This window comes from Chelmon rostratus, chromosome 4, assembly GCF_017976325.1.
Source record: "Chelmon rostratus isolate fCheRos1 chromosome 4, fCheRos1.pri, whole genome shotgun sequence".
In the NCBI taxonomy this organism is placed as follows: Eukaryota; Metazoa; Chordata; class Actinopteri; order Chaetodontiformes; family Chaetodontidae; genus Chelmon; species Chelmon rostratus.
In genome coordinates this window covers 4,161,448-4,233,536 of record NC_055661.1, presented here as the reverse complement: position 1 = coordinate 4,233,536, position 72,089 = coordinate 4,161,448, and the positions used below count along the sequence as shown (strand labels likewise).

General features: G+C 41.8%; 1 protein-coding gene across 1 annotated transcript; it reads left to right on the top strand.

The window, feature by feature from the left end:
- Window positions 1–29,950: 29,950 nt before the first annotated feature.
- Window positions 29,951–68,072, top strand: tbl1xr1a (tbl1x receptor 1a). Its single transcript, XM_041935217.1, has 16 exons — window positions 29,951–30,220; window positions 44,395–44,460; window positions 56,150–56,251; window positions 58,127–58,272; window positions 58,355–58,580; window positions 58,917–59,049; window positions 59,870–60,011; window positions 61,527–61,590; window positions 61,988–62,085; window positions 62,199–62,259; window positions 62,385–62,506; window positions 62,707–62,781; window positions 63,320–63,447; window positions 63,983–64,148; window positions 64,930–65,031; window positions 65,134–68,072. Exons 3-16 carry the CDS (start codon window positions 56,194–56,196, stop codon window positions 65,158–65,160), a joined length of 1,548 nt encoding a protein of 515 aa, XP_041791151.1. The 5' UTR covers window positions 29,951–30,220; window positions 44,395–44,460; window positions 56,150–56,193; the 3' UTR covers window positions 65,161–68,072.
- Window positions 68,073–72,089: the final 4,017 nt, after the last annotated feature.

Below are 72,089 nucleotides of genomic sequence, written 5' to 3'. Positions count from 1 at the left end.
TGAGTTAGCAATGAGAATGGATTTGTTTTTAAAAGGAGCAACAATATCTAGGGTTGAAAAACAGAGGTTATTGAAGAAGCAGACCAAGTCACTGGTCTGGGCAGAAAAGGCCATATTCTTACTAAGGTCTGTAAAGACGGACGTGAAGGTGGCAGCAGAGTCAATAGAAAATAAGACCATGCCCTTGTTGTATGTGTCATCTTGCTACTCAATGTTAATATTTACTGTTCTGAACTTAACAGTAAACTGAACACTGTCTAATTTTTGGAAGATATGAAAGTTTCACTGCGGTGCCTCTTGGTCTCTGTTAATTGGATTCTGTGCAGGTTCTTTGTGCTTTTCTTTCTTTTTTTATGGAATGATGAAAGTCAGAGTGTAATTTCAACCACAGAGAGCCTTGTCTCTGGTGTGCTGTTGTGCAGATCTGAGTCTACACAAGCCTGAGTAGTTTCACAGTCTTTCTCTGAGTATTTGGAGTACATATACCAAAAGAGTCTATAGCCTCTTATGTGTCTATTTGATTCCCACAAAACATTACTTCAGTCAAGATTATTGATTAAAAGAAAAAAAACTGAATAATACAGAAAAACAACTACAACAACTAAACAGCTGAAACTAAACCCTGATAATCATTTAGAAATGTTCACCGCTCCTCCTCCTGTTATATACTCACCTGTCAGAACATCATTCTCTGAGCCTCGTGCATCGCAAAGTCCTCAAAAATGTGCTGTTGGTTGAACTTCTCACTTGATGTTATGACCAGACCTTTTTTTCCTGTCCCAGTTGCTTGATGAACAGTGAAGCTGACTTCCATCCCACAGGAATCCCCCCCAAAAAATGTCAGCTTCTACTTCAAACCCCCTCTCTGACAGAGCCATGGACTGTGGCTATATCTAATAATTTTCGTAACTTCCTGAAAAAGACGATCCAACAATCTAATTGGCCAGGTGGTGGAGGTGCAAAAATAGGAAAATTATACTCTACATTTGTCAAACAAATCATCAATGCATCTGAGGAGGCTGTCCTCACCTCACCTTTGAATGTGGTCTTTCAGAATGGACATAAACTTTCACCTTTGGACGTGATTGGCCAACATGTCGTACAAATTAGTTTTAGTGGTCCAATATTCTGAAATATTGCTCCCACTTCTACTTTTCTAAATCATTAAATGAACTCACCTCCCCTTAATCTTGCATGTTAACCCTGCACCTGCTCTATTCAGTATTTTCATATTAACAGAGACTGACTATGCTTAATGTGAGAGAGGTCCATCATAATGACAAGTGCAGGAAAAGAATCACCTGAAATCTGTTCCAGTTCCACTCAGCTATGCAAAGCTTTTCAATGTCCTTTAGGTTATGTTTTGGTTTTAAGGCCTGCAACTCTTTTTGCTCATCTCACACACATTACACTACTATCCCAACACCAAACAGGAGCCAAACTTAAAAAGAAACAGTTTCTAGATGTAGCGTAGCGGAGCATTTAGTGGCTAAAACAGTGAATATTTCCCTCAGGAGTTGGTGAAGACCAAATTAGAGGTTAAAAAAAAAAAAGACAAATACTGGACTTTTTCATGTCTCCAAATAAATGCTTGTGTTGCTTCATCTCTAATAGACGTGTGAATAAACGTGCTGCCCCCCAAGTGGCCAAAAAGAACCAATGAATGTATGTGTAACCATGCTACTGAAAAAATGTATATTAACAATGCTGGGTAAGTAAAAATCCCTGACCCTCTTTCTATATGTTAAAAACCTCATGCACACAAGACAACAAGGTCAAACGCAGCCTCCAAAAACATTTATTAAGTATTGCCCCTGAATTTACAATAAGCCTGAACACACTGAAAAATGAGTATAAGCAACGATCTAAATTCTGGGAGATGTTACCTGTGGCTGCACATCTTGACAGGTTTCATGTCCTCTACATAATTACCGAGTAGGATGGTGCAATTTAGAATGAATATCATGTTTTCTCAGTCATCTTCCAGCAGGGGAGCTGATTGTTAGCTCTGTCTTCATTAGGGCGCCTCAGGGTTGGCTGGGACTGAAATTAGACCGTGCTGATTTGGTCATCCTTCATCTCTCCCTCTTACTCGCTCCTCTCTCTCACTCTCTCTCTCTCACACACACACACACATGCAAACACACACACACGATTATTTCATCCTGCTAAAGCTTCCTGTCAGCAACTCAGAATATAGTGTCACTGTTTGTAATAGCGTCCAACTCATATCTGTTATCACTCTCGTTCACTCTCAGACTTTCTGCGTTGCAATGCAAAGCGGCATCTTATCAATATACTAATGAGAGCACATTGCACAAGCTGAAGACTGTTAATGGAAAAATCATATTGCCAAGTGAAGCACTCAATTCTTCATGCATGCAAATTATTTGTAGTTGTAAAAGTAGTAGCATTAATAGAAAAATGAGTTGCAATCAAAGCAGAAAAAGTAGAGGTGGTAGATTTAATCAGTACTGTTCATTTATAAATCCCAAAGCATAAATTACACAGTGAGACGCTGAGTGCACTGGTAACAAACTGACTTGCTGTCGTGTGGATTCAGTACAAATCCACCATATTAAGTCCAAAGCCTAATTTCAGCCCCAGTTCCAGGCTCTGTGTGAAAACCTGCTGACACAATGGATCATTATGTTCTGAAATGTGTGTCAGCTACAATATTAGCCCTTAACAGCAATGTTAATGTTGATGTTTTAAAATGGACACCAGCATCTTTTTTTGTTTGGTCGTTGTTGCTGCCCAGACTTATTCACCCTGATTGATTTGTTGAGGAAGCAAATAGAGACAAACGATCTTTATCACTCATCTGAATTTGGTTTCTGGTAAGTCTTGCTGTCTCCCTTACGGCCTTCCGCTTCAGCTTCCTGCATGGTAAAGATGCACCTCCCAGTCCCTGGCTGAGCCTCAGATCAGCTGTCTCCATTCACAGGTCAACAGCTGGCTTTTGGTTATTTGGTCGTTGTTGACAGGTGAATGTGATTCAGGGCTGAGAGGCAGTATCTAACAGACAAGATCTGTACTTGGCTTTTACTATGTTGAGATGTGAGAAATCCCCTTTCTCATGCTGCACCGCTCAAAAACAGCACAAGAGACGATGTAACCACTGTGTTGTTAGACTGAAAGTCTAGATTGCTTGTATTTACCATGTATTTGCTGTGTATGTACCAGGTCATAAGCATAGCTTTTTAGGGCACTTCATAGTACCAAGACAGCACTTGTTAAGGTTGCTGTTGACCTACTGCTAACTGCAACACAGATGGTCACAGTATCCTATAGATTATATCGCTTGAAGATAAATTAAGGCCTGGACTCTTAGCTTATTACACCCAAACCTCTCCAACAGAACTTTTTCTGTCACTCTGGGTAACTCTTCTTCCTCAACAGCTTGGTTGAATTGTGTTTTCTATATACATGCTACTTTTTGGCCAGGTTATTCAAAATCATGATGTGTTTTACCATTTTTATGCAGATGACATTCAGTTATACATTTCATTGAAACGCACAGATCCTGGCAACCTAGCTAATCTCACAACCTGTCTCCGTACTATCAAATCCTGGATGTCACAATGTGCCAGAGTCAGAGATCACCAAAATGATGACAGTTCACCCTGAAGGGAACATGTCTACACCGAATTTAACATCAATCAGTCCAATGGTTGTTGAGGACTTTTGGTCTGGATAAAAGTGGTTACTCGACATGCTATTAGCATTGCTAAAATGCCTGCTGATGTTACCTCTTATCTAAACATTTTTTGTTGATTGCTGAATCTCTGGTGTAATTATGGGTGAACACTTATGTGTGCGTATGCTATTGCAGTTCTCACTACATAGATTACTCAACAGATGTGGAGCACTGTGATAAGCCTCTCATTGGCTGACAGTTGCATCCTGCTTCCTTCCTCTCTCCCTTCCTGTCTGCTAATAAGAAACAACAGCAAAAGTTAACAAGCTTCAAGATCATGATGGAAACATTTGGCAATCAGACCGTAATTATGAAATATTAGATGTTCTGACATCACATATTGAGACTGGTTTTGGAAATAAAAACCATCCGGGAACATCGTAATGTAAACCGACACATAGATCATGGTCCACTTAATGTGCATGTAAGATGAATTTTTAAGTTGGTCAAAGGTAGCAAGCATGTAAACAGCTATGTAAGTACATGTTGCTCTACTTCTGTATTTTCTCTGTCTCTGATGGTTCTCCGTGCACAGCAGCTCTAATGTCCAGCATTTAAGATATATTTTTGTTCATATTTATAGAAGTTTGAAGGCTTTAGTCGTAGCAAAACATGGTCCATGTATCAGTGCTGTTCCTGCACTATTTTTAAAATGACCCAGGAGCAGAGTAACCTGAACTGTACATACTGTATACATGTTGTTCATCCTTTTGATTCTCCTGGAAGTAGCAGCCTCATTCACAGCAAAGGCTGCTATAGTGTTGCCAAGGAAACTCAGGATATGTCTGTTATTGGCTCAGCTGTATCCAGGCAGCCTATATTGCCACACACACACACACACACACACACACACACACACACACACACACACATACAAAAGGAGAGAGAGATAATAATGCTCTTCCCACACAAACACTGTGCATGTGCTCTGGGCATGTAGCAAATTGACAAAATTTACAGGTCAGTTTCCTTTGTTCTGGTAGTTTCACATATTCAACACAATTCTGACACAATAAGAAGTAGCTATGAACACACATGCCTTGGATTTCTGTTTACAGTATATCTTATTGATGTATAATATTTAGGCTTTCAGAATAAAAATATAGTTTTGCCTGTTTCTCAGGAACAAAACAAAAGTAACGATTTACAGCTTAAATAAAATGGGTGAAGGGCCATTCATCTCATCGTGTTTTGACGAAACCACAAGGTGAATGAAGTTGGTGTGTATTGAAGTGAGAACTATATATAATGTAAATTTGTCAATATCTTAACACTGGAGCGCTTTACCTACAGCCTGCTGATCCCGGCTGTCTCCTCAAGAAAATGATTTGATCTGCAGCCACTAGGATGTTAGTTCAATAATGCAGCCTGCATTACTGCATGTGTGTCAGCGTGTGACTCACTTGTATTAATTTCACTATAACTTCTCACTATATTCATATTTATATTTATTGTATTTATGTTTAAAGGCATAAGGTTTATAGTATCTACATATTCATGCAGATAAATCAAGATCATATAAAGGTTAAAATATATCCATAAATCCATATAAATGGGTTTCCAAGACAAAAAAAAACTAAAAAAATTTGAGATTAAAATAATGTAGGCAAATTATTAGAGTCACAGGTGGAGGACAAGGGATGCCAGATAATTGTTTCAGATCAGATGAGTTCATGGTTGCCATCATCTGCGAGGCGTCGCAGGTTATTATTCCAGCAGGAAACAGCTGATAAATTATGATCCCAGGACCTGAAATATCTGACCATCATCAACATAGTGAAAGAGTTAGTAATTAATCTTGTGTACTGTCAATGATAGGGTTGCTAGCCTAGCTAGCTTGCTATGGAGCACAGGAAAGACGGGTGAAGTGAAGATAATGTTACTCAAATTGACAACAACTTGTTAAATTACTGTAAGTGCTTTAAAGGCTACAGTAAATTATTAATGTAATCTATCTAAAACCAAAGATGGACCCAAAAAGTCTGAAATTCAGGCCAAATCATCTGTGTCGTTTTCAGGCAGCCAACCTGAATCTGGCAACAGCAGCAAGGATGCTAGAAGCTGTGCTGCTCCGCTGCTCCTGGCCAATCACAGCTCTCCTGCTCATACAGCTGTTAGTCTGGTCATAGGAAGAGTCATATATTAATCCCTACTGTTTTCACTAGTATTTTGTGTTTTGTACGCTTTCGTGTCTTTTGCACCCTGTGTGCTGCTGTGGATGGCATCATCATGGAGGAAACTGGGATAACTGGAGGGCACTGTTTGAAACCACGAACAGAGAGATTTTATTACCATCAGAGCAAAAGCAGGAGGGGCGTGTTTAAAACTCCACGGGCTGATCCTGAGAGAGATGATGTGACATTTGTCTTTCTGTGCAGAGCAAAGGCCGAAGAAGCTGAGTGCAAACTGAAAAGAGAAAGCAAAGACGTTCGCTGCTGTCAGTGGGCTGTATCTCTATTGTGTATATTTACTACTGAACCATAACTCTTGTAACCTTTCTGCTGAATGTCTCATATCTCTGTTTTTTAAACCTTGGCTGCATCCTTGATTCTTGCTTCCTTTTTCCAGAGTTTATTTAGAGTTCCAAAACTCATATGCTCAAACACTGTAATCAGGGCATCTGGACTTCTCTAATTGTCACAACTTCACTGTCAGTTGTTTGGTCAGTGTTTTTTGTTCAAGGGCACCTCTACCAAGAGACATCCTCCCAATTCCTGCCTGTTTCCTCTCATAGAGTGTGCAGCTTCAGGATTTGACATACAGTGTACCTTGCTCCGTTCAGTCTGGGATTGTTAAACAGCTTTTTTTGTCTATTATGACCAGTAGCTTAGAGTAGCTGATGTCAGATCATCTTTGCAAATTTTGCATCATTTCGTCAAAGAACTAACAATAATAAGACTTGAGAGCAAATTGGCCGTTCCATTGCAACATCAGTGCGCAGCAGCAGAGCTACACCTCCGCCATTTTGGACTGAAGGCGACTCGCCCGTCCACCATCTTGTTGTCAATAACAGCTGCTCTGTTTCAACAATGTTAGGCTGTTACATTACAGTGTTGTGTTTGTTTTTCGTCTTCCATAGCTGTGCACTGAAGAAAGGCACGTTTGTTTTCTACTCCAGCCTGCCCGTTAAGAGCTGCTGCAGTCCTGGATGAATGACGAATAGAGCCATCTCTCAGCTTGTTCTTATTCTAAATCATATAATGAAGTAGAAGACATTCATAATAAATCCCTGGAGTGTGGGTGTAGCTGGCCTGCCAAAGGCGCTGTAAATAAAAGGCTGTCACAAGTGCCATGAGAAAAGGGCAGGAGCATTTTTTCTGCATTCACTTCATCCATTAGTAATATTGCATTTTGGTGGCACATCGCAATTGAGTAAAACACCATCATTGCTTAATCGGTAGGACAGGAATGTAACAGGATATCATCGTTTTACCAGCACAGGTGCCCAGTCTTTTCAGTTTCAAATATGCTAGTCAGTAATCTAGTAATCTTGACTATCGATTTGGCAGTGCGTCTGGTTCTTGCTGCTGTCCTGTTCGCGTTTTTAGTCCACAAATGGCGACAGTGCTACTGCAGGCAATTTTCCAAAAAGCACCAGAGTTTCATGTTTTTTGCTTCTATTGTCTTTAATTTCATTGACTCGTCTATACCCGTGCTTCTGTTACACTTGCATGTCACCCATGAACATTTCAGTGGTTTGTCACAAAAGTACCACAAAAACAAACACTCGCCAGGAGACATTGTTAGTTCCTGCCTGTGGTCCATAATGGTGCTCTGAGACCAAAAACACTTTCTATGCTATATGGTTATATGGTGTAGATTGACTGTATGCCATTGTATGTGTCTGAAAAATGTATCTAATATGTAGTGCTCTCAAAAATTCACGTGACAAAAAGTTGTCAGTGTCAGTTGACAGTTGTCAGTGATGATGCAACATGACATGCATAAGTGTCTGAAAGCTCGTATTACTGGCATGATATACTGTTATTACGACTATATGGACTAATGATTGATGAAGTCATTTTGGACACAGCCCTGCACTCTGGACTCCAGCAGCTATTACTTCCAATGGAAGCAAGGCCGATTGACTGTGATGATCCAGTTTCTGAGCTCTGCTACAGACTGTGTCTGTCAGGTGACGCGATAGAGAGTCCTGCCTTAGGTTCCACACTATTCTACTGGTGCAGAAGAAGAAGAAGGCTGCAAGCCAGTAAACATGGGTGCAAACTACGCATCGCTTTAAAAATCGGCTTTGAAAATGTTTTACATAAAGGGAATGCTATCAGAATTTTTGTGGACCTCAAGGAAACACACAAAGCATTTTGATGAGTTAACACTGAGCTTTTGCTGGTTAACGGCAGCGAACGCCATGGGGCACCTTCAATACGTTCATGTTATGGTCCTGTTCCACTTACTCTCAGTCAGTAATGACGATGTCTTTAAAGTGCCATTATCCTGTAATTGCCACTTGTGGCCACAGTGGCTGAAATTACAGCAATTCATTATGTAATTCAATGTCTGAAATTACATATTCTTGCTTTAGACAAATGAGCTGTTATATGTAATCTTTGCATTCAGTTCAAAAGGTAGTTATGTCATGTTAACATGGTATATATGCAGAACCTGAATACAACAGGAAATGTCACTGACACCAAGTCAGTGCCTCCAGGACTACTCTACAGCCCTGACAGCGGTCTGCCTGTGAACACACAATTTAGTGAAAAGAAGGAACAGATTTGTTTGCATACAGAGGGCTCCTTAACTGGCCATCCTGGGCTTGAAGCATCACACACAATCCCATTCAAGTGCCAAGTGAAAACCCAAGGCTCTCTTTATTATTCGCCTTCAGAGACAGATCTAAAATTGCGTCTTAATCTCCCCAGTGCTTGGTAAATGATGAGTTGTTATGTAAAAGAATATGGAGCTCTCTGGAGATCCCGGGGTTTGTGTTGAAACCACAGTAGCTTTGCCTAGATAATCTCGCCCTCCCCTCTTAATGTCAGGATGCTGCAGAGGGGTGTGGGGGTTACGAGGAAGACAAAGAGAAGGACGAGGGAAAAGAAAACGTGGATGAGGGCAGGGTAGATGGAATGGAGGAAAATTTGCTCAAAGCTAAGATCATGCACACAGGTAATGTGGGCCATCTTTGTCAGTCACACCAATTCAGCTTCCACACACATGCACAGACACACACACACACACACACACACACACACACAGTACTAAAACGCTGTCAGTGCAGTGCATACACAAAGGGATCCTCTTGTCAAAGAGATGGGGGTTGCTGAAACACCCGTAGAGATTTCTCCTAATCTGCCCTTACAGATTTCAAATATTTTACGTGTGTGCGTGTGTGTGTGTGTGTGAGTGTGAGTGTATTCATGAAGAGGCAGCAGAAGGTGCCATGGGAAAGACCTTGTCGCTTGCAGTTTGATGCTGATATTTCACATCCCTCTGCCTGTGTGTATGTGAAGATGTATTTGTGGTTACTGAGAGCAGGAACATTTGTGTGTGTGTGTGTGTGTGTGTGTGTGTGTGTGTGTGTGTGTGTGTGTGCGTGTGTGTGTAAATACTTTGATCTCCAAAGCTCCCGAGAGTTAAGCTCTTCTCTGCCAGACTTCTGAAAATGGCAGCCTCTTTACTTAGAGCTGCGGGAGAGAGAGCGAGGAGCGGGTGGTGCATTACAGATACAGTACAAAGAGAGGGGGGTGGGGAAGAACTGGTGTGTCCTGCCAAAATACATTTTGACATTCATAATGACAGTGCAAGTGATGTTAAAATTGATGAAGGCAAACAAAGCGTGGCAGGTCACTAAAGGCCATTTTTCCCAATTCCATGCCGAGAGGGAGGTCAGCGAGCAGGGTCACCCACAGAACCCCTGGAGCTGGTGAGAAGTCAGCGTCTTCAGACCTCACCTGAGACTCGTAGCACCACCTGCCTCTGGTCTAAGGTCACCAATACGGCTGCTGGTAGCAGGATTTCCCTGATAAAGTCATGCATGATGTTCACATGCTGATGGCTGTGGCTGATTACGGCTACAACATATTCTTAGAAATGTTCTATCTTACATTCAGACCGATGTCGCCTGTTTTCCCTTTTTATAGGTGCCCAGATTAAAATCATGATTGATCTAACAGCCCATATCAGCAATGAGCACACATTAGCTTGTACGGTGTTCCTGAAATCCATATATGAAATGAACTGACTAATGTCAGGTCTGGGTAATAGGCATGAGGTACATGAACGCAGTTTTATTTTCACTGAAAGATTATCCTAGCAGAGGCAGGTAACATTTACTTAAAATGCAACACAATCCTAATCCTTCTGGATATTTATTCATGTAAAATTCAAGTCATTTCAGATTGCTAAAAGCATTGTGAGGACAGTTCAGTAGTCCTGTAGCAGTGACAGTGGGATGAGTAACAAACTGCTTTTGAAATGCATCAGTGTAAACAAAGTGAGAAACTCTAGCAGTTGATTTTATCTGTCTGATATGGGGTCTTGTAGCTTCTAATGAACTGGATTTTGCGTGTTTCAGGGAGGGTGCTGGTGTCCTTCACTCACTTTCACGGCAATAGTCAGTCAGCTAACATGATGAAAACAAAAAAGACCCGACACCCACGCTCTTCTCAAGGCATGCCTTGGCCATCTGAGTCTCACATTCTTCTCCAGCACTGAGGGTGTGTTCACAGCAAGCATGTTGCAGCACATTATATGAACTCTGGTGACTGTGATCCATAAGTATGGTTTGCTTGGCCAAGTGGGAACAATGCCAGCTGAACTTGGGTGGCACCAAGTACAGCAAGGCTGAGAATGATGTCTCTGTTCCCGACAGACAAATGCACTGTGGTTTAATGAAAGTGTCAGAAGGAATTTGGTTGGAATTATACCGACATACAAGGGTTTAGGGGAATAAGGAGACAGATGTTAACATTTGATAGTCAGGGGTTTGTCAAGCTTGGAGAGCCTGGCATAACAAAAGGAACTGAGGGGAGACCACAGTCTGGACTGATGATAATTATCAGCTATTTCTTCATATATTCTTACCTTTAAAGAACACCAGGGAAAGGAAATCACAGCAAGATTGTAGATGACTCTGTCATTCTAAGTTAGCTTGACTGGAGTCAGATTGACTGAAACAACCTGGCAGGACTACAGGATAAAACGCTCTCCAATAAAAACAAAATACTTGTTATTCCCTATAATTTTTGTTTACAAGTGTGTTTGGTTTAAATCTAATTTGAAAGTGTGGCTCTAAATGAATTAAATTCAATTTTCCATCTGATTAAAGAAAACAAACAGTAGGTGTGTCTTGTTGAACCCTCAGATCGTGCCTGTTAGCTACGACTGGGACACGGCCATGTTGAGGTGGACCCAAATAGCTGTTCAACTTCAATGATGGCCTCGGTTTTTAAATAGTTTCAGAGCGCCATGTGTAAATGATCCTCTACCCTCTTCCCAGTTACGGCCAATCAAAAGCAGCGCTCACGTTGTCTGCTGGAAGTAGGCAAGCGAGCTGAAAAGAAATATTTCCATGTGCAGCAGCCCACAAGAACCACAAATCAGTGCCTGAAAAGAAGCAGCTGACGTTTGTTTCCCCCAAATGAGCCACTTCTTTTTAAAGCGTGGGTTCTCTTGAAATTCCACCCAATCCAGATCCAGTACGAGGTGCTCGCTAAGCAGAACCATCTGTGACTGAAGAATGTGAGGCTTGGATAACAGGGCGAGTTTTTTCCTTTTCCTTGAAAGGGTTTTATGGCAGATCGTGTTCTGCCAAACATTCCTGCCTGCATAATTTCCAGCGAAAGCATTTCCCCGGTCTGTAGGCATTTAAAGACACCTCTGTCTGTACATGTTCCCAACTGGTTTAGTTTTTTTCATTAAATATCTTTAAAGATCTTCAGTATCTTTCTGGGACTGCTTGAGGGGCTTGGCAGACAAACCTGTAAATCGACTCATGGGTGAGACATTACCCACCACACCTTCTCCCTGGAACAAATTTCAGTCTCAGGTTTTACTGGAGCGCCATGGATAAACGCACTGTAGCTAATCCGTGTACCAACAAAGAACTCATCGTCACCAGATAATAGATGATCTGTTTACTTAACTTCATGGTGCACAAACACATTTCTGACAGTTTGCCCCGAGACCAAGTACATTTTGTGAAATCAGTTAGCAAATAACAAGCTAATTCAGCAAAGTTACATTAACATGGGAGACTCTCAAAGGATCACGACGACCTGGAAGGTGTGGGTCAGGTCACCAAGTGGGATAGCTTGTAGCACCACCGCTAGAAAGCTAGTGTGATAGCATGTTTACTGCCAGCTAGCAGACCACTTAGCTGTTTGGGCTATTATTAGTGTTATCTTATAGACTACGCTGACATTGGGTTTGAAGATGGTGTTACATATGTTTGTGTTAAAAAAAATGTTACACATTTTAGTAGGAAATGGTTATTTGGCATTGAACTGTCTGTCATGTAGCCCTTGCCTTGCAGGTCCTAGCGGTTGTTATTATTAATTGTGGCTGCATGCACGCTGTCTTTCACCTTTGCATATGAGAGCTGATGTGACTTGAAATGGTGAGCATGTTAGCTAACAGTTGCCTATTTACACATCCAGCAGACACGGAGTGTCGTTTAGAATCATTTGTCTGGTCCAATCTTCACTCGTTAAGCTCTCGTTTGGACTCCAACTATTGAGGGATAACTGGCTCATTAGCTGCTAAATGCTCCACTATGTTCACTAGCTAGTTGCTACTTCATCAACCGAAGCAGCAAATCTGTGATCTGTGAAACCAAAACAGTGACCAGAAAGACGCTTAAATGCTCCATGAAGCTAAGTGAAACTGTCAAATCAGGTGATGATTCTTTGTGTCGAAAGCCATCATCATTAAATGGAATTTTTTTGCAATGTTTTTTCTAAAGGAGGTTGAAATGTGTCATACAGTCGGTTGTTTTTATGCTATGAGGTTTTATCTAGTGAGCCTAGTGCAGCATGATGGCTTTTTCCACAGCTTTGACCGCATCTCACCATCTCAGTCAGCAGATGGAGTTTGTTCGGTTGTCATGGAGATGGCTTATTTGTAATCAGGTGAACGAAGAGGAGTTACAGTCCATACATAGGTCAAGAGACGACAGCTGAGCAAATATTTTGCGCCTTATATTCATTTTCAAACTACGTTTGGTACATACAGTACATAGGCATCAGTCACTTCCAGCACTGCATCTGTGTTTTTCTCAGTTTGAAAATCAGAAACTAAAACCAGTTGCAGCCTGGAGAGTGGTGTGCTCATCCGCTGAGAGACCTGTGAGTCATCTATTGTACAGTTTCCTTGAAATGACATCTGTCTGAGGCAGATTGGGTTTTACCACACAGTGAGAGATGTGAAAATTGGGGGCTGGTGTTGTGAAGCTCACATGAAGCTGCGGTGGAGGGAAAATGAGAAAATACAATAAAATAAAACCAGGACTCTCACCCCATGTTTATGCTGCTGACACAGACCTATTGTGAAGCCTCCTGGCAAACAGCTTTTGTATACTGAAAAGACATGTTTTCATGTTGGTACTGATTACTAAAAGAAGCTGACATCCACTCAGTGTTTGAATTCATAACAGAAGTCAGTGCATGCTTCCTCATATCATGTATGCAAGAAAACTGTTGATAGTATCGGTACTGCTTTCTGCTTCTCATATTATTTGGGCTGAAAATGAAATCTGTAGAAAATCAGCCTTTCCTGGAGGGAGGATCTGAGAGGGGTTTTTTATAGAAAGTGGGGGCTGATCAGGTAAGTGGTGAGAGCTGAGGCAGAGCTTGTCATCAGTCTGGCAAGGAAAGCAAGAGAGCTCAAACCTGGCAATGGCAACAACAAGCTGGCTTCAGGTCTGTGGTGGAAAAGGGACATATTGATGTTTGTCTGTCACATGGCAGACGGCCAGTTTCCTGCTAATGTAAAATATTAATCACAGCAGCTTTTAAAAAATCACATTATCATCGAATGAACAGAGATGAGGAGCATCACCTTTGATTAGAGTGTCACAAAAATACTTTATCCCTTTACTAAGTACTTAGTCGGCTCATGATGTGTTGCAGTGTGCCATTGTAATTCTCACCATTTCAACATTGTTACGAATTCAGGCTAAATCAGCCACTGAAACAAAACTTGACTCTGGGAAATAAATTGCTTTGGAAACAGTTAGTATAGATTCACTCATACATGTTGTGTAATGGCTCCCTTTTTCCTCTGGCCTCCACGAAAAACACACACATGCACATTTGTGGGTTGCTCTGTTCTTCCAGTCAGTCTTTCTGGGTCTATGTAGGTCACTGCTGTAAGCAGGCCATCTGGGCTATCGCTACCCTGGCTGAGGTATCTGTTACTTGGCACTGGATGAGTGTGTGTGTGTGTGTGTGTCTGTAAGATGTGTATAAGCTGTTGTGTCTGGAGGTGTCCTGATTGTTGGCCTCTTGAGGAATACTGTCTTCTAATACTGTCACAGAACTATTTTCTCATTAAGGCCATTTTCAGACATTAGCAGTGTGTGAAAACTGTCTGAGGTGGAGGGCTGTCCCGCCAAGAACTCAAAACTGGATCCAGCAACATGTCGCAGTGGTCACAAATATGTTGGAGCGCACATTCCTGCTAGTTTGCCTTGGTAGTGTGTTTGATTGTCTCACCAGGATCTGAAGGTCCACCAGCGGAGGTCCCTGCAGTGTTTTAGCCCAGCGCTATTAATGCTTTGAAAAACCTACAAGTCTTTGAATTAACGAGTGAGCTCCACCCCTCCTCCTTGTTACGCCCGTCAACTTCTCCATTCTATCACTGCACATCGGCAGTTAGCAACGATTAGAACAGTGACTCCTGCTCAAACAGTGGTATCTAAAATAGAAACAGAAGTAAACAAATGCCTTCTCACTTCTGGCCGACCAACAGTAATTTTGTCAGCTGATACAATGACTGTCGCTGGCAGATTTTATCAGCTCTAGCTAACTAACGCCTCTTGACTTGGCCAAACAGCCCATCTCCAGCTGACTTAAAATGTTTTCGCTGACTTGTTTTAAAGGGGGAACCATGTAAAAGGGTCTTCAGTATGCACAGGGGAAGGAATTAACCGAACCAAATGAACGGGGCCAGAGTCAGAGTGGAGAATGGAGAATGGAGCAGACAAGCAGTTTAACCCAAAAAAGCCCTCCAAAAAGGAAAAACACACCCCAAAACTCTTTGTATACCAATTATTGCTCTAGTGCTCCATGCACACTGCTTTTGCATGTAGAGAAACTTGACAGAGATCCTTTGCATAGTTACAATTACTAATCCATAATTAGGGGAAGGAAGTGGCATATGTTAAGGTTTGATAACTGGCCTAGACGAACAGACATCTTGACCACAAACAAGAAATGAAAACCTGAGAAAGCCTAAAATTTGTTCTATTTATCAGTTCTGACTTCATAAGCACAGTGCGACAAAATGACACAAGTTTCCCAGCAGCAGTAAAGAACAGCAGAATCACTCCTGAGCCACAGCAGATGATGGAAATGACTTTATTTACCACATTATCCACTGCTGGCAGCCTCGATCACCACACACACACACACACACACACACTGTGTACGGAGCCGCTGAAGCCAGAAAGGGTTTCTCTCTTCCTTGATAGTGTGACAGTTTGAGAGATTTTCACTTCACAGCTGTGAGATAACAGCAAAGACTCCAAAACGGAGTCTCATGTGTAAAACATGAGACTTCACAGGTTGCAGAGGTGAATATCACCACAGTCAAAGTGTGCGCTCTCACAAGGTGTTTCTGCTCGGCTTATCCTGATTAAAGGGGCTGATAGTGGCCTCTTTTTTAAAGATTCGATCTCATCTGTCCAGTCAGTGGCATCCCTTTCCGAAGGGATGCTGTGCAACTGGATTGATTACATGGTCTTTGTTGCATAACTGATCAGCGCTACGCGTCCACAATTCCAGTATCATCTGTGAGCAGCTTGAACTCCAAAATATCAATACTGGACATTCATATCTGCCAAGCTGTTAGCTAGTTTTCCTGTTGTGGGCTTTGGAGTGGTTCACAGAAACATTTACACCAACATGTACATTTCACTGGCCGTACAGCAAGGAGAGCAAACAGCTACAAGTCAGCTTCACTAGGCCGTGAAATTACCTTAATTTTGTCCACTGCGCAGCCCTCAGTGCACACAGACACATCATGTTCCCAGCCACGGCTGAACAAACACACGACTATCACTTCTTTCTTTCCTGTACTCTGTGTGTGTGTGTGTGTTGGGGGGGGTAAGGGGATTGTGTTATTATGTTTGCTTTTCATTCTTTTATTATGTACAATACCGCTGTGGGTTTGCAGTCATGTTAAAGATTTCTGGGAACATGCATTTCTCTTTACATTCATCTTTGATGCATGCAGTGTTACACCACTCACTTGGTCAACAAGTGCAGCATTGCCTGTTTCATGTGACCCATGTAGTGTAGCTACAGATGGGGGCCATGCACCTACGATGTCACTATATATTTTAGGAAACATCTCAAATTATAAAAGTAGTCAAACAATTATCAAAAGTCAAACTGCTATTTACTTATGTGGTCAAAATGTATTACCATATTACCACAACAAAGAAATGTACGTTTTATTTATTTTTCAGTGTCAATACCGTCAATACTGTAATTTGATTGGTGGAATGTCTTTTTCGTTGGACACTAAAAATGGTTAAAGATCATATATTATTATATATTATAATACTTATATTCCAATAGCCACACACGCAGTAAACCACAGAGTTTCAGAGCTGTTAGCAGCTCTTTGCTGGATGAACTTGTCTACTATAAACTAATGCAGTTAGTGTCGTATTTTAGCCTATTTAAAGCAAATCATCCAAGCTGGTTGGCAGATATGCCGCTGCCCCCTGCTGGTCAAGCTTTGAGAGCAGTTTGTGGAAGGCCTAGTGTGGCAGCCGCGGATTAGCAGCTAAACTCAGGGCAGCTGATCTGACAGAGAAAGCCTCTCACTGGGGCCTCCTGCTATAGCAATATCTAAAGCTTTTTACACACACACACACACACACACACACACTCACATGCACACACACACACGCACACACCCACAGAGCTTCCTGTGTGTAGTGGGACGAAAGCAACACCAGGCTGGAATGCTGAACCCGAGTGTGGAGAATTGATTGGAATGTTGTGTAAGCTGTGTGTGTGTGTGTGTGTGTGTGTGTGTGTGTGTGTGTGTGTGTGTGTGTGCACTCACATAGGCCAGCATTTCAGCGTGTCTGCGTACGTCTTGTGTAATGGGGGGAGGGAGGCAAGGGAGTTACGGCTGAGGCACTGATAATGTGTGTGTGTCTGTCTATAGTTCAACAAATTGAGAAATAGGTCTATTTGCTTTCTTTACTGGAGTACGATGAGAGGACAGATATTAACCTGATGTCTTCATTCGGCACAGGGATGGAGTAAGCCTGCGGTTAGGCTAGCTTTGCATAAAGACTAGAAGCAGGAGGACGAGCTGTTCAAAGTTCAAAAATACACATACCTACACATCTGAAGCTGCCACATTTGCACAGTGTATCTTGTTTGTTTAACCTTGCTCTTTCCAGTCTTTATGCTGGACTCACCTGCTACCTGTATCTTTTCCAGCTGGCTTATAGAGCTGGTGTTAAGAGGTGGTTCGCCTATAGATGGCTGAGCATGAAGGCCAGAGGTGGAGGGAAACAGCCAGTCTAGGTCTCGCTCTTTCAAACTATGCCTACCAGTTCCTCTGAAGCTGACTAATGCCAACAATGTATCTTGTTAGTTTTACTCATACATGAGGAAAACCAGCGATTTTAGTCAGTTTCTGTCGATGAACAGAGGTTTCAGTACAGGTCTCTGTGCAGGCAGGACATTGGAACACTAGCTTGCAGTGTCCCTCTGCTTCCAGTCTTTGCTGAACTAGTTAACCAAGCCCTGACTCCAGCTCTGTACTTCAAGTGGAAACAGACAACTTTTCATCCCCTCCTAGCGTTTCCAAGTGGCATTATTGTCGGCGCCGCTGTCACAAAGACAACCGCATTGCTTTCAGAGTCAAGCAACTACCAACAACGCGGGACAGAGCCCATTTGCGTCCCAATTTCTGTCAAGAAACAATAACTTAGGAAATAATGGAGGAGAGAGTAGCCCGTAGCTGGAGAGCTATAGTGAAATAGAACATAAGAACATAATTTTCTATGGTGCAATAACATTTTTTTATTGCTTCATGCAAACAAGTGGCTCCAGCAGGGGTTTGTGTCCTGGTGGAGGAGAAGAAAGCATTTGGAGAGAGAGCATGAGTTCATTCATTCATTTAGTTTATAATGGAGACATGAAAGAGAATAGAAATGGTGCCAGTTGGACTGGATCAGCAGCCAGCCTTCACTCTCCCATAGAGACTGTATACTATTATACACATATTATATATATTCACAGTCATATTTCTATTATTACAGTAAATCATACAGTACATACGTACATACTATCATACATACACCATATGCATATACTACCTTAAACCATTTTATTATTAGTCGTATTTCTATGGTGTCATTATTATTATAGTTGTTATTGTTAGTGTCATTGCTGCGCAATATGGCTCATATGGCTGCCTCTCTGTCTCTCTATCCCTCTCTCTCTCTCGACACCCAGCCCGTCGAGGCACAGATGGCCGCCCACCCACAGCCTGGTTCTGTTTGAGGCTTCTGCCTGTTAAAAGGAAGTTTTTCCTCTCCACCGTCACCGAGGCCTTGCTCATGGGGAAATTATTGGGTCTCCTTTGATTCAATAGTATGGTCTAGACCCGCTCTATAAGGAAGGTGTCATCAGATGACTTCTGTTGTGATTTGGCGCTACAGAAATAAAACTGAATCGAATTGAATTGAACTGAAAAAAATACAGATGGCAAGGCTGAAAACCAAACACCAGCGTGTCACTATTCTAAAATACTGAACAATTGTGTGTTTGTCTGCCTGAGGTTTTGTCTCTGTGTTGGACCATACCAGTGTGTATAGATGCCTGTGTGTGCACGTAGGTATGTGTGAGTGTGTGTACATGTGCATACCGGGGTGTCCCTCTGTATGTGTATGTGTGTGATATGCATCTTGGTCAGCGTCACTGATACAGCCAGACTAGAAAGGCCAACAACTCCGCTCTTCCCCTCCCCCATCCCTCCCTCGCCGTGTCTCTCTCTCTCTCTCTCTCTCTCTCTGTGCTTCTGCCCACCTATCTCTACCTCTGCTCTCTGACCTGCATTTGCTCGCTCAGCCCCTCATCAGTGGCACAGAAGATGCTGCTGCTCTCTCTCTCATATGGCTGCTAGAATAAAGGCAGCACTGTATCCTACAAAACCAATGATGATGTCAGCTTGTTATTGACTCTCCCAGGTCTGAATGACTGAGCAGAGGATAGGGGGTGGGGTGGAATCTATCTATTGCAGTGAGGTGACCAGCCAGGCACAAATGAGCTCTAGTGTGTGTGTGTGTGTGTGTGTGTGTGGTTGTGGGGGATGGGTGGGATCCTGCAGTCCTCGTTTCCGCAGACATAATCTGTCCCAGTTGCTGCACACCTCTTACAGTTTACAATAAGCTCTCTCTCTCTCTCTCTCTCTCTCTCTCTCTCTCCCTCCCCCTCCCCCGCCTCTCTCTCTCTCTTGCTCTTGCTCCCTCTCTCCTCTTGTGTAGAGTAGCAGAGAGATGGACATAATGGGCTGTAAGACTAGAGGAGAAAAACAGAGAGGATCCACAATAATAAAGGGATCTTAGATTCTTCTTTTGGTAAAATGACCTTGACCTAAAGAGCACACTGGTTACTATTTCTTTTAGTAAGAAGCACTAAAGGGCACACGCAAACTACTTCTACTCTGTTCCAGGGAGTCATCGGCACCCATTCATTTCTATGAAACTCCTAAATGTATTTTTGCACTGTTCAATCTTCCTTATGTTGTGTAATCTGTAATTATTGTTGCGCAACACTAAACCTCTTCACCTCATAGTGATAATGTAGCACTGACAAAATTGAATGGCAGCTTGGTGTCCGCCGTGGCTGATTGCACAACCCAAGCAAGTTCCCAGAGTCTGCTCATTGATATTCATATTGAAAGAAAAGGAATGAAAGACAGTGGCTGCCTAGAATGGTGGGAGAAATAGATCAAAAATATACAACTGTGAATCATACATTTGAATAAAGTTAAGCAAAGTAAAGTGCATGCTTTATAACTTCCAAATACACTGGTATCATCTCTTAAAGACCAGCTACATTGTCCCTTAGAAATCAGTACGTATGTACTGTATGTCCCTTGGGGTTTGTACTTATTTTGGTCCAAACTGTAATTAATAATAAAAAAAAAAAAGTTCATCTTCTTTATTTCTCTGCAGTGACAGCACCATCTTCACTGTTGTTCTCCAGAAGGCGTAAATGTTTTGGTACCACTACTGATGCCAGTATTATATTCAGTTTGTGACTCAGCCAGTGTTGAAGCTACACAAGCAATAACTGACATCTTGTGGGTGTCAGTGCTAATGTTAGCAAGCTAAGCTAACTGGCTTCCACTGTCCATATGGAATACAAACATAACAGGCTGAAAGGTCCTCCAAATGCAATCATTCTTTGTGTATATTGTTTATTGTTTATTTTAGATATTTTCTGCACTACTTAGCTTATTGTTTAGTCTTTTTTCTTTTGTTTGGCCTTTTTCTTCCTGTGCAAGTACATTGAGTGCAATGTTACACCGGAGTCAAATTCCTTGTATGTGCACACATACTTCTCCACTAAATTCTTACTCTGAAATGTTGAATGTTGTGAATGGCAGATAGCTTGAATCTCACTTTAATAGTAATAGCTAACGCTATGCAGGATGTACAATATTCTCAAGTAGTTAGTAGGACACCACTAAAGCTGAAAGCACATCTTATGAGATCGTTATGAAAACCATAGAGTGAATGCATCCTTTTCACTCAGAAACGGCCTTTTCAAATGAAGGCGGCCTTCAGTAGCCATTGCTCAAGTTCGGGATACCAGATATCATGTTAGCATTGTGGCTTTCTCCATAGCAGTCCTGTTAGTTTTGTACAGATCCATTATGGACTCATGTATTTGAAAGGCCGAAAGTCATTACTTTTACAGACTGATGAAACCAGCAATGTTCCATATTCCACATATAAAAGGGCTTCTATTAGATAGCTTGACATTCACACATTTGAGATGCTCCCACACACTATTTCATATTCACAGTAAGGTTCTCGGTCATGTCTTGCCTGCCTCAAAAAGCTTTCTGTGTGGTTTCCATTCTAAGGGCTTTTCACCTTTTATGTCTTTCAGCTGAGAACGCCTTCATCTCTGTTTTGCTCAGGTCGTCCCGCTGTAAATATTACCCTTGGGATGTGAAAACATTCAAAAAATAAAAAATCTGATATACAGCATGTAGACCATTCTATATGTTGGAAATCAATGAAAGACCTTGTATTAAATAGTTTCTTAATACAAATGTGAGCGATGAGTTTATTGCAGCAGAAATTCACCCGCAGACACTTTAACACAATGAGAGGTCATCAGTCTGTGATGAAGTAGTATGGATGGATATACTGCATATTTTATATGTGACATTACATAGAGCCACTGTGGCTGTGAGAAGAAATAGCAGGATAATACCACACTGAAATTCTAGTTATTTCCCAAATTTCTCCTGAGCCAGTTGCTTTAAAGACAAGAAATCATTGTCAGACGGCCTGCCATTATGATGGCCAGTGCCCATTCACAGCATTGCAAATACAAAATCTCCCGAAGCCCAAAAAGCAGTTTTTCCATTGACCACAATTCAAAAGAGGTGTCTGTAAAATGTGGACAGGTCACCTGAAGCTGCAAACAACGTTAGTTATGACTCTTGTACTGTAAATTTTTAACCCATGTTTCTATTTAAAAACGTCACTTGAGCCCAGAAAGGTGTGTGACGTCATCCCAGTGTGTATGGGCCGTCTGTCAAACTGAATCCATTTAAATCATCTATGGGCAGATCTCGTGTATCTCAGCAGCGGTACATGCTTTGCCTTGGCTCTTGAGTTCCATGAGAAGTTAAAGTCAACTTAACTTTGAGCCCCCATGTCAGCGGACAGTCACCATTTTTATAGACTTTCCAAATAATTTCCAAATAGAGACTACTAAAATTCTAACATCATTCAAGGGACACTGGTGAATAGAACAGGTTCATTCAGAGGACTACATGCAAATGTGTCAGTCATGGTTTTTATTTTACCTTGATCTTAACTTATGTTGATCATCCTACTAAAACTTGTCTAAGCTCTAAGTCTCACCTCTGAGGCAACAAACAAAGGAATACCTGCACACTACTCAGGGCTGAATGAGGCTCACTGCCAACTTTTGGTTAATATGTTTATTTTTAGTCGATAGTTCTAAAAGAGGCGGCAGAATTGAACATCAGTGTGAGACAAGGAAGAAGAGCACAGTGCTCTTTGTTGTAGTTTTTAACATCATGCTCCCCTCCATATCTGAAGCCAAACCTTGCCAGTGGGTAAGTTGTGGGTGAAAACCAGTTTTTCTTTGGTTTTCAAATAGCTGCACCCACCGCATTTTAGAGGCAACAACATTGTTCTTCAACTATGTGAGCAAAACACAAGCTGCTCCTCTGCTTTTTCTTTGATTTTGCAGTCTTAAGCAACAGCTTAATGAAAAGAATAGTTCAACATTTTGGGAATTATGCTTATTTGCTTTCTTTTAGAAAACTTCACACTAAACGCATGTGCTTTTTGATCAGAAACAGACAGTAAATATTACTGTTTGTATACAAGATTCCACAGGGACCCTTTAAATCAGACTAGAAAAGCATTCCAGTACATGAAGGTGTATCTTGACTGACATATAATTATTATCTCAAGGTTACTTCTTGCAGGGGTCAATATTACTGCTGGTCCTGTGTATAAATCCATCTTTTACTCCAGCCTAGAAAGAGCAGAGAGGGCTTAAAGGCAAACCAAAACACCACCAAACACCACTACAGTTCTTCAGTCGGTGCAATATTAATGGTGAATAGTGGAATGAGATTAATACATTTAAAGAGTCTGCTTGCTGTTCCTGCAGACCTGTCAGGATGAGATACAGTATGTGCTTTGAGCCGTCACACACAGCCTCGCACTCCATTTCGTCCACGTGTTCTCCACAGAGCAGCCCTATTTATGGAAGTCAATCATAATCTGTCATATGACATGACCTGGATGTGTTTGATGTCGCCCACAGCTGGTGCTCAAAATTATCACACAATTTCAGAATACAAGAGTCAGCATTTTTTTTGACCAATTTATTGCTTAGTCATGTATCAAATGTCACTAAGTGATTTTTCCCAGTTTCATATCATCATGAATTGAATATCTTTTTGGACTGGTGGTCAAACAAATTAGATGGTCACCATGGGCTCTGGGGAGTGACAGGTGATTAATCAGAAAATAATTGACAGGTTAACCAATAATGAGAGCGCTAGTCACCCTAGTTGCCCTAATTTTAATGGCTACAGCACAGAGTTGTGGGAGGGTCTGTTTTGGTTCCAGTACAAGTCCCATTCAATTCTCCCAGGGACAACGTGAGGCGTCTCACCGTTGGAAGCGCTTCTGTGGCTTGGATCAGCATGAAACGCTCCATGTTGACTCATCAGTACAAAAAGATGAACAATAGTGTTAGAAACTATCTGATAAAAAGAGGAAGGGACACAGCTGTACATACGCACATGTGCTCACAACTTCAACAATGAGGCGTTTAAACAACTCACTGACTGGCTTCATCTCCATTGCAATGGTGGCCAAGGCTGGATATTCTAGAATTTAAAACCATGCACAATTCCAGACTGACGAGACATCCTAAGCCGAAATTATTAAAACTTTTGGCCCTGACATAAATCTATAGGACCATTAAATTCCCATGTTTTTGAAAATATCCATAAAAACTGATATTTGAAATGGGAATTCAGAGAAAAATAATTCCCAAACCCGTGGCTCCTTTGCTACTACATTACGGGTAAACAAGAATAAGAATCGACAGCCATGCTACTCGCTCTGTGGGGCTAAACTTAGATGCAGGACTTTGAGCAAAATGCTAATCAGCATGCTAACATGCTGAGTACAGCTGAGGCTGACGAGAATGTCAGTGGTTTTGCGAGTGTCATGGAGTATTGGACAAACTGAAATTCTAACTGATGACGGAAGAGAGGAAAAGTCACCAAAATACAAAATATTGTAATTCATCTGAGACCATGAATGAATGAATGAACCAAATTTGGTTCCAGTCTGACCCAAATTTGTTGAGCTGTTCCAGACTGGACCAACATTGCCATCACTAGAGTAGTAATAGCCACAGTTCCTTGGTTTATAATACTCAGGCTCCATGCCACACCCTCCCGACAGCATATCACCAAGGTTTTATTTCGCTCTCGTCTCTGTTATTTGGAATTATTGGTGTTTGGAGTTTCAGTGGAAGACAACTTCTCATTTTAAGCGGCTAAAATCACCAGCACTGACACTGGGTGGATTTTATAACTCAGGTTTGTTTGCACACTCTGGGATTTATTATTGGTGTGTTCCCCTCCTCCCTCGCAGAGCACTTCTCTGTCTTTTCATCTCCCTTTCACTCTGGAGAGTCTTTAACTGTCTGAGTTGGGTAGTTGTAAATGTTAATGTGTAACAAGGTGAGCTGGGATCGATGGGGATATTACACCGACCAGCCTCTCTTTGTCTTATCAGCCTGATGAGGTACAGCACACCATGCCGCTCTCTCTCTCTCATCTGTATACACACAAGCACATACATAAAAGATACAAGTCATTTCTTTCTGTTTTTCTTCTCCCCCTCACACACCCACATAAAAGCCTCCACACACTCATGCAATGTCTGTTTTTCTCTGTCTCCAGCTCTGCAGTGCTAAATAATTTAATCACTTAACAGCAACAGCCAACCATGCTATTCCAGTCTCCACTGTGGAGGGTAAATTATAGCTCCGTAGGTAGAGAACAGCCATTACTGTAAGGCCTTATGAAGACATATTATAGAGCCATGCTTTCTTGAGACCTTGTCATTGTCAAAGCACTAAATATGCCAGAGGTGGAGTGAAGTATTACGCGCCCTTTGAAGTGGATATAGTATAAAGCTGGTATGGGTTTTTAAAGGCTGAGATTGTTATTGTTGGATGTGCAATGACTGAAAAAAGTGGCCAAAGGAGGGGTGTGTGTGTTTGTGTGTATATGTATGGGTGCTCCACTTAGAGAGAAGGGAGGACGGAGGTTCAGGGAATTAGAGGTGAGAGCTCAGTTAACTGAGATTTCCCCACTGTAAGGCCAGACATCAGCCTAATATGAAACTGGCATGACAGCAGATGTGCAGGCTGCATGTGTGGGCCACACATGCAGCCTGCATGGTCATAAACTGCGGCCTCCATGCAGACGTTCACACAGACATAGGCAGATGTGCAGCCACATGTGGAAAGTGTAACTGCACATTCTGCAGTTCTTCTTTCAAGGCTTACACAAAAGCAATGACTGATAAGTCCAACATTCCTTCTCTTTTAGCTCTGTTTTTGGTCGCTACCGACTCCTGAGGAAAACATCTGCCTCTTAAATAAATGCTACAGAGCCAGATATTTCACGAGCGAGCGTGTAGTCTATGTTCACCAGCTAGTCACTAAGTCTATCTGGCCCCTGTGTGGTGTTGAGCAGGTAGCGTACAGTGGGTTTTTAACAGCATGTTCTCTGGAACCTACTGCCTGCAATGCTATGAGAGCAACAGCAGTTAGGTTGTGGGCCAGACAGCTGAACAATGACCTGAAACTCACTATAACACTCAATAAAGACGAAGGGAGCTACAGAGCTGGCTGATAATTTTCTGTATGCTTTTCTCATCCAATGAGGGAGGCCTTTCACATCACGCAGTGTCATTTGATACATCGTTATGATAAAAATATGGATTTTAGCTGCTCAACTTTAACTTAAATGATCCACAGACTTATTATTATTGTGGATCAAAAGCTACAAATCTGGCTTCAAGAAGGATCATTATTTCTCTGTTATATGCAAAAATATATTACTTACTCTACCTCATGTTTGTCCCGTACCTCCATTTGTGAGTGTGTCTTTCTAGTATTATGAAGATTATGGCGCTCTAATAACCTTTACAATCTTTGGAAATTAGCTAAGCTGGTTCTGCAACCGTGGTCAAAAATATTGTTTAACTTGTGAGCATTCTGGGTGTGCAGGAGAGCAGATGTGCTTTGAATCCTGCCTGTCCATTCACACACAACTGTGATTCAATTTGACCAATTTTAGTAAGATATTCCTGTTCTCCTGCTCACCTTGTTTTTCATGGCAGGTTTCGCTACTTTCCCCTGCTGTGCAAATAAAACTTCATATGGCAGAGGAGAAATTCATCTGAATCTTTTCCAAAGGAGAATTTTCGTTTGTCCCAGGTTGTAACTCTTTCTGATCCACTCCAGCTAAACGCGTGTGAAACAGGCAGCCTTATTACTGACTTCGCCTGAGCGGTCATCTAAGGGCTCCTGGTTAAATCAGATGACGAGCGTTCCATGTGGTGTGTTGGTTGAGACAGACGACAGAAAGATTCTCTCTGTTGTAACTAGTTTTGCTGCATTCCTTTCATTCACTACTACAAAACCTACTCAAATGAATGTGCAAGCAAACACATAACTTGAATACTCTACAAATCTACATCAATTCATCGATTTCCCTTGTCTTTTCTGTGGACTTCACTCACACCAGTTATATTACATACATCTTCATGACAGAACAAACAGCATACAACATAATGAATATACACATTGGTCACACTGAAGGGATTTCATTCACACCTGGCCGAGGCCTGCTCACAATGTGTTCTGTGTGCATTTACAGCGCCACTAACATTTGATTATTTATTCTTACTTTGACTTGTCTGCTGTGAAGAGGGCTGCTTCACTCAACAACTGTACACAAGCATTAAGAATATCCAGGATATGGCAATTTATACTCTCCCTGTAAAACCACAACTTCATGTTTTTGCATTTTTGTTTGTATGCTGATGAAAAAAAAATCAACCCTTTAATGAGCGAGCTGTAGAAGTGCTTTAGTTAGATTTTTGTTCATCTTGGGACAGAACCAGGCTAGCTGTGTACCAAAAGAAACTAATCACTTGCTGGCCCGAGCTTCACATTTGGCAGACAGATATTAGACAGATATCGGTCCTCTCATCTAACTCTTCACAAGAAAACTGCTGAGCGTATTTGCTGAACCTTTCCTTTACATTCCTTTGAATGCTACAAGCATCATGCCAAACCACTGTAAAGAGTTTACAGATAAGCTCTGCCAGCTCTTATCTGGTCTACCTCTTCTGCACCATGAAAATCAAGCCAAGGACACAGGTGAATAAAGTTCTCACGAAATGAAGCCAGGGTTAACAGGTTATGTCAAGTCAGTTATATAGTTGATGTTAGATCACTTCTTCTCCACTTAAAGGACCAGTGTGTAGGATTTAGTGACATCTAGTGGTGAGGTTGCAGATGGCAACCAACTGAATATCCATTGGCTCACCCTTTTGAATCTGCCCACAGCCTCCTTGATATGGTCCACCATTAGCACGAGTTATGGAGACACTACATTCACTGTTTGTTTGACCTATTCCTCAAGCACCAGAGGGGCAAGCTGTGCTTTTTACATTTCAAGGAAACTGCTACTTTTAATCCATAAAATTTAAAACAGCCTTGATGGTAGGCGTCTCTCCTCCTTGGTTCTGGAGCTCACAGCTTGACAACAGCGTTATAACAGAGTTAGTCCCACACGGCGCTCATTGGATTGATTGCTTTTTCATGTCCTGATGCCAGACGAATCAGGCAACTCGGTGCAGTGGGCAGATTTAAAGGTGTGGACCCAGGAAAAGGATCTAGTATCAAATTCATACAATAACCTCGTCGAAGGAAATACTCATTAGTAGTAAGAGTGGAGGTGGTGTGTTTGATGCAGAGCTGACAGAGAAGAAGAAAACACTGAGGCTGACTGTTGCATACAGATGGTGTACCGTGGTTTCCAAGAAAGTCATTATCCTGACAGTGGTCTGCTTCGCCCTGAGGTGCATCTCTTCACAACTTGCCACACCGGTGCTGCCACTACACCACCGTTGCTCTCGTCATTCATTCAGTGGTGATGGGCCACTGCTGAGATAGCTGCGTTTCCCTCCAAAACAAAACAAGCACAGGCGAAACACGGTTCAAATGAGAGCAATGTAGAGTGATTGCCACTATCAAAATAGTAGGGGCCCTCTTGAACTACAAACCTCCTGAGGCATGTGAAAGTACAGGCAGAGGAAAGAGCCCCCCCACCCCACCCCGCCCCATTAAAGCTTGCACCACACATCACCCCAGGGCTTTGTGTCTGTGTGTGTCTGTTTGTCTCAGCTGGGCCTTATCTGTGGCGTGTGCGTGCATGTTAATGGGCATATGCTTTCTGTTAATGCGAACATGCACCCAAAGTACTTTTTTTCATTGTTTACGTCTGCAGAATATGCATCTGTACATGTCTTGTGCATCTCTCAGCAATGCAACGCCTCCTGCTCCGGTCTCCACATGTGAAATGATGTTGACGCGATGATGTGGTTTACTCAGAAAAGCCACCTCCACCCCTACCTCCAACCTATGGCTACCGCTTTCCTCCCCAGTATCACTTTGTTTGGTTTGTTGCTGTCATGTAAAACATAAAGTTGTCTAATTTTGGATCCAGAATACTATGTTGCATTGAAAATAAATACACTGGAGTAAATTAAAGCGACCAACTGTAAACCTACGGTAAAATGGTTCAAGTACTTAATGACTATTTTGCAGAGGATTTTGTGTTTTTCCACCCAATCTGATAACTTTTTTTTTGACTGGGTGGGTAAAAATGGTTTGGGACAATCTGTGATAATTTGGGCTACTATTTCAGCATCATTCCAATGGTTTGGCCTCCCCTCCCCTCCAATTACAGGTATGATATTTTAACCAGACATTGACTTCAGTAGGCTTGATACATTATGACCAATAAGTAATGAATGACAAAACAATGTTACATTTCAGTTCAGCAAAACTAGGCTGAAATTATTTCCAGGTCAAATGATAGCTCAGTGACAAAAGCCTTAAAAGCTGTTAAGCCTAAAACCTTGCAAATAAAAGGTGGGCAGAATTACATTGAATTTAATGTTATTCACATGAATTGCTCAAGATCATTTTTTGATGTCGGCTGCATTTACGGCAGAAGAGCTCGCAGTGGAAATGGCTTGGCTGGGTGTGTCTTCCTGAATGGAAGATAAGTGAGCCTTTTTTCACAACTCGTTTCGTGCTGTTTTCACAGTCCACAGCCTTTACCAGAGTGCAAGAGAAAAGACAACCAACTCGAGCTGAGCGATTACGGTTCCTACGGTCTCCACGTGGTTTCTCTGTAACTGCCATTGTCCTGACGTCACATTTTTGATACGGCACAAATCAGCTAGCCTAGAGTGTAGCTGCTCAGCCATAACACAGAGGTAGAAATCCAGCTCAAGGATATATATATATATAAATATATATATATATATGTGTGTATGTGTGTGTGTGTGTGTGTGTGTGTGTGTGTATTTATAATAGTCAAATCTGCCAAAATCACTTCAACTAATATTAGATTTTTTTCCTAAAAAGCTGTGTGGTCATTATGGCTGAGCTTTTGATGGGGGTGGGGTGGAGCATGGCAGTTTGGAGCGCAGTCTGAAAAATGTTAAATGTTGCTGGAACATATTTCAAAAGTATTTCCGTTCACGGTTACTACCATTTTGACAAGGAAATAGTTGACACAAAAAACATAAACCGCTGCATAAATAAATCTAAATGTAAATTAATAAAAATGTAGTCTATGCATTCCTGAATCAGTACTTTCACTTACAGCATCAAAGCTAGCATGGCCACAACTGCAATGCAAAAATATCAATGTATTTATAATACTGAGCTTTCAAAAATCACATTGGCCCAAAATTTAGTTTAATTTTACATTTGAAAATTGTTTTGGAAGAATCACCGCCAACCCCAGCCCGACAACACCACCCTTTTCCATACTGCGACACCCATTTTGATGTTTATGTGAGCGGAGTGTGCTTCCTGCAGAGAGGAGCTCAGGCCTACCTCATTTTCGCCTGGCGGGTCAGCTGCTCTGTGTTTCAGTCTGAAGCCGTTGGCTGCTACTGAACCGTTTGGCTCTTTTCTCTACTAGCGAGCAAACCTACAATCTAGACCCAACTGTCCATCCAGCTCATTTTTAAGGGGATTTATCATAATATATGCCCGTGTATCCAAAACACATCGGTCATTGGGGATTCCTAGCACCGGTTGGCCGGGTCTGAAGGCCGTTATAACGGTTTTTCGAGGTTTAATTAGAGCTAGAAAACAACGGTGGTGGAGGAGGAGGAGATTCCATATTAGGAGCACAGAGGAGAAGGCACCCCCCTTGTGTGATTTGGAGCTTTTGGTGAGTGTTTACCGTCGTTTTACGTTATTATTGCCGTTATAAATTATGCCCCCGTGTAGAGCGGTCACATACGACTGTGAATGCAAGGTTTGGGCGGATTATTGCTGTGTTTTGCACGTTTATTTGTATATTTTCTGTCGGGGTGGGGGATGGGCAGCGTCAGCGCGTGAGTAGGCGCGCGCGCACGGTGCATGTGTTCCTCGGGCAGCTCTCGTGGTTGGTTTGTGTTTGTGAGCGCGCCCTTCCTTCCTGCAACTACTGCTAGCTTTGAATTAAAAACACTTAAGTGATTTTTAATCTCAATCACAAACACATCAGGTTGAACAATTCATGTTTTTTTCCGCCTACGCTGAAATATTTTTTTTAACGTTTTAAGCTAGCAATCTAACTTTTTTTACTGAACAATTTCGTTTCGTTTTAGATGAGTATGATATTTCTTACTTTTAATTACTTTGTGTTTGACTACACTTTGTACCTGTTCTGATAAATACTTCAGTTCTGATAAATGCTTCTAACAGTTGTTGCAAATTAAAAACGGAAACTGGCTTTTGAGCAATGTTAGCAATTTGTCCCATAGTTACTTACCACTTTGAGGTGTTCAGCTTTGCAGGCCCATAGTTATTATCACAGTTTGATATAATGCTGCTGTTTAACCAAGGTGGCCTGCAACATACAGTAGATTCATAAATGTGCCAAAGTGCATTGTATGTTATTATGTACTATTTCATTAGTTAGTCAAAGCTTTTCAGAGTGCTTTGCAGCTGGTTGCTCCAAAGCCATGGGTGGTGTGGGGGAGGGGTGAGCACACATCCACACACCCACACACTCACACACACACACACACACCCAAGAGGGCCACTTGCCAACCTTGTGAAGCTCAACTCAATGACACAATGTACCAGTCCCAGATAAGGAAAAGGCTCTGACTCTGCTTAGCCAGAGTCAAGATTTGCAGGCTAATTGGGTTAAAGTATTTTTAGGCATGAATTGAAATTTAACTCAAATAATTTGTTTTTGAACTCACAACTCCTTTTCATGGAATATTTTCTATCATACTTTCCCACAAGAGTTTTTGCCTGTGTTTTGTTCAAATGTTGCAGCTAATATTGAAAGTAGGTTATGTTAATAATAATGTATTCGGAGGTGTCCTGATGAGCCTTGGAGTGCAATATCACACATTAACCATGGCCACTTACTGAAGGAAAAAAAAGAGGCTATGTCTATAATTTTTAATGGATGTTTTTAGCAGAGCCAGAGCAATGCTCATACCGATATTAGCGTTTGGTGTTTATATCAGATAACAATGTCAATATAAAGCACACCATCAGTGGTCAGTGGTTGCCTGTAGTTAATGCGGTTTATCAGGCTTCATTGATTTTTGTTGGCCTCTATTATCTCATGTTTAGATGGTTGAACACATTGAATTTATCTCATATATTTGCATTTCTCTCTGAGTATTTTGAGCATATGCCAAGATTATTTAATCAGGTTTTTTTTTTTGGATTAGGACCGCTGACTACAGTCTAGTTATTTACTCATATACAAGTGCACATATGTGCATGTCAGTAGTCTGCTGGCTGTCACTGTTCGTGTTTTTTTTCAAGTGCAACTTCTAACAGTAAAGGTGAGGCAATGTATCCTTCAGTCTTTGTTTGCTCTTGTGCTTTGAGGTTGGCTCAGTGTGTCAAGCAAGGACACAAGCCAAATGCACAGAAACAAGTATTGAACAGAAACTCCTGTACTGTTTGTCAGCGTTTCAGGCGGATAAAAGAAATGCTATATGCATGATTATAGTGCAGCGGCGTGCTGGTGGAACTGAAGCTAGTACAGAATTCGGGTGTGACTTTGGCTCTGCATGCAGATGTCACTTTGTTAGACACAAAAATTCAATTCATGAAGGCCGGAGGGGATGATTCTCTAAATATTTCTTCTATTATTTTGTTTTTGTGCCTTTCTGGTTATATTACATAATTTGACTGATGTAGTAGTTATTATTTACCAGGATTATTATATTTTAAGCACTAATCTATTACTGGTTACTCCACTAGTATTTCTGATGAACTGTTGGAAACCATTAGAACTAAGCACCTGCTCACTACTGTGTGATTGGAAGCCACTAAGCTCAACTTGCATTTGATGTGGACCGAGTGCTTGTGTAAAAAGGTTGCCCTGTCTCCAACATAGATGACCAACATTAAAATCAGGGTCCACTGCTCCACTGCCAATATTTAATTGCCAAGTAATTTGTGACAAATAAATACCTGATAATAATATATACAACTCCATTGTTTCATTTTGTCCGTGTATACGTGTATATGTATATATATATATATATATATACACACACACACACACACACACACACACACAGTGCTCCATTCTTAACTTTTTGCTTTTGCTTGCTAACTTACCTGAAGAGTTGGGTCTCTGATTTTGACAATGCATCAGTTCTGGACAGATTTGTGCAGAGGTGTTCATGATGCTAACCATTCATTAAGTTCAGACTGATGTTATTCAGGAATTCGGCCGGCCATCTTCTCCACAGGTAAAAGCCAGCAACAATCCTTCCCCCTGCACATGATTATGTTGTGATTCAGGGAGAGCACAGAGATGAGGTGCTAATCACAGAGGGGGTGTGTTGTTGGTGTGTATGTAAGAATCAATACATGGCCATCAGTGTTAATATTGCGGTGGGCTGCCACAAATAGATAAATGTATGGGAACTCTGTGGCTATAGAGATACATACAGCATCAAATAAGTATTGAGTGGTTGGCTTAGACATGCCATCCTCATACACACAGAATATGCGTTTACAGTCAACAGATTTCTGTAAATGTAATGTAATAAGTAGTAGTAAAAATAATGATGTGCTTCATTTTGACCTTATATATGAGTGCATTTGAATGGCTGTAATTTTACATTTTCCTGGGCTGATGTGTGACAGAAAAGTGGGGAAGCAGAGAAGCATGCAGATCTGATTGGTTTTTGATAGCTATTGGACGTGGCCACCTTTTCTTAACCAACATGCACGGCCATCCTCACATTGGCCCAGTTTCCCTGACTGTGCTGCAAGCAAGGTTTATATTAATGACCATGCCGTACCTGACACTAGAATTTGAAATGAGGCACTGAGAGAAACCTGAGGTGTCTCTGTATAGTCACTTGCTTCTTTTGTAGCGTCACTTGATAATTCAGACTGAGAATAAAACAAAATGTGTACATTTAACTACTCTATCATGCTCCTAAGCTGTGACCAGAAGGCTGTTTGAACTATCATGCAAACACTCTAAGTATGTACTGGATTTGCTTTTGTGTCCTTGATATTGCATTTCTAGTGCAAACATTGAGCACAGGACAAAGGAATATGGTTATTTACAGCACAGGCAGCTGAGTCATGTTATCTACACAGGACACATTGATTAGTTGGCCTTATTAAATCAGAGAGAGAGTGGTGGAGTAGTACAGTTATGTAACCACTGCTCATCAGTGTTGTGAATTGAAAAGGGAAAGACAAAATGGACAAAGAAGTGCAGTGAGTGAAAATGTCTTCCTTAGCCTATCATGAGATGGAAAGACACACAAATATGAACATCCCTGGATCCTGTACGTCTGCAGAGGTGTTGGGTTGAGGTTGTTGAGGTCTATAATATTAATGATCCGAACCTCCACAATCAGTATGTAGTTGTGTGCGTAATTTCGGTGATGTGGGTAATTTGAATGATGGACTAAATGAAATGGCCTAATTGTAGAAATACAGTACTGTGTAAGATAATGGTAGTGTTGGAGGGGGAGGTGCGGCAGAATACTATGAAGGCATCAATCCCATGCAGTATAATAACATCACAAAGTACAGTATGGTCACAGAGTCTCAACCTGCTGTGCGTTCTGTGGACGTCTTAACATAAATCACAATCAGTTTTACATAAAACCTAATTTTTAACAAGACTTCAATGAGTTGAGACGTGTGTCTTATGTGAGGTAGAGCGGTGTGGTAGTGTAATGGTTAGCACTGTCACCTTAATGTCCGCACATAGTGCAAAATGGACACATGTGGTTTTGTTTGTATATACAGTGACAGTAATATTTTGGGCTGTGCCTTGTGGACACAGTGCAAGTGACAATTTTTACACCACGCAGACCACTGTGGCTGGAGATGCTGAAAGTATAAATTAGACTTTAGAGCAAGTTGGGTTTGTCGGTTTGAACCCAATGTCCAGCTGGGGCCCTTTTCTCTGTGGGGTCTTCATGTTCTCTCCGTGTCTGTTTAGGTTTCCTCGGGACTCCCCTCTTTCCTCCTGCAGTCCAGAGAAGAGCAGTTTAGGTGAATTAGTGACACTGAATGTCCTTTTAAGTGTGAATAGCTTGGAGTTTCATTATTGTAATATATTACTGGTGAGAAAAATGGCAATTAGCTGCTTTCTCCAAATCATTCAGCCCTTTATGTTTGTGTTTTAAGGTTTCTGGTATAGAAATCAGATGTGCTGTTGGCTTCACGTTGCCTATTTACAAGTGATACAGCTCTTAATTTTTGTCTGTTCTGGTCAGTTGAGTGGAGAAGAAATGTTATTTGACAGCTCACTCAGTCATGATAGTGTGGGGAAGGTAGACAGGTTATAAAAATGCACAGCTTGTTTGCTGTGTGTTATAAGTCATCTTGTGCAAAAAAAGTCATGGAGGATTGCCTTATATTTTGATCCTTTCCAATGTACTTCGAAATGCAGATTTTAAGTGCTCAAACAGGTTGAAATGAGTAGATAATATTAATCTCAGACACAAACACACACACTCACACCCTTACTGCATACACTCTCAGGCCAGCTCACATGCACACACAAATGTAGTTGACAGCAGTCACATGGTGTGTGTGGCAACCCCAGGGGTCAAGTTCAACATTGTGAAGAATGTGTCTGTGCTCGGTGGCCCTCCCCCTCTTTACCCTTTGAAGTTTACAGGCCTGCAGCTCCTCTTCCTCTCTGCTGCAGAGAGACTGAGGGGGATTATTTGTACCCTGCAGCTTCCGTTTCAACCTTTGGGAAAGTCCCATATCATAGTTTAGTTGACCATACATTAATATATTCAATTTGAATATATCAAAACCAACTCAGGTATTGATGATAGCCCAGTATGAAAACTGAATTAGTACTCAGGTCATAGTAGATCCAATTCTTAAAAATACTATTTGGGGAGCACATATTTTTTTTATGATCTTTATTAACACTTTTGATCAAATAATAAATGGTCCACTGTTTAACTGCTGCAGAAAGTCTACTGCAGTATTGAGACTGGGGCAGTGTGGACCAGCGTCTACAAACAGGGAGCCCATTATTAACTTACTGGTGACAACCAAGGTCACACTAGTCAATTCTCACAGTTAGGCTGCATTTATTCAGTGCTGGTTGAAAATAACACAGCCTCCTCATTAGTTTCAGTGAGACCAATGAGCAGGGATACTGCTGCAGATGCCTCTTCCAAAAAAAGATTCAGTCCAGCCTGACCTGACGACAAACTGTTTTGGGCAGTCAGATACGTGCAACTACACAACCCAGGTACAAACCCTGCTAAAACGAGGCTGTGTTGTGCTAATTCAACTGTCTATGGCCCAATCACGTGGATGCGATTTATGAAAATCAGGGGTTTTCCTACCAGTATAAGCATTTTTTTCACATCGCCTAAGCCGAATGGACAGAAAAAGAAACTAAGCAGCTATGTTTTGGTGTCTCAGACACACCGTCATGTCGAAGAGGCCCTCTGAGAGCGAGAGAGAGGCAGCTCACTAACAAGAGCTCATCACTTCAACATACTCCAAGAAGTGCAACCACATTGACAAATGCAAGACTCAAGTTCATTGAAGACTTCATGGCTGTGCGCGTGGAGTCAGATATTCTGTAGGAGAAAATGAAAAAATGAAAAAGCTAAGCATTGTATCCAAGGAGGAGTGAAGGAACAGGAGAGCAGCCTCTGTCAAACCCAGTGTGTTGACAGCTGCGTATGGAGATGAAGAAGATCTCTTTGATTAAAGAATAGTGCAGTGTTTTGTTACATTAAATTAAATTCACTGATATTCATTACATTTAGAATTATTACAAACATGATCATTTCATTAATTAATGATTTTACAGGATTAGGCACTCTCTCTGATGATGAAATTTGGGTAAATATTAGCATGCAAAAATATATTCTTTTATACTCTCTGACATTTTTTTCTTTTTTAATATTTTTGTAAGCAATGGTATTTCAAAATGTTTGTGTTGTTTCAGGTAGAGTACTGATGTTGCACTTGTATCAGCTGTTTTATCCATGCTCCACAATCACAGCTGTGTGACTATCAGCTGACTAATCATGTCCAATCATATTGGTGCAGGTATGCTGCGGGTGGCCATTCTAGCCTGACACCGCTCACTTTTACTCTACTGACACGCAGGAAATTCTAAATGTATTATCATTTGCTATAAATGGTTCACTCTTTGTGTTTCCGATTGAGCCACAAGCATTACATTTGATAGTAGACTTTGACAGGACCGCTCACTGCTTATAGGCTGCTGGGAACGCCCAATACAGCTGGTGTCCCTGTGCTGCCAGAGAGAAGGGCAGTGGGCATTCTGCGGCTTCCAGGACAGGGCTGACGTGCCAACACAGGAACGCTGCGCTGCAGCTGCACTGTGGGTGCGGATTTAATCCCGTAGTGTGAACTGCTGAACTGTCTGTGGACTGCTGACTCTGACCGTGTGGCCCATTGCAATGCTGCTTTGGCAAATATGCTTGATTTTGTCAGTAGTGTCATTGAGGATGTGTAGTGTGGCTGAAATGAATGAACCATTTACATCAGGCATTAGCATGCGTCTTGGGTGATCCAATCACAAGTGGACAGCTCACACCTAGCCAGGACTGTACAGTGTTGCACGTGGTGAATAAAATGGTGTGTGCTAGGGTTGGGCGGTATGACGGTATATACCCTGCAACAGTAGGTGTGTGTTCACTGGTAGGGATTTGGCAATGCTGCTTCCATCGTGGGAGCTATCCCTGAAGCCGTATTCACACAGTCATTCACAGCTGATGCACTGCTACACAGCGAGCAGTGGGCGTGTTGATGACATTCCACGTAAGTGCACACCTACCTCTGAGTGGAACTGATTCGTACTCCTTTCTGCTTATCTGTATATTGCTTTTCACTCGTGCTTACCACGTAGTCACGACCTGAGAGCGACAGTTGGTGGCAATAATGCACCTCTATAGTATCTCTGTTCTCATTTGGAACCTTGAAGTTTCCGTTTTAAGAGAAGGCTAGTTTTTCTGTTTTTTGAATCTTTTGTTTTTTAACTTTTTGACTTGTTTTTGTTTGTAAGGCAAGAAAACAGGCAAGTGTGATGAAGTACGGTACGGTAGAGTTATTTTAAACCATTTCTTAATTGAATTTACACAACAGTTACTTTACCGTGAAATTCACTGTTACTGTGATGCAATTACAAATACCTACTGTGAGATAGGGCCGCTTGTTTGTGTGCAAGTTGAATCGACGGCGCGTCTCAATTCTGCTTGGTAGCTGTAGTCCGTTGTGCACTTAAAAACCGTTTCCTTGGCTGAGACAAATCCAAACATCCAACATCAATTCCTGCAATTCCTAGAGGACAGCTGCCGTTTTGGCACAGGGAAGCTGTGTTTCTTAATATATATGTAGTTATTATGTGGTAAAATACTAGGGTTCAACATTATATAATAAATATAATCACATTCAGCTAATTTCCATTTTAGGTCACACATTATGTACAAAAACAAAATATATATATCCAGTATAATAAGTGTATTAGCAGGGTTGTCGAATTTAGACTGCATGTCTATACAAGGAAGATGGACAATACAAATTTAGCACTTTTATTACATAAATGTATAAAAAGTTTGATCATGATTAAGAAACTATAACTTTTGCATCTCACTGTATAACTTCTTTATCTGACAAAAGTTTGCTGAACATAGTATCAGGACAGTCACTTAACTTTATGTAAATCAAATTCAAAAGTTGTGAATTGTTATTTCCTGGGTTAGGCATTTCCAGTTAGATTTTATAACTTCCAAAAGCAGCACAACAGTCTGGCATCTTCTACTATTTGAATGGGCATGAACCTGCTGCAGTCTGGCGGCAGCAGAGACACACCTCACGAGCTTGACGTGTCATTTTCTGTATGTATCTGTGAGTGACTTGAGCTGGATGACGTGAAAAGATGAAGCAGTTTTTTTAAGTTATCAACCGAGACCAAAACCAGTCTGCAAGGAAGAAACGAGTGAAACCCTGAAAATAAGGGTAAAACGCAGAGTGGAAAAAGGATTTCCCTTGGATTATGTTAAATGAGGAACAGCAGCTCTTGTTCTGTTGCAGGTTACTTCTGGTGCAGGGAGGCTCCAGAAAGATTTGAGGAGACAACACTTATATAATGAGACCTTTTATTACGTGATGTCCGCTCGAAGATCCTGGTTGTGGCCAATATGTTGCATTCTGTTAAAGAACTGAGAAACCTTTTGGAACCAATTTTTTGTTGTACACTTCTGCCCATGTTTGAGTAAATCATTAGCAAGAGAACAACTCTTGTGATGGTAACACATGGTGACAATGTTCGTGGGCTGTGCTACAAAACTTCAGCTTCTGAAGCACAGTGCTGTAAAAAGTTGAGGTACAGCCCTGCTGGCAATACAACGACTCCTAAATGGGAACCAGACAGCTCGTTTTGTGTGTAGTTTTTCGTGTCCATCCGCGACAATCCATTTTGCCTGCTATTATATAGTTTGTTCTTGTCGTTTGGCAATTTACTATGATGCTGTTGGCTCATGAATGATTATGTAACCTATGAACCTAACCCTTACACAGAGGACATTAGTTGAATAGGTGGTCTACAAGTGAAGCCAAGGACACATTCATGTACACAGTCCTAAAGGACCCAGACCACCTCTGTTTCTCCATTACCCTTCATTAAAAATCAATTCAGTCTGTGTTTTCTGCATTGTGGGCATCACAGGGCCCTAGAAACTGTACTGTGTAGTGGTCTTTGTTGATGAATCAGAATGTTTAAAAATTGTTGACCAAGCTGAAACAGTTGTAACTGTATTTATTGTAGGGGAAGTGTGCTCATAAATGATTGATTGCGTATGGGGGAATTGCTGGTTATTTGTACATTAAGGAATGTATGGTCTAGACCTGCTGTATATGGAAAGTGTCCTCAGACAGCTTTTATTGGAATTTGGCACTAAAATACATGAACAGACCAGATTGATAAAATAGTTAGTTGAAATGCGACAAAACACTTTGTCATAAGACAGCATCGTAAGAAGGTGGTGCTTTTGGTCGGAATATAAACACATTTATTGTTGGAATTGAAATTTGTGATTGACTAGTTTAAACACAAGCTATGTCCAGATTGACTTCAGGGGCTAGTGTAGAACTGGTGCCTTGGGTTGCCCGTGCTTTTAAGCGCTCCTGTTTTTGGATTAGTGATTCAGGGGTTTTGCAGCAGAAGAGTATCCACTGATACTCTGCTGTTATCTGTCCACGCCTGCTATCTCTCTCTCTCTCTCTCTCTCTGTGTGTGTGTGTGTGTGTGTGTGTGTGATATTCTGATCTGGTGCTTTTTCTGCTTTAGTACTTCAAGCAGATCACATTGCTAAGCATGTCAAACTTCCTAGCAGAGCATGCCACATACGTGGTTTACAGGAGTGAGGTCGGCAGATTGACCAATAAGAGTGGTAGATCCGTGTAGTAAGTTAGTTAGGCGGGTATGCTAACATTTGCATCTTACATTAGAGCAGATAAACAGACTGTTGAATCCATTCCATGTGTTTTGGGTATTGGAAAAGCAATAAAAAACATGACTATGAAGTTTTCTCTCTCGTGTTTCATAGATAATTCTTATTAGATACTTCATTTGTATTTGGAGTGGCACATTTTGTTTAAATCTGGGCCATGTGAAATTTGCTCAGCTGATGTCAGTGATTTAGCATTGAACTAATAATGAGTAGCAGATAACGAGCATGCCATCTTACATAGTTCAGCCTTATTGGAATGTGAATTGAAAAACGTCCCACAGCCCATCTCACAATCTAACCAGCTCTCATTGACTTTGAGTTAGCATTTTCCTTGGCAGGGCTTCTCCCCTCTGATGAGGCGTCGCTTGTGTACTTGATGAGGGAGAAAGCCGAGGTGTATTTAACTCTAGCTGAATGTGGGATCCTTGCAGTCCTCTCATGTATTGCATTATTATCAGGGAGATTTGGGGCTCAGCGCTGCTTCAGAAGTTGGTGTGTTCATCTGTAATGGGTTAAATCTGAAGGTTCTATCCTTTGGTTGAGCTTGCGCATATGTCTTTGGATGGGCCAGTAATAAAAGAAGAATGATCTCATCATGGATTTGTGGTGTTAACATGAACTTACTGATACAACCCATGTTTATGATGTGGCATTGCTGTTGAGTGAAAGGCCTGAGGGCCATAAGCTTCCCATATATACAAGAGAGCAGTGATTTTATGTATAAAGAAAGGTGTGATATTACAGTTGTGGCTTGCTTCGTACTGTGGTTGTTATGTCTGACATGGATTACAGTGTGTGTTACGGGAGAGATGAGAGATTTAAGGGGCAGCCCAATAACTTGGTATTAATGCAGAGTGAGAGAGTGCAAAGAAATCAGAAAGACACATCCCAGAAGCAGCTATCCGCTTTGCTCCACGAAGAATATGCCACAAGTCTATTTTTGCCAAGTCAAGCTGCACAGAGCAGATCGAGTCAGGCAGGAAGTCAGGCACAGGAACGGCACAGGAAATCCACTTGCACAATTTGTGTCAATCTAAATTTTTGACTTTGAATGTTGCTGCTTACATGACAGAATTGTGCTGTGTCTTCCAAATGTTTCACAGGATAAAGATCGTCTCAGTCTGATTTCTAGGGTCAGTATCAATCATTGTTGGCTATTATGAAGCCATTGTCCAACCCATCGGTATTGGCTGAGGCAAGGGCTGATCAATCATGGCAGAAATCATAATGACGATTGTATTGGTCAACATTAAGATCGTGATTATTTAACACGATTATTCACTGTCTTTGGAAACATGACACATTTATTGGACTTTATAAAAAACTTGGATTTTTAACGGCAGATTTCATTGAACTTTAAATTGCATTCCACTGAAAACAAATCATGGCATCGTGGGCTTCACTCTTTTTATCTGCGTGATGTGTCTGAGTTCTATCGAAACCATTCAGTATTGAGTGTGCATGAAAACCAGCAACACGCCGTCAGCTCTGGGCATGTTACGTAAAGCACGTCGCTTTAAATGAGAGGGATGCACTCGATTTAGAACACAAGACAAAACGAGAGCATCACTCCGAAATGGTATGCAGCACAATAATTGTGTCTCGATTATTTTCTTTTCATAATCGTTGGAAGCCAGAATCGTAAAACATCTATTAATCACCGAGGCCCCAAAACTGAGGCTGTAAAGCTGAAGCTATTTCTTCTTCTTTCTGTACTGTAAACCACTGAGCTTTGGGTATTTCGAGAATTGCAGCTTGATGTGTACATTTGTTTGGTCCACGAGATAACTATCTTGACAGCCTTCTGTTTCTTACAAACCTCATTCCTGCCATGCCAGGCTGTGTCCTCCAGCAAGCCATCTGCAACCTTCAACACTTCAGCATTTCCCTGGCCACACCCTGCTACTCCTGCTTTCTTTGTGGTAACATCATCCCTCCCTTTGCTCTGCAGCCTCTGCCACAGCCTCACCAACACAGTGGAGAGAGGCAGCAGAGGCCGAGGAGTCAAGGGAAATGATGTCTACAAGGACAGAGGCACAGAAGGAATCAAGGTTAGGGAAAACAGGGAAGGAATCAGTGAGCAAGGCTAAGGAGCCTGGAAAAAAAAAGTTAATGTTTAGTGATTTCCAGTGCCCTTAACCATGTTATGCAATCCAGCAACACTCGAATGCTGTGGTTCACAAGCCTTTTCCTTAAAGGACCCCTTGTTCTATCATTGAGTAAACCAATGACCCCTGACTAAGTGACATATCAGGGTTGTGCCTGCCTGTCAAACTCAAAGGTGGGCTGCCTGTGTATTATTGGTCACCGCCAAGTTGAAGATGGATATTCAACTGGCATTTGCTCCAGATTCGGACTCCATGAATCATCATCATCATCGGCCATGTTAGTGAAAATTCTGAGAAAAATAGAGTACACTAAATTGGTCTCATGCAGCACACCTATTTTGATTATAGCTAACGTGTAATTCATTTTACATAAATATTTGAATAGAAAAGAAGTGCAAATTTTCCATAGCTCCCATGTCATGTGACACAGTGACTTCAAATCAGTACTGAATATAATTACTGCACTGGACAATAGACACTTCTTTTTCTTGGCTTGAAGCGCTTCTTCTATTTTATATGAATATTTTTCTGAAAATCCAGCATTTCTTTTTTTTATAGCTTCCATGTCATGTGCCATATCAGATAACTGATAAATGACCGCAATAACTGCAGGAAGTTTGTGTAAAATGAGTGATTTGGATGAATTTTGAGATAATTTCCTGTGAATAGTGCATCAGAGTTGAGTTTTCCTGATATTTTCAGAAATGTTTGGACAATTCTGTGTTGTTTTTTTGGACATTTTTCTATGAGCTCTGGTTGTTTAAACTGTGTGCTTTTCTAATGCAGAATGAGGCTATATACACAGAGTGAAAGCTCTGTGGATATATAAAGGGCCTTCTCTATATTTTTTAAAAAAGGTTTTCTTATAGGCCTTAAAATCAAGAAACTGTTGCAACCCTGAGTTGGGGTCAGGGCCCCCAGGTCAGGAACCAGTGCTGTGATGCCACTTCAGTCTGCAGCCTTAATAATTACCACACAGATGAGTGACACTATTACCAAAATGGAACATTATGGGCTTCACAAAGGTGGTGTTGATTGTCGAGTATTTGCCGTGCATTGCTTTATATTGCACAGGTGTATGATGGCCGCCAGCTGTTGGCAGTGAACATGCTCTGGTGGTGTGTTGTTGTCTCCCTCTGTCCTCTGCCTGAAGAGCGCAGCCATTGTTCAGACTTCTGAATGAGTGTCAGTCACATGGTCAGACCATTTGGTCCACATGTGCTGCTGGCTGACGCCTTTAGGTTTTTTTGCTTTCAGTGCATGGCTTCAGTCAGGGACATTTTGATGATTTTCCAAAGTAGGTACAGTCGGTGAAAATGTCTCTCGCTATACTAACAAATCTGTGCTGGTAAGTGACATGTGCATTGAAGCTTCAAAGGTGGGAGTTTTGTTATGAGCAGACACTGTTACGTTTATATTCAGCGTGTCTCTTCAAAAATCATCAGCGGCATTGTGTTGTGTGATGTTTTAGACCGTTTGTGACTACATTTAGAATTATGTAAAATGTCAGAAAATAGTGACAAATGTCACTCACAATTTGCCTAAGTCTAAGATTATATTGCTTAATAGTTAAATTTATTCAACAAACAATACATCTTCCAAACATTTTCAGTTTACTATTGCATATAAGACAAAGATTAGTGATGAATCCTCAATTAGAGAATGTTTGGCATGTTTACACACTAATTGCTCTCATCGTTTCACTTGTTGTGCACATAGATGACCATCCTTGTGCATGTGTTTGTAGAGCATGAAATAAAATCAAAACAGGAACCCAATCATTGAAAATCACCACTAGAAGTACTTTAAAGGGGAACTTTGATAGTAAACACAATGCAGAGCCATTTTCTGCATTTGGCAAGTGCAAGAAATTACAGACTGTGCAATATGTTGTGCTGCTATTGAAGTTCCTCAAATTCTGTTTTCATGTTGAAAGTATAGGCAAAGCTCCTTCCACATATTTTATAAACATACAATTTTCACATTTATATAAAGTCTGTTTACTACTATAAATAAACCTTCCAGCTCCCTTTGGAGTTCTGTGAGATATGAATGACCTCTTTGCAGGTCTTGCACAAGCTCTGTGAAACTAGTGTTGTGTTTGAGTACATCTGGAGTATATGATCGTAGTTTTTTTTATTACATAATGTGACCTTTGACTTTAGATGCAACAGTACCACAGATTTCTAAAGCGTTTAGCAGAATCCTTTGGTTTTCTCTCAAATACTGTGATTGAAAAGCCTCTTGACCGAGTCTCTCACCTCTTGTTGTTGCAGGTTCTGAGCCCATGGTACAACGCTCTGACTGAACATACTGGTGGTGCATACAGACTTACTACTGTGGTGAGTGATCTACAGCCGGCTTGGGCTGTGAAATGTTTCTACCTGCTTATCCACATTATACAGTAGACCATGCAGATATTTGAACATGAAAATGTGGAATATCTATAACACTCAAAAGACAAGGCAACTTGGATTTTTTTTTATTTATCCTTTCACTGTCATGTGTTTTCAGTAACCTCTCATTAGTTTCAACAACAGTGGTTCTTGTTACTTGACTGATCTCTGGAGAATGTACGCGGTTTATCTCTGTTTTGTAAAACTTACATCCATGGTAATGTCCTCACTAAATGTGTCTTACACTATTAATTGCTTGTATTCTGTGTTATTTGTGAGTGGCTTTCTTGTTTATTAACTGGACAGTTGCTAGCTTGCTGACAATGGGGACGATCTATTAATTAATTTCCGTGTTAGTGTCTCGTTGTGCCTACTTCGTCATGCATTAGCAGCGTGCTGTGTAGCTGGCACAGAAGGGCTAGGTCATACGATCGATTGCAGTTCAGTGCCAATGTTTGTACCAAGATTGATACACAAAATGGGAATGTTGGCTGTGGGCTTTTTCAACACTAAATTTCGTTTGAGTTGCTAAACTTGTTCATCGCCATTTATTTTGTCCTCAAAGATATATTTGGTATTTTGCCTTTATTGGACAGGATAGTATAGAAGCCTGTAGAAAACAGGGGGACGGGTATGATATGCAGCTCTATGCACAGCTCCTCCGCCTGAACCCGAGGCGTTGCACTGATGTGGTCTGCACCTCAACCATTGAGCTGTTGGGACGGCCCGGTTTGGTTTCTTTTAAGGCACAAAAAAATTCAAGCAAAAGGCATCACTAAAAGCCACATGAGGATGTTCCAGCTGTTTCAACCGGCCTAAACAGCGTAGGTTTGAAAATTCCCTAACCTGATTGGCAGTCTTGATAACACTCCAGTTGTTAGTGCCACTGCTTCCCCACACACAGACCACATTTCCCATAAATGCTGTTGCTTCCTGTATCCCTTCCCGTCACCAGTGTCTTATTTTACCGAGTAGAACATACATTTTGGGCTTGTAACCATCTGTGAAAGCCAGAAAGTTTGAAAACTGTCGTTTGAATTCCACAAGAACAGCACATTCTTCCTGTTTTGAACTGTTAAAGAATCCAGCAGGTTCCCTGTGAACTCCATCTAGCGGCGCTCAGTGTTGAGTGCAGGATAGCACCCGCAGAAGCTGCCAGTCTCCATTGTGATGGTCATGTTTGTTTACGCTTAGATACCCAAGGACCTTCTGCCTGACTTACTGACATTGTTCATTTGGTTTCTTTGGTTGAACCAAGACACTTTGCTGTGACAGCTATGTGACTGCTGCCACCCATTTTGGCAACTAGCAGTGTTGATGTCAGGTCAGCCTTCTTCCTCAGCTGAGCCCGTTTATTTTATTCATGATGCCATAACTCCAATGTGTTTGCTCTTTAGATTAATAGCCTATAAGCACTTGCACACAGCTCTCATTTCCAGACCAGTTAGCACCAGAAACCAAGAGCCAAGTCATTTTGCATATAGCACAGGAAATGATTTTCTATTGTCGTATTAATCTGGAACAGATGGATAAACTTGTTTGGTGAAAGGAACAGCGACGTGTTGGTCTCTGTGTTATTGTGTGATTTTATTCTCAGGTGTTGTTTTTGTGCTGTGGATTGCATGCAGCTCAACTTGCTCTGTGTGTTTTTTGAGGAGCTTTATTCTGCACAATTACTGACTTTGAATCAGAGCTATTTAGGCCAGGAGGTGAGGACAAACAGCACACCCAATGTGTTTGTGCCCTGTTCTGTTTGTGCAGAAACCTTTCACCCCCAGCTTTGTCTTTAATTCCACACTGACTCCTAGTATTGTTTCACACACTTTCCTGCTCCTGGAGGAAGTTGGCTGGTTGTCAAATTTCTCCTGAATTGCCAAAAGTCTTCAGAAAACATGGCTTCTGATTTTAGGATGTGTGTATTTGTATTGATGCAGTAGTGTGTAAACCTGTGTTGCTCCCACAAGGCTGGGAGGAGAAGAAGGAAGCCTTTGTTTTAAATGGTTCAGCGCACAGCATTGATTCAGTGCTGCAGTTTGCCTAGAAATTAGCTTGTATGCTACGCCTCTTCCAGAATGTGCCCCCGTTCTCAAAATATACAACAAATATTTCAGACACTTCTCCTCTAGTGTGTCCTAGAGGAAGCCAAAAACTCCACACCTCTGGCAAAGGGCTTTTCCCTGGCTAACCTTGATGCTCAAAACCTTTTTAGTCTGAGAGAGCGGAAGAATCAGAGCGCTATAAAAGGCAGAAAGTGAGATAATTAAATACAGATAAGGCCTGGGTGATAGAGCACGACATTAGGCTTGCCACCGCATCTTAATTTGTCCACATCTGTGCCAGAGATACAGATTTATAGATTGTTTACAGAAAGTTACGAGGCAGGATTTAACAGTACAAATCTCTTGAATAAACTGCATTAACTTGTTGTCCATTTGCTGCAAACTTTGGTGACCCTCTTCTCCTCTTCAATAATGAAATGACATACAATACTGAGAGCAAGTGCCAGAGGGGAGTAAATGGCACAGCACAGAGGAAATAGGAAGAAGCTGGGAGAGTCACAGTGACTTTCCGGCTAGCTAGTGTGTGTATGATTTGCTTGCCAGCCACAGTAGTTTACCAGCTAGCCCTATGAGAGGTCAGTGTAGCTCTGTCTTGCACCGTATTTCATAAAGATGCGTGGATAAATGTCACATTGTCACTTCCTGGTGTTTAAACAAATGCATTTCAAACAAGACTGGGAAGTATATCTTACATGGGGCGTAACTAAATCACCATTCATTCTGTAACTGACTAAGATGTGGCCACTGGTCTTTGGATGCACTTAAAGCTTTGCAGTGAACTGGTGATGAAAACAAAAGCTGTTAAATACTCCACAAGTTGAAAATAACAAAAATATTTATCAGATGGCGTCTATGAGGGCAGTCATGCTTTAAATGCTGTATTTGTGCATAATTCCAACACAACCTCTACACTTGCACATCTGTTAGATTCTTCACAGTCACCTTGTTTTAGAAACGAGTTGTGAACTGCTTTACCAGTTTGCAGAGCTGGTACGTCACTCACACAATTCCTGCAGAAAAGGTGATTTTATGAGCAGTGCTTAAATAAAGCGATGTTTTTCTCCTCTGTATAAAAGTATTGTGGTGCACTAGCAGGTCTTTGGGTTCTTACACGGATAATGTAGTTTACCACATTTTATTCTGACTCCAGCTTCACTCACACCCACCCCCCATGGTCACCTAATGCACCCACCTGTCAGTAAATTGGCTCATCCTGTTTGCTTGTCACACTACATCCAGTTCCTCAGTCTGTTACTGGAACTAGATGCTGGTCAGGCTCTACAATACTCTACTACAATAAAACCACTCTAAACAACTGAAAACACAGCTTTAATCCAGGATGTCATCAGAGTGTAAAACCTGTATTCTCTGTACAGAATAAATTGATTAGCCTCTGTTGCACTTATAGATCAATCAGAAATCCCCTCCTCACTCCGGCAGGTGGGTTGTGTGTGTGCGTGTGTGTATCTTTATACATATATCAAGAAAACATATCATATGATGAAATATTAATACTTTTAAATACTTTTTGAGCATGCGTACTGAAAAGCAAAAGTTGTTTTCTTGTTAGCTCATTTATATGTTTAATAACTTCATAATAGGGCAGGTGTGTGGTGCAGAAGCATATGAAGTGGTGTACCGATGAGGCAGTCAAAATACAGTATTTTCCCAAGGTTGGCAGGTCTGCATGTTTTACTTTGTAAAGCATGTCCACTTGTACTTGTTGTTCTCTGCTCAGTGTGATATCCAGTCCCAGCAGTGACCATAACTTGTACCTGATACATACAACACATTTGACCTTCTGAAGACATTCTTTAAATGACTAAGATTCTGATTGGGGTGAGATCTTGTAATCCAAGCCAGCACGGCGACTTGCAGTGAGATAACCACCGCTGATTCAGTAGCCTTCACTGACCTGCTGCATTCAGATGACGAGGAGCCTGCAGCAGGTTTAACTGCCCGTCAAGCGAGGCTAGCTGGCAAGGCCTACGTGCTACCATCTGTCACCGACAGACAGCTAGCCTCGCTGACCTCACATAGGCCATGTGAGGCAGAGCTAGGCTTGCCAATGCAATCTGTCACTCCAAGAGACCAGTAACCCTGGAGAGGGGGAGGGGAGAGCCACATGCAGTTCAGAGTTCATTTTTATTGTCATTGCACAACTGCACAGTGGAATTCAGAAAGCCATAATTGGGGTTTACAGTATGAGTTGGGATTGACAGCAGCTAAAAAAAATCAATCTTTCCTCTTATGTCAAGTGCAAACAGAACCAAGGAGTTAAACTGCTGTTATACTGCAGTCTTCTGCCACACCAACAGTAGTACACATAAAGCAAAGTTATGGATATTCCCAAGAAAGATGCGAGAAAAATGATGCAAAAAATTCAACACCTGGAAATAAACAATCTTTGAATTTATTAGAAACTGGGCTTGCACTTATGGCCAAATTGTAATGACCATGTTTGCTTGGGTAAAACGGGATTTATTCATGTTGAAATTTGTGTAGATTACCTTATTTTTCTTAGATTAATGGAGAGAATTGTTTTACACACACACACACACACACACACACACACACACACACACATAGATACAGATTAGGTTTGGTCATGATGTTAATATGGTGCACCTTGCCTGTCATGTGAGTGATGCAGTAGCAATAGTGAGGTGATGTATCACATTTGTTGTCAGTGGTTAGTTGTTGTACTGTGAAAGCGGACATTAAAGTGGACCAAGTGACACAGATGAAGTTGTCTCCAGGTTCGGGCTTTACCCACGGCCTGAAAGTAGTTTTAATTCAGTAACGATCAAGTTTCGAGTTAATGCTATGAGTAACCAGCGTTACACTGGTGGCAGTGTGTTTGTAGACTAAGTTTTTCAGTTTTTAATTTTACTGGGGATTCATGAGCTAGCTGCTCTGTCCTCACCGTGGACTGCTCCTCTACAAACACAAAGCTAATGAGTCTGTCGGTGTACTGATGGAATAACAGAGACTCTGCTGGAGATTTACTCATCAAGATAACAACAGAGGATGACATATGTGCCTAATATGTGTGGCTTCTTTCTGCTCTCTGTGTGCATTTCCATGTTTCTTTATGTGGGATTGCTGCTTGTCTGTGTGGGATGGTTGCTTACATGTTGGTCTGGACACTACAGCCTCCATGTGGACTCGTGTAGCTCAAAGAGTCTGAACTCTGAAAGAGTTCAGAACTTTCATTGTTTCTTAAGAGTTGTGCCTCTGCCAATTTAAAAAGATGGTAAAGCCTTACTATAACCAACAACCTTATCATGCTCATAATTCTGAATGAAACTGTCTTCTCTGAAGTTAACTTTGATTTGAATTTAAATTATCTCTGGTACACAATGACAGTACCTTGACTTCCATGCAAAACGTTGATGGGTGCCCTCTGTGTGACTGGTGCAGGCTGTGCAGTCATTGGACACTATAGGACCCAAGTTCCACCAATAACAATATTTTTTCTAAAACGTCTGATATGCTATTATTGGCCAAACTGATTCATTGGTCAGCCTCTATCACTGGAGAACTGTTAATAAATTTTGCTCAGTAAAAGGCTGGAAACAACTTTTTTCACGAATGCAGTAGTCTTCCCAAGACCTGTAACCAGTCTGTTCAATTAATCAGCCTGTCATCAATTAGTCTGTCCATATTTAGTTTTACATTTTTAGGTTGTAGAATGGAAATAGTACAAATTGTGTAATTTGGGACAAACTAGCCAGGCTAGCCAGTTAGCTGTTGAGGCTGACACTGATGTTAATACTGGTTGTTTTCAGCGGCACAAGGCAATGCACGAGCCACTATTGTAATCTCTCGCGTTTTTTCTTCCTGTTTTTCATCTTCCACCAGACTTTCAGCCGTAACTAGTCCCGCAGCTTTGAGAAAACCCTCGTAAACTATATATCAAAATGTGCGGCTCAATCGGGAATGGTGTGCTATGTACTTTTAACAGGATTCGTTAATAATTTGCAAAGTTATTCGCAAAAAACTGCGAAAAATTTCCCATAAGAAATGAATGGGAAATTTCCTCAAATTTCAGCCTTTTTCAAGTTTCCGCTGCCTCGCCATACTTTCTCCTAGAGACTTCATTCAAACTTTAAAACGTAAACAATTTTCTCGGGTCAAAATTAACCTCAGCTCACTTTTTGATATCTCTTATCTCTCTTATCATCTGAAGACCATAAAGTTTCTCAAAAAAATGCTCAGAACTTCTCCCCCTGGAGTGGATGACATCATCAGTTAGAGTGAAAGAGCCAGTGAGAAATCGCCTGAAATTTTTTGAAATTGCTGTAAAAGCCAAACGGTGAATAGGAGACACAGAATTTTTGGATCTTTTTGTAGACAAACGTCTCTTCTCGCCCCCACCACATTTAAATAAAGAGAGATCTTGCACCAGCTGCCCTGCTCTGCTGCTCCATGTAAGGTGTGCTCCAACACACCTGATTCAAATGCTCAGCTCGTTACTGGGCTCTGCTGAGGCCTGATAACGAGCCATTCATTTGAATCAGGTGTGCTGGAGCAGGGATACATCTAAAACATGCAGGGCAGTGGTACTCCAGGACCAGGCTTGAGAAACAGTGGTATAGATAACACCAGCAGCCCCCTCGTGCCACTGTCAAAATTTCGGCAGCGCCGGAATTGTCTAGTTTTCTTTTTATTCTCTTTCTGTTCTTTTACATATTGAGTGGGATATTTTACAGTGGAAAAATCAACTTGTCAGTGCTCTGGTGGGTGAACTATGTTATGGTCACACTACCTGCATTACCTGTCAGCCAACATGCATGCTGATACAGATATTGTATATCTGTGAGTTAATAAGTTAATATTGGCTGGTAATATTGGAAAGTTGTCCAGGATGTAATGTGCAATCCTCTAAAGCTACAGGCTCATCCAGGCGCTATCATAGAGTCATGTCTCCTAACTTCCTTTGATGAGCAATATTAAACATACTTTTTTTAAGCAGACTGACTTGTAGTGTTTTAAAGCCCAGGCTGTAGTATGTGTTTCAGAAACTAAATGGCAGGGTGTGTCATACAGTGTCACTGCCTGTATGTACAGTCCAGAATGTATTTGTCCAGGACTCAGCAGAAAAATGCATTATATATGTGACTGTGTTGCTTCATACAGATCACTTATTCACAGGGATTTGTGTCAGTGTTTATGCGACATTTCATTTCGAAACCTACAGCTGTATGCAGGTACAGGCAGGCAAAACAAGCGGCCCTCATCCACTACCCTTCAAAGAAAAAAACAAGCGTGCATATGTCATCATGCTATCACTTCTGTTTTCTCGCTAACAAAGACAAACTGCTAAAAAGAATATTTGATTGATGTATAGTTAACGTGTAGAAGTAGCGTATTACTGCATGTTTGATAAGGTTTTGTTATATATTTATCACACCTCTTTGAGTGGGCTGAAGCCTTTGACTGGATGTTTCATTAGCCTGTGTTTGACTTACTGAATGATGTATGCCAGCTGATAACCCAAGGCAAATCTGATTTACTTAGTGATATTGATTTCATATTGTGAGGGACAGACCCCCCTTTACTCTCATCACATGAATTCACTCTTGCCAGTAACATGCCACAATTAGGAAACAGGTCATATGCTGCATGTATTAAATTGTCATGTCCTGATTTTCTTTTGGTGTTAATTGTCGTTCTCTCTCTCGCTCTCCCTCTCTGTCTCATTGAACTGTGCCTTGGTTTAAGATTGAAGGTACAGACCAGTTTGCCACTGGCAGCAGTGAAGAGAGGGAGAGAGAGAGAAATGCATAGACAGAGATTCCCTTCTGCTCTCCCATCCCCCCTCTGTTCTCCCACACTGTCAACACAGATGATCCTGGCTGCAGATGGTGGCTCCACAGCGCCACTGCAGTGGGATGGTGGTGGAGGGAACAGCTTTCTGTTTACAAACCTGTGGTCCTCCCCAGGCAATGCCGCTGTCAGATGGGATTTGAGCAGAGGGTCTTAGTGATCTGTGACTCAACAGTCTGCAGGTTTTCATTCCAACCAAACACAACAGCAGGTGATTTTACTTTACTCTTTACTCTGCGTCCTATGTTGTTTGAAGTGTATTGATCAAATTAGCTGCTCGTGTGTTTGGTTCAAATATATTCCTGCAGCACTGTTACAGTCAATGAAATAAAATGTGTTGTTACAGAAATTTGTCTTGAGTAATGTTTAGTTTAATATCTAGAGCAATGTCATATATGTCAGCCTCTAAGATTAGTTTTTCTTAAAACAAGAACAAGAGCAAGGCCACTGTTGTGCCACTACTTTGGCACCGTCAGTCGTAGGATCAAAACAGGATCAAATGCATGCTGCAACAGTATACCGGGAATTCTGAATTCTGATCAGAATTGTCTCATTTTTCTAAAAACAAAAATATATGCCATCAGATCACTTTGCAAATTGCTCATCATCACAAATAAATTTAAAAATAGTGGGTTTAAGGCGCACAAGAGAACAGACACGTACAGGGCTTGTTAAAATGGAAGTTTTTAGGTGCTGGATCACTCCTAATTTGACCGAACAGATAACGCTTGAATTTGAATCAATCCAGCTGTCTATGCAGGCTGCGTAACAGCTCACATTTTACTCACACTATGCACGTGTAAATGCGACCTGCCGTGGATTTTTATGCTCCCAGCTGCTCTGCTAACACGCTGCCTTTGCTGTGGGCTGTGTAGACTTGGTGTAAAGCAATGGTCCCAAAAGCCACATGTCATTGTAGTGTGGATGTGGTTGCTTTAAGTTGCAGTACATAATTGTACATTGCATTGGGTGATTTATGGCTGTAATAAACTGCAGACACATTAGACTACTGCTGTGTATTGATCCCCTCAACCTTTGAGCTGGTTAAATGGCATCCATGATAGGTATATAGATTGATAGATAGATAGCTTGGCAACAGTTTCTTGTTACAGTATTTTATCGTGTGAAAGAATTGTGCGGCAGGTTTAACATTAAGGAAATAGAATATGCAAGAAATGCAATTGGCTGGTTTTTCACAGACACAGTCCTGGTGTCAAGTTTAGATGAGCGTTAGTGGTGCTGGTGGTGGGTGTACTTCAAACAGTTGCCAACTAGCTTTAATAATGTGATGTAATAATCACTTTCAGTGGAGAGTTTCTGCTCTTTGATGTAGATGCTGCTTCAGAGCCATTTTCCACTCCTGTGAGAACAAAAGTCTGCAGGAGGCATTGTATTTCTGGAGTAACTTGTCATGAATTTGGTCAAATGTGAGGGTATTGACCATTGACTTTATTCCAGGAGTTGCACTAAGGCAATGTGTGAGTGTATTAAGAGTTGAAGTGGAGGTTACACTATGGTGCTGCACAATATAACACAGGCCTATTCCAGTGTATTTTGATGCTTGATGGTCATTTTTAAGGCCATAGTTTGTAATACTTGTATCGGGTTGCATTACATAGAGATGATTGATACTGATATTTTGCCCACCTCTATTAGATAAATGATTAAAACTGTAAGATAACTAATAAAAATAATAATGCTGTCTAATACAACACAACTAAATACATCCTCAAAAATGACCGGAGCTGAATCAGCAATCCCCCCGACACAGTTCCAACAACCAGCTTTCATTGCATTGCACAAGAGTTTGCAGGTGTTTGTGTGTGAGGTTTAACTAGATCTGGAAAACATTAGCCAATCAAGTCTTTCTATGAGTAACTGGCACTGAACAAAAAAATCAAAAAGTACCTGCAGTACTTTCAGCAGTGGCACAGTGCCGAGGTGTAGCATGTTTTGAAGTTAGTAGGCAGCTGAAATGTTTGCAGTGTGGAGCTGCTGTAAATTGGTAGTGAAAGCAGCTCGACAGCTGCTTATGATTTAATAATGGGCCTAATTTAGAGTACAGTATGTCAGCAATGCCAGTGTTTCATGGGCTGTAAGGACTGTGAACATCACAAAATGTTGCCAGTCAGCACTAAGCTACTTTTGAAGAAGTCTGCTTGCTGACAGTCTCTATGGAAAGCACCTCTGTTTCTCACATGAGGTAGAGGGTCCAGGCACAGATATGTCTCGCTGAGCCAACAAGCCAGACAACAGCATCACCTCCTCTTCTGCTGTCTTGGCCACAGAGTTGTTACCAGTCTCCTGGGCATGGACAGATTCACAAACAGCTCAGCCATGGCAGCCTGATTCTCATGTGAAGGTGATGGAACTGGCTCTGAGTCTGCTGCCTCCGTCTCTAGTGTGCACTCTGCTGCTGCTGTTGTAGTGGCTTGACTACACTGGATTAGTAAAAGTCAGCGGTCACATGAGTGGAGACACTGGCCTAGTCTTACTTTACACAATGCCACGTGTATTGTGTTGTTGCGTCCTGTTATGTGTTGCAGTGACCCGTTTCCTCTCAGGTTATCATTAAAGATTCATCTCATCTTCTCTTCTAATTACATGTGGAAGATGATAGCATCACTATGTGTAATCTATAGTTTGTTGATCATGTTGTCATAACAGAAAGAAATGTTTGGTAATGTTAGCACAGTGTGATCCCGACTAGTCACGACAGCTTCCTGGTCCCCCCAGTTTGACAACCTGCAACGTTAAGGTCACAGCTCACGCTAAATGCTGTGCCGGATGATGAAAATCTAACATCCTGGGAAATGAAATGTAACCCTGTGCTTACAGTACCCAGGAGAGTGTTTCATCCACTTAAATGCCATTAAATGCACAGAAAGTCTCCTTCTCCTGGGAGAGGGGGCTGCAGACACGGAGCTCCAGGCATTACATGGCTGATTATTCTCAGGGGAAATGGGCTTTGAGCTGGCCATATTTGGAATTGGCTCTCTGAAGCTGTGGTTCCCAACCTTCTTAGTTCATGAAACCACAGACAAAAGTAATGTGGAGTCATGATCCCCTGACTTGTGCCTGGATGCACAAACTGTCACAACACAGCAGGTGTTACAGTCCAGGGGTCTCATTTAGAACACAGATACAGGGTTTAATAATACTCTGAGGCAGTCTGGAAAGTTGTCCGGGCAGTACTCATTATATCTTCTGTTGTGACGATCATGAGGCGGCAGTAGAAATAAAGCATTCACATTACAAAGTAATCTGCCAGGAATGTGTGTCTTGTTTGTATTTGATTGGCCAGTACAGTTCCTCGTCGGATGACATTCCAGCAGAAGTTGAAACAGGTTCAGACGTTTCGTTAGAGCCCTCTGCGTGCGTGAACTATGATCCAACTCTTTGACTAACAGGTCTCTCTGCCTTTCTTGTGTATGAAGACTGTGGCAAGCTGCCTGAAATATGTCCTCTTAGTATTATAATTTAGTCAGAAATGAAGTCGTGTTTTGGCTGAAATGCTGGAAGTGCTGAAGTCTTCATTTCAAGATTATGAAAATTGCAAACACTCATGATGTTCACACATATGCAGTGATATTCACACTGTCATTATTACACTGCTGTCACATATGTTGAGTGTATGTATTATGTGTATTATTGAGTGGTTGTGTTGAGTATTTCCCTTCACTAATGGTTCTCTCTCTCTCTCTCTCTCTCTCTCTCTCTCTCTCGCTCTCTCTGTTTTCTAGGCTAGGTGTGTGCGTGCTGACCTCATGGTGTAACTGGAGTAAAGATGAGCATTAGCAGTGATGAGGTCAACTTCCTGGTCTACAGATACCTACAAGAGTCAGGTATCATCTCAACCCCTTATATTCATAATTTCTGCATTATTATTATTAGATTTCATTAGAATCTCTTATAGTGGTTTGCTTTCCTACCAGTAAGAGGTTTACATCCAATGTCATTCTGTTTTTCATTATTCCAAAATAATGAAATGCAAGTCCCTGCAATGCAAGTTTGATCGATAGAAAACTTTATACATTTTCCAAAAGGGTCACCAAAGAAATGGTGAATATTTTCTTAGTTCATTTCTTTTTAATCAATGCCATTGATTCAAAGTGTCTAGAAAAGTAAAAAGAAATGTTCTCTGCTGCACCTGAAAGCTGCATGCTAGTTTGTTAGGTAAACTTGGCCGCTGTGTGTACACAACACTGTGTGGGGGTGAGCTTGTTGGATGAAAGGCACAGTGCACTGAAGATGACAGGCACATACAGTATGGAGCAGGCAGATAAACAGTCTGTCTGCAGTGTGTGTACAATTCTTCTCACTCAGCCAGAATGAACCATACAGTGGAACAGTGCGAGCGAGGGTTATCCACCACTTCATCAATCATACATGGTAAATATGTAGACGGCTTTTAAATAGCACCTTCACCCTGAGAATAGTGCTAAAGGCCTTCTGAAGAGTCACTGCCGTGTAAAGTACTGACCTGCCCATTAAGAGTAAGTTTGTCAGGATGAAAGTGGTGCTTTTCAGACAGAAGAACTTTCTAGTTAAACTAAGTCTGCAAATATGCCTCACTGACCATCACCATATCCAGCCTTCCAGCCCTTTGTGTGAGGAACTCTGTAGGTGTGACAATGACCTTTATTTACCTGTGATTAGCTATGTGAACCAAAACCCCACATATCGCTGCAGAGGAGCTGGTAGACGGCTCAGTTCAGCTGGCTCTGTTATATGTGTGTGTATCAGTGGAAGTTGTACTGCCTGTAACTTACCTTCCCTCCTCATATATTTATTACATAATATACTTGGTAAGGCGCAGATGGCTCGTGTGCATGAAAATTCCTGTCACGGTTGCATTGTTGTTCCGTCTTTCATTCAAACACTAACGTGGCACACAAACAAAAGCTGTCTGCACTCAGCAGCCTGGGAGGTGTGTGTTTGCACGAACTGATTTATTTGCTGTTGATTACAGGCCTGGGTCATGGCCCAGCCATGTTATCATGTCAGGCGTTTTTCATAGATGGAGGCTTCTGTCCTCTGCTGGTGCAGTCGTGCCGATAGTGACATAAACCTTTTCATAAGCACGTAGACCCTGTACTCACCAGGTGAGCTGAAAATGAGCGTTGTGTATAAAGCTGGGTTGGGTTGAATAAAGAAATTCCCATAAGCTCATGTTTCGTTCAATAATAAAACTCATCAGGAAAGCTTGGACAGTATAACTGATACACACTCACACCAGTGGAGATGTACACATTATATGGATTTTCTAATGCTGTTTGTTGATTGAATACGTTTTATTTGCCACATCACATCAAGTGCACCATGAGTATTAGAGCCTTTTACTGCATTGTAACCAGTGCACTAGAAGATGTTACAGTAACACTGGGAAGTCAGGTGTTCATTCAGTTCAGTTAGTATGCTGGGTGGCAGTCGTAGCCAGAGGTCCCAATACAAACAATCTCTGTTATAACCTCCAAAAACAAACACGTTGATGAGGATGAGACATCCTCAGGAATGCAAAAAGAAGAGAACAGTAACAGTGGTGTGTAAAGACAAAGATGACTTTATGGCTTTACTGGAGAAAGCACAAAATATATTTCTTTGATAAATCAACTCGTGTTAAAAATATAAGGGAAGTATTATTTCCTGTGATATACAGTATGTTGTTATGCTCAAAATATCCTCTCCTTTCCTCTGTCCCCCTCTCTCCTCATCTGCAGGGTTCTCCCACTCAGCGTTTACATTTGGTATAGAGAGTCACATCAGCCAGTCCAACATCAATGGTGCTCTGGTTCCCCCTGCTGCCCTCATCAGCATCATCCAGAAGGGCCTGCAGTACGTCGAGGCTGAAGTCAGCATCAATGAGGTGGGACACAAACAACATAATAGAAGCTCTCCTCTCCTCTGCTGCGTTTCCTCTCTAACTGGTCATTTCTGCCATCCTATAGGACGGCACATTATTTGATGGGCGGCCCATAGAGTCTCTGTCACTGATCGATGCGGTCATGCCTGACGTCGTTCAGACGAGGCAGCAGGCCTACCGCGACAAAATGGCCCAGCAGCAGGCCGCCGCATCAGCACCGGCATCAGCCACCGGGGGCAGCATCGCAGGCAACGCCAAGAACGGAGAAAATACTGCCAACGGGGAGGAGAACGGAGCCCATGCCTTAGCCAGTGAGTAATATGTTCTCAAATAGAAAAGGACGTGCAGCGATGGTTCGCTGCCTGCAACGACAACGCTACTTCTCACCATTTGAGCAATGTCTGCATTAAGGATAAAAGTTCAATTTTGACCTTGGAATTGCAGTTTGGCAAAATAAATAAATAAATAAATAAAAAAAAAAGTTGAATCCTTAAGTGAAACTTGAGTGAAGATTTTTATGAAATATTCTCTTACATGCATATAATAGAGAACGCTACACTGCAGTGGTAAAAACCTGGACCCTCCTGATTTGTTAACTCAACATCCTGTCATCTCGCTGTGTGTCATCCGTCAAACTCTGTGCTTAGACAACCACGCAGACCTGATGGAGGTGGATGGAGATGTGGAGATCCCTCAGAACAAGGCCATGGTCTTGAGGGGCCACGAGTCAGAGGTCTTCATCTGTGCCTGGAACCCAGTCAGCGACCTGCTGGCGTCGGGGTAAGTCACCTTCCCTTTCCTGCAATTCTCCTCTGACACTGGTCTCTCACTGCACAAATCAACAAGTGAACACTACTTTGTACCAGCTCCATGCTCGCGCACCTTGTTTTTGGGCATTTTATGTGTTTATGAGAGAGCGCTGGTAGAGAAAGATGCAACAAAGGACTCAAATTTAGGATGTAAGCCACAGTGGCGCCCCTTTGTTTCTATTTTGTCAGTACAGCCCACAATCCAGAGATCGTATTCTCACATTTGAGAAGGTGGAACCAGCAAGTGTTTGGTAATTGTGCTTGATGAGTGACTTATAATTACTGGTCATTTTTTATCAACTAGTTAATCAGTCTATTGTGTGTTATCTTTTACTGACTTTAAATGACATCTTATTGTGATATGATCATATTTTTTTCATGCATTTTCAGTTGTCTAAATTAATGAAGCTAATTAAAACTAATGACTAAACGAATGACTTTCATATTATTTTGCATCTGCTGTTGCACACGTTTGACATAGCGTCACGTTGATATCTGATCAGATGCTACATCATAAAGGTGAACAGTGTGATGGGGCTGAAAAATGGCAAAGTCACAAAACAACAGTTAAAATCAAAAGAAGAATACCTCAATGCTACAACTTAACATGTCGTCATGGTAACTTGCAAAAGTGTGTTGTGCCCATGTCCATATATAAAATGCATACAAATAACTTTAAAAAGGAACTTCTTTCTTATGGAAACATGGTTTCCGTATGTGGTTTCTGTGCTCTCATACTTTATAGCTAGAAAATCCAGTATGACAATCAGAAACGTGTGTGTCTGTGTCAGGTCTGGCGATTCGACGGCTCGCATCTGGAACCTGAGTGAGAACAGTACGAGCAGCTCCACACAGCTGGTCCTGAGGCACTGCATACGAGAGGGAGGACAGGACGTCCCCAGCAACAAAGATGTCACCTCGTTAGACTGGAATGTAAGCACGCTAACACACGCACACACATCACATTCACACACATAAGAGGTCAAAGTTGTGGGGAGGGCAGAAATGTTTCTGAATGTCAAAGTAGAGCGTAGAGCCGGTGTCCTCCCCACATTTCAAGAGACAAATGTGGCAAAGGCTGGACGCCAGTGTTAGGAGTGCCGCACACTTAAAAGAAACATTTTTATGTGCTGAGAGCGTCCATAGGGATTTAAGTTGGATACCTGGATGGAACAAAATAAGACAAACAAATTGACAGAAAAGGACAAAAGAGCAGAGCCTGATGGAAGACATGAAGACAAGAACAATGAAGGAAGAGATTTCCAGTGTGACCAGTGAGCAGATACCAACAGGTGGGTCGCGTGACATGGAAGCTTTCAGAAAAAAAAAAGCTGAAAATATTGTTAGAGAATAGAAGAAGCACTGAAATCCAGTTAAAAGACATGTCCTATGTGTCCAGTGTGGCAGCATAAATCATTATTGATTTGTAATCACTCGGTTACATGTGAAGTATTGGAAAAAAAACTATTTTCTATGAGGCCAATGATTTTCACTGACATGGGCAAGTTGAAAATGAAATTGGTGTTGCATCATTCACACAGTAATGTATTGACGGTCCCTAAGTGAAAGCCCTGTGGTTAAGAGCGATGGCTCTGAGGTGAGCTAACTGTCCTCTGAAAGACAACACTGGGTGAAACTGAGTAAGAAGATGCTGCTGAAGTGTTTGGTGAGTGTCCAACTCAAAACTTACCTCTCCATGGTCTGCGCTTCTGCTCTCTAAAATTGATCTGTCAAGTCCAGAAGTTCAAAAAGTAACTAAGCCGCTTCTATCTACTTCTTTAACTTAAGCTAAAATAGCTTTCATCACAAACACACATTTGTTTTCCTCATGAATAATAGCAGTTCATGGATCAGCTCGACCTTGCAGAAACTCTAAATCGTGTCATTCCACCACTGCCTCCACGTGCTTGGTGCATCAAAGCGGTGGCTGATGAAAGGCACAACAGTTTTGGCATTTAAAATAAAGCTTTTGCGTTTTTGTTAGAATTTTGAACAAAGGTGGCCCACCTTTCAGTTAGATAGGCAGAAAAAAACCCACAGAAAGGCAACTCGCAACAAACACCTCATCACAGAGGAACTCCCAGAGCACTCTGAACATAGCTGATGGTGATGTCTAACAGTGGAAGAGGATCAGACGGTGGAATTTTCCTTCAGTTCAGCCAATGGATTGTAAACCTGAGCCAAGGGCAGAGGCAAAAAATTCCTGGAAAGCGTCCACGCTGATGGAAAACACAGGCCTCGCTTCTAATAGCGGCTGAATCACAGCAAATGTTCATTCAGCCTGGACTCTGTAAGGCAGGCACGCAACTGCGAAGGACAACATGAGTCTCGAAAGGTATCCAAGCTCATCACCTGTCTGACAGGCGCGTTCGCTCGCACACACACACACACACACACACACACACACACACACACACATTCTTACACTTCTCTCTTTCTCTCGGACAGAGCGAGGGCACGCTGTTAGCAACGGGCTCCTATGACGGCTTTGCCAGAATATGGACCAAGGATGGTGAGATGAGTTCATTAAACATGAGCATGTAGTGTTTGCTCTCAGTATTATAGATGTAGGGAAATATTCTACATTTTAATCACAGTTCTTAACGGTATGAATTTGTATTTGGATGCGGTATTTGTATATTAGATAATGATCGTGCTGTGGTAAATCTTGATGTTGGGGGTTTGTTTTGTTTTGCTCATCATGTACTGCAGCCTTTGTACCACATGGCTCAGTTAATCCTTGAACAACAGTGCCACCTAGAGGCCACTGGTCATACTGCCATTGAATCAGTTTGGCTTTCACTGTATTTTCTGCTGCGTGTTATATTTAGACCTGTAACATTTTTTCAGTGTTGTTATTCCAGATTTGATGCTGATTTTGGTCCCTCTCTGTGTGTCTTCCTCCACAGGAAACCTGGCCAGTACGCTTGGCCAGCACAAAGGTCCCATCTTTGCCCTGAAGTGGAATAAAAAAGGCAATTTTATCCTCAGTGCAGGAGTAGACAAGGTAAACAGGATCTATTCAGTAAATCAGCTCATTTTGTTGCATGATCAATAAATAAATTAGTTAACTAATGTATATTGTAAGCTCTAACTGTACATGTACATGTGTCCTGCCAGACAACAATCATATGGGATGCCCATACAGGAGAAGCCAAACAACAGTTTCCCTTCCACTCAGGTACAAACCTCTCCTCATTGTGACGTCAAACTTGTGGGTTTTCCATGTGCTGTTCACCCGACTGTACTTAAAAATAATCCCAGTATTCTTGATGTTGCTGACATCCATCTGTCTGTCTCCCGCAGCTCCAGCACTAGACGTGGATTGGCAGAGCAACAACACGTTCGCCTCCTGTAGTACAGACATGTGTATCCACGTCTGTAAACTGGGACAGGATAGACCCATCAAAACATTCCAGGGACACACAGTAAGCAGTCACATCTGTTTAGTCTTCACTGATGTGGAACTTCTGTCCACAGCAGGTCGAAGAATTGTTTCACTAGTATTTTGTCTAAACTGGTTTGGATGGTTTTGGATTGATTTTGATCAATAAGCCGTCATCATACACACACAACAGAGTCTTTGTGTTTGTGCGCTTGCCTTCATCCCTCTTTTCTCTGTCCCCAGAATGAAGTAAATGCAATCAAGTGGGACCCCACAGGGAACCTGCTAGCCTCCTGCTCAGACGACATGACGTTGAAGGTGAGCCGAGAGCCAAGCCCTGTGAAATGTTGGACATCTGGTGTCATTAATGTCACTATCACGGGTCCCCTTGAGCTGAGCCATAAAGAAAGTGCTGATGTGTTTATGATGACTGGGGATTCTGTCTGTCTCACTGGCCCCTGAACTTGTAATTTGTAGTTTTCTCTGAACTGAGGCCTTAAAACATTTCAAACATGGAGTGTAGAGAGATGGAAATTTCACAATGAGCTATGAGGTTGATCTAAATTACAGTAAATGTTTACTTCACTCCCTTTCCCTGTCTGTCATGTGCTTTAATGAACCCAATCCCAAATGGTTTTGTTTCTGTATAAAGCCAGACATTTTTCTTTCGGGCAGCCCTTTTGTTAACTCCTGTGTTGCTTGAATCGCCTTAGTAAGGAGGTAGGAGACAGTTGGTCAAGCAGTGATGATGACAGACAGAGGTCAGATTGTTTTCTGTGTGTCCTGCAGGCTGCACATTAACACACCTGCAGCTATTTAGAACGCAGGATAACGTTGTTGATTTCTGCTGTTTCAGATCTGGAGTATGAAGCAGGACTCATGTGTCCATGACCTGCAGGCCCACAGTAAAGAAATCTACACCATCAAATGGAGTCCCACCGGCCCTGGAACCAACAATCCCAGCGCTAACCTCATGCTAGCCAGGTGTGTGTGTGTGTGTGTGTGTGTGTCTGTGTGTGTGTGCACACGTGTGTGCGTGTACACGCGTGTGCCTGTGGCAGGCTTGTAGCAGTTTGAAGTTGACTGTTAACATTTCATTTGCTTTACTCAGTTAGCCTACTGGCTAGTTTGCACGCTAGGAAAATGTGATTGAGCTGTCCCTTCAAATGCTCCTAGCCTCTTTTGTCTAAAAGAGAGAGAAAAAAGTTTGTCCTTACATGTTGAGAATTCAAACATTCTGGTGTCCCATGAGTAAAAATACTCTGTGGAGCACAAGCTCAAATGCTAATTAAAGTGGAATGCGTTAAGGTTTTAATTATGCCGCACAGCTGACAGTTTCTGCCTTCAAGTTTTGAATTGTGTGCAGCAGAGAAGCAAAATGTTTTACTTTGTCCCAGTAACCCAAACTTTTTTTAAAACTATTTTTAAAACACCTCTCCTGTTTTACAAGTGTCAGAGTTTCCAGATTCCACATTATCGCCTGTATAACCCTGTTTGTCCCCGTCTCCCACTCCCACAGTGCATCGTTTGACTCCACGGTTCGTCTTTGGGACGTGGAGAGAGGCATCTGTATCCATACGCTGACCAAACATCAGGAGCCGGTCTACAGTGTGGCTTTCAGCCCCGATGGTCGGCATCTGGCCAGTGGCTCCTTTGACAAATGCGTGCACATCTGGAATACACAGGTAGGAGGAGGAGTGGGGGGGACAGTGTGTATGTGACCTGCACGTGACAGCACACTGTTCAGGCAAATGTAATGAGGTGTGTGTGTGTGTGTGTGTGTGTGTGTGTGTGTATAACTGCAAGCTGTGATACATACATTTCTACTTCATGAATATAAATCACATAATGCTCAGTTGAGGTAGGAATGGGTGGTAAGACGTTTATATCACTGTACTATTTTGTTGTTTTTACAGTGGCGGTATTATACCATGGTATTACAATACCATGATATAATAAGCAAGTAAGCAAGGCAACATGAAAAAACAGATGAGTTTATTGGCTTGAAACAGGACTGAAAGTGTGGTCTAGGCCTACATGTGCTTTGGTAGTAACCTGCCCCATGATGCAGGTTAATTATTAAATGTGAGCGACGACAACAGTAGTTAGTGAATGTAACTCCAGTACTATGAGTATGTGCATAGCCCTCTACCTGCATGTTACCACAGGTACACACATCAAATGTTTTGTAACCACCTGGTGACAAAAGAAGATGTTGTGAGAGCTGTACCAGTCAGTGTTTCTTATCTAAACGATGTCTCACATGTGTGACAGCCCACCTGCTGGATGCAAGTGTCACATTCAGCATGTGGACAGACAGGCAACCGCTGCCCCCAAGTGGCTGACCTAATCAGTTACTGCAGTTTAAAGTCTCCTGTGCTCTGTTGGGAAAGGCTCTTTGCTTTTCTGTTCACCATTGGTCAAAATACAGTAAAAATAATGCTGCTTCTGTCTCTTGTGCTGCAGACGGGCGCTTTAGTCCACAGTTACAGGGGGACGGGGGGAATCTTTGAGGTTTGCTGGAATGCAGCAGGGGACAAAGTGGGAGCCAGCGCATCAGACGGATCTGTAAGTGCACACAGGACTGTATGGATGTTTAGATGGTGTCCAGCTTTGATGGTGATAGTTTTCCATCGGTTTTAAGATTGATTTCTTTCCTCCTCTGACCAGGTGTGTGTACTAGACCTTCGGAAATAGTGCCGCTGTTTGTTGGAAGCCATGGACCGACCATGAATGTGTACATAGCCAAATGACTGTCCCTGCCTGCCCTGCGTACTGCTCACGCTTACGACTATGGCCCCGCCCACCGACAGACAGGAAGCAGGAAACAGGAACAGGAAGCAAGCACCCGACACAGCAGGTCCAGACACGGGGATGAACAGATGGACGGACAGACGGACAGATGGATAAACCGGGCGGACGGAAGCGCCCCTCTCTATCTGTGCAGACTCTTACAGAGATGCAGATGGGACGCAGTGAAAAAAAGAAAAAACTGATAGACAAAAAAAAGTTACAGATCCGTATATGTACCAAAATTTGGAAGCTATTTTGCTTTTTTGATCTTTAAACCATGCTCATCGTCATCAAAATGAAAAACAGTGAAAAAAGTGTTGATCTTTGTTACTAGTTGGATCTCGTTGTGCAGACATATCAACTTCTCCACCATAAAATAGGATGGCACTTAGTTTTTTTAAATTTCAGATCTCTTGTTTCAATGTTTTTATATTTTTTATCTTTGGGGGAGGGGGCAGGGGCTGGCTGGGTCAGAGTTTCAATCATTGGAGAAGTACATACAAACACACTCGGACATGCACACCAAACAGTGTCCTCATGATGATTTCAAACCTAAAGGCTTTTCTTTCACGTGTTTCAGTCGTGCTTTCTGCAGTTGTCAGTGGATCATACGGTTAACCTCAAAATGCAGTAACTCATGTGTGGTCCTCTCCGGAGGAAGAACTCTGGATTCCCCCTTTACATCCACCTGCTCCGGGACACAGCTGATGTACATCTAGATGCTTTAAAAACAGCTCCTCTGTGCACTTGATCTAGATGTTTCACCCCGGTTCTCCTCTCTGGACTCTTCAACCACCGCAGTTACATGTCCGGTTTCAAAAAAAGAAAAAAAAAGAAAAAAAAATGAAGAGGCTGACCTCCACTCTGAATGTTCAAAGCTGTTCTGAGTTTCAGGTCATGCCTCAGGTCTCATCTCAGATTACATACTGTACTCAGCCAGTAGGATCCCAGTGGTTCGTTTTACCTTTTTACATTTACATCAATAACTGTATGAATAGTGTCCTCCTGTACATTACTGATAAAAGCTTGAGTGAGTTTAGACTTCGAACATTTCTAATTTGATTCAAAGGCCTCAAATCATCAAACACAGGAAGCCCTGAAGTGTGGTGGAAAAAGTTCAAGTGTTTCAGATTGTCAGAGGTCGATACTCTGGAGGCAGAAAGCATCGCAGTGTCGTAAACCATGGAGGGTGGAGCCAAAGAAAAATCCACCGAGTGAAGGTGGAGGTCAGTAATATAAAAGGCTGCATGCAGTCAGGGACGGCAGGACGGGAGCCTTCACGCGTTATTCCAGTAGCCTAAATCAGCTCTTTTTATTGTGGTCCATATTTGGGTGTGCTCCGCCCACTTGGCAGGTCATAATTTTATTCTCATCTGAACAGTGTTGACGTGAACACAGAATCCAGACGGTCAGACTGTCTGAAAGCCCTCGGTCTGTATCCTCTATACGCCACTGAACTGTTCGGTCTGCAGTGACATCACACCACAATGTCTGGACTCCTGGGACAGGTGTAGTGTACCCATCAAATACAGAGAGAAGCTTTTTATATTCCAATGTGGGAATATTTGAGACAGCAGACATTTCACTGTCAGAAATCACGTGAGGGGGCAGTCAGTATAGTGTTTACAGTGCATTATACAGGGAGGGATGTTGGCTGTATTAAGCTAGCAGGCGTAGCTAAGCCTCCATCCTCAGCTGCACCTGTCTGAGGCGGTGAGGTTGCTGTGTGATGAGTGAATGGGGAAACTGTCACCCCTGCTGATGTCTTTACTGGTATTTCATGCAGTTTTGTCTCTACAATTCAAACTGGCCACTGTGGGAATCTTCTGTTCTTTGGCTCTGCTCTGTTGAAGGTTTAACACCATCATTATTCCACAGCTGCTCTGCCTCCAAGACTTCCAGAAGTGAAATTTGAAGCTGCTGATATCTTCTCACTGTTTTCCAACACAAGCAGCCACGTTTCTGTGGCGTGGAGAGGAGGGCTTCAGTGGAGCTGCTGGTTGTCAACAGGCTGCCTCGACATAGGGAGAGACAGAGACCCGCCATGTTTTCGCCTTCAGACACACGTCACAAAAACACAAGTACTCTCATGCCCTGAAATGCAGCCCATGAAGATCCTCCCCTCCCCTCCCCCTGCTGAATCTTACTGGCTGATCCCTGGCACACGATCGCTGTTCAGAATCGAGCCCCAAAGCAGAAACATTAAAGCAATATCTGGACATTTTCATTTTTCTCTGTTTTAATTGCCAGGTTCTTGTCACAATGTGGGCACATAGCTCCCTTTCTGTTGTTTCCAACCCAGGACACGAACAGACAGACATAAAAAGATGTGAAGTAGCCTGAGGTCAAGTGTAAAGTCTTTTACCCACAACATGACAATCTTGGTGAATTCAACACAGCGAAAAGGAAATGGTCACGCTGCACCTTCAGAGTATTGAATTTATCTGCCCCCTCAGCTCCATTCTTGGTTCTTCACCACCAAAATTCTGCTCCCGTTTTACTCTGAGGTTCCTGACTGAGAAGACATTTTATACTCTTTTAAAGACAAATTTCAAGTTGCATTTTTGTAATTTCTTTGTAGATTTGAAAAATGTGAATTGATGATTTATTGGCAGTGTTAATTTACATGTTCTATAAATTTGGAAGATTTTCTTTTGTTACTTTGATGCTATTGCAAATAGTAAAGGTTGACCCTGTAATGTAAGGCTCACTGAGCGGAGCTGTCATTCTGAAGGCACCTTGCCTGGGAAGAGTTTCCCCAGCAGCAAATTACCACTAAATTTGTCTACGTTTTAATAAAGAAATGTTTTACTTTTTCTTTTGCTTGAAACTTTTTGGGAATTCCCCCTCCAGAAAATTACTTTATTCTGAAACTCCTCTTGGCTTACACATAAGACAATTAAAAAAAAAAAAAAAAAAAAGCAGCTAATTTTTCAATCAAGACTCGAGGGAATTTTTCTGGTTCCCCTTTTTTCATTGCTATTGTTGAGTCACAGGTGTTTTGTGGAGAAAATGTCTCTGGAAGCAGATGTAATGGTTGAACATGGAGTTATATTTGTGTCAGTTGCATTTTAAAGAGAAGCCCAGATCACTCAGAGAATCACTTCAGCTGAAAAGTAAATGAGTGAGTGTGTGTGTGTTTGCTCTGTGCTGTCCAGCCTTCGAGCACTCCATCACAGCGTCAGCGACGTCTCGGTTTGCCCGCGAGCTCGTTCAACATAACGGCGTCATTTTTCAGCCAACTAGACAAGTGATGTAAGTCATTTGTGATTGGCAGTCTTGTTTACAACCGGATCACTGATCACTGAGGAAGAACAGAAGCACTCCATAAAATAAACCGTATCTGTGAAATATCTTTTTTCTGTGCCGGAAGCACTGCGTCACACATTCACAATTTGAGACACAAATATAATTCTCATACTTGCGTTAAACCTCAGTGTCCGGAGCCAAAGAGCCAGTGTTTCCCTGGTAACATTTGACTGTGAAAACACTAATTAAATCCTTCATAATCATCATGAGTTAGCCAAAAAATCAAGTCACTCGTATATTTTTAAGTGGATTTTATCTATCGATTCGGTTTGTCAAAGTTTAGGCTTTAGTTTGGCTTCACTCAGAGGTTTAAATCATTACATCTGCGTCCAGAGCGCCTCTGCTTCTGAGAAATGTTTGTACAAATCAGCTTTATTTTCTCCTGTATCCCCTGTAATAAATTGGACAAAATTTCATGTGTTCCCATGAAGAGTCCTGTGTACTGCTTAATAGTTTTTTTTTTCTTCCCTGTATTTGAAGCACTTCAGTTCTGAAAGTCTCTCAACACGGGCAGATTCCTCTGATGTGTTCATGCCATGCTTCGGTCTGTGCCACACAGTTTGTCTGGGTAAACGTGGCCAAAGTTGCTGAGTCAGCCTTTATCTGTACCGCCGCAGCAGAGCATCATGTCAGCCCAGCAGCATCTCTCCCATGGGCTCTCCAGGCCTTTTTGTTCTGTTGTTTTTCTGCAACTTGCATCACATCGATCTGTTATCATTTAAATCAGATCAGTGAAACAAAAGTCCAGAATAAAATATATTTTGATAAGAGTTACGAGTTTTTATTTGTGTGTGTGTGTTTGTGTGTGATGATGCTGAACTAACACCGTGGAGTTAGGAGTATTCAACAACGGTCATTGATCCATGTTTTAATTCATGTCATAATTCTAAAAATACTGGCTTCAGTGAACTGATCACACATTGATTTCAAAGAGCTTGACCCTCCCTCATGCTGGTGCGTCCTGTGCTACACAGCAGATGAAACTAAAGTCTCAGGGCATGTTTGCATGTTAGTGGGAGGAAAGAGATGTTTTGCTCATTGTCACGGAAAGGGAAGCTGCAGCCGTTTGGATATTTGTCTCCCTTGAATGAAACGCTCCACTGGCTCCACTCCGGTGAGTAGTGTGTCCTGTAGAGTCAGTGGGCTGCACAAACTGGAATACACGGCTAAATGATTAAGTTTGTATGTATAGAATTTGATCCTGTTGAGGATGAAAACAAAAACGAGAAAGGCCGTCAGGGAATCAGAATGCACTGTCACCAGAGCGGAGGTTCCTCACCCTGAGCTGCAGACAGGGCCTGAGCCTGGAACATCTGCCAGGGGGGCCATGATGAAACAATGCAACCTAATAAATAAAACTATGATGAAACTCAAAAGCTGTATCATTTTCTAACTTGATATCAGGGCCTGTTGGTGTGTTGGGAGGATAAATAAAGATCGTGCCTGAACCCAAACATGCTGAACATCACAACAACGTCTCACTTCAGTAGCCATGTTTCTGTCAATGTATTTTTATGCACATTTTGAAGTTTGGCATTAGAGGCTGATGAAAATGGCAAAATTTGAAAACTCTTCTTCAATTTCCCCCAGAAAAAATAGTTTTAATGTTTGCTTGAGGTGGTTTGTGCCCTTTTCAAAAAAGAGTTCATGTTCTTAATTCAGTTTCTCTGAATAAGTTCTGATCCACTGAAAATTTAGTGACATGACCCAGCAGCTGTTTGGCTGGATCTACCGTATTATCCGCACTATAAGGCGCACCGGATTATAAGGCGCGCCCTCAATGAACGGCCTATTTTAAAACTTTTTTCATATATAGGGCGCATTATAAGGCGCATAGAAAGTACCGTGGGGTTGCGTTATGCATCCACTAGATCAGGGGTTGGCAATCCGCGGCTCCGGCGGCTCTTTCATCCCTCTGATGCGGCTCTTGAAAATAATTAATGAGCATTTATTTAAAATGTATTTTATTTTAGTTTGTTCGTTTCGAAACAAACATCGCGTGCGCTCATAGATGACAGCTTATCCTGCGTAAAGATGCAGGTGAGGTTCAGGAGCAGAAATCACATTAACCACGTTTGATTACAATTTTAATTGCCTGTTATTTAGCATATATTCATATTTTCATTGTTTCATTGTTCAGTGAAACAGTCATTTTATTATTCAGGTTGACAGCTGACTGCACGTGCCAGTAAAAGGATGACGGCACGCAGAGTGGAATACCGCTGTTACTTCGGCCACGCCCCCTGACTACGATAGCCATAATTAACCAATATTGATCCATATAAAAGGTGCATCGGATTATAAGGCGCACTGTCGGTTTTTGAGAAAATTAAAGGCTTTTAGGTGTGCCTTATAGTGCGGAAAATACGGTACTTCTTCTATTCCATTTATTAAAACCATGTCTAACATATCCTATACCTCCGTTTTCTGATCAAACTACGCTTATTCTCTCCAAACCAGTTGGTGGAAACACAGCTAATTGGCATTTTCTTTCTTCTGCGCATTTTCTGAAGCAAACATTTCAAAAGTTTGTTTCAGATTTGCTTTTTGCTTGTTTTTTGGTGACAAGTGATGGTGAAGAAGATGAAGGTGAGTCCTGTTAGGGACCACTTGACAATTTGCTCAAACAGTAAACAGACAGTTCTTAAACTAATTTCATGACAATACAGTGCAAGTGAAGTAAGTAATATACATTTTCATTCAAATAAATGTCATTTGTATACTCTGCATAGTGCATTGATAGGGACTCAATCTACTGTATAGCCTATTGTGTAGTATTTCATCAAATACAGTTCTAGAGCACCAGGGACCAGATGCATTAAACTCAAGGCTCAGCCTCTGCAGACTTCTAAAGCTGTGTGTACACATGGCTCTGTTTTATAACTCTCAGTCATTGTGGAAGTGAACACCTCTGCCTGCTCTACCTGTCTATAGGTCGGCCAATGAAAAGACCAGACTGCAGCACAGTTCCTACAAGCCACAGTTTTCCTTTAACTCGGATTGCCTGAGATTTTGTCTCTCAGCTTCTTTTTTTACCTTCACCTTAAAACACCACCCATGGGTTGTTCTGGAAAACCATGTGTACACTTAGTCTGAAATATGCATGAGGTGTAGACATTTTTAAAAAATGCCAGTTTTTGTGGCGTGTTTTTGTGCGTACGCCTCGTTCATACATCTGGCCCCATGTGTCTGGTTGGAAAATCCTCTGGCACACAATAATGTTTCCAGGAGTTAAAAAAAAAAAATCTATAGTTTGCATGCGCAGGGAGGCCACAGCAGTTGAAGAGCAAAAGAAGAAAAAGCAAAAATGGCCATCAAAAACAAATAATTTAAAGTGTTCAAATTGTATCAAGAGCTTGATGCGTGTCACACAATATAAAAGCACTTGCTAAGCTTCTTATTTTTGGCAAGTTGAACTCCTACTTGTCCGTCTCTTATCTGGCTGCTTGAGGATCAGAGCAGGATGGAGAGATTGGCTGCTGTTAAACTTCCAGTCAGATTGTGGTCATGTGGTTCCTGACTGT

Coding starts and splice junctions, on each gene's coding strand:
- tbl1xr1a (XM_041935217.1), top strand. CDS start 56,194: ATGAGCATTAGCAGTGATGAGGTCAACTTCCTGGTCTACAGATACCTA. Junction 61,591..61,987: donor CAGAATATGGACCAAGGATG/GTGAGATGAGTT, acceptor CTTCCTCCACAG/GAAACCTGGCCAGTACGCTT. Junction 64,149..64,929: donor TGCACATCTGGAATACACAG/GTAGGAGGAGGA, acceptor CTTGTGCTGCAG/ACGGGCGCTTTAGTCCACAG.